Source organism: Ruditapes philippinarum, unplaced genomic scaffold, assembly GCF_026571515.1.
Source record: "Ruditapes philippinarum isolate M1 unplaced genomic scaffold, ASM2657151v2 ctg265_1_1_1_1, whole genome shotgun sequence".
Taxonomy (NCBI): domain Eukaryota; kingdom Metazoa; phylum Mollusca; class Bivalvia; order Venerida; family Veneridae; genus Ruditapes; species Ruditapes philippinarum.
In genome coordinates, this window is record NW_026855197.1 from 368,658 (window position 1) to 429,605 (window position 60,948).

General features: G+C 31.8%; 5 protein-coding genes across 6 annotated transcripts in view; all 5 read right to left on the reverse strand.

Annotated features, from left to right (window-relative positions):
• Window positions 1-9,325, reverse strand: part of LOC132742426 (thrombospondin-2-like) — an 11,111-nt gene extending 1,786 nt beyond the window's left edge. Inside the window, exons 1-15 of the mRNA XM_060730849.1 lie at window positions 9,190-9,325; window positions 8,576-8,655; window positions 8,081-8,122; window positions 7,327-7,406; window positions 7,138-7,203; window positions 6,388-6,517; window positions 5,763-5,885; window positions 3,995-4,165; window positions 3,336-3,506; window positions 2,841-3,011; window positions 2,118-2,270; window positions 1,620-1,750; window positions 1,203-1,299; window positions 475-636; window positions 1-10 (exon numbers count right to left, since the gene is read on the reverse strand). The exon at window positions 1-10 is cut by the window's left edge and continues 1,786 nt beyond it. Of these exons, the coding sequence (XP_060586832.1) occupies window positions 1-10; window positions 475-636; window positions 1,203-1,299; window positions 1,620-1,750; window positions 2,118-2,270; window positions 2,841-3,011; window positions 3,336-3,506; window positions 3,995-4,165; window positions 5,763-5,885; window positions 6,388-6,517; window positions 7,138-7,203; window positions 7,327-7,406; window positions 8,081-8,122; window positions 8,576-8,618 (1,550 nt within the window). The 5' untranslated portion in view covers window positions 8,619-8,655; window positions 9,190-9,325. The remainder of the gene's footprint in view (window positions 11-474; window positions 637-1,202; window positions 1,300-1,619; window positions 1,751-2,117; window positions 2,271-2,840; window positions 3,012-3,335; window positions 3,507-3,994; window positions 4,166-5,762; window positions 5,886-6,387; window positions 6,518-7,137; window positions 7,204-7,326; window positions 7,407-8,080; window positions 8,123-8,575; window positions 8,656-9,189) is intronic.
• Window positions 9,326-21,166: 11,841 nt separating this feature from the next.
• On the reverse strand, window positions 21,167-44,313 carry LOC132742427 (E3 ubiquitin-protein ligase TRIM71-like). Of its 2 annotated transcripts, none has more exons than XM_060730851.1 (2): window positions 44,227-44,312; window positions 21,167-24,357 (listed from the first exon to the last, which is right to left on the reverse strand). In XM_060730851.1, exon 2 carries the CDS (start codon window positions 24,348-24,350, stop codon window positions 22,584-22,586), a length of 1,767 nt encoding a protein of 588 aa, XP_060586834.1. In that variant the 5' UTR covers window positions 24,351-24,357; window positions 44,227-44,312; the 3' UTR covers window positions 21,167-22,583. The 2 variants fall into 2 exon arrangements, with proteins under 2 accessions (XP_060586834.1, XP_060586833.1); XM_060730850.1 differs by lacking the exon at window positions 21,167-24,357 and adding an exon at window positions 35,541-38,595 and having other exon boundaries at window positions 44,227-44,313.
• LOC132742417 (uncharacterized) lies at window positions 32,563-33,612 on the reverse strand. Its single transcript, XM_060730837.1, has 2 exons — window positions 33,358-33,612; window positions 32,563-33,180 (listed from the first exon to the last, which is right to left on the reverse strand). Exons 1-2 carry the CDS (start codon window positions 33,610-33,612, stop codon window positions 32,563-32,565), a joined length of 873 nt encoding a protein of 290 aa, XP_060586820.1.
• A 2,124-nt stretch (window positions 44,314-46,437) lies between the features above and the next one.
• LOC132742413 (E3 ubiquitin-protein ligase TRIM71-like) lies at window positions 46,438-49,551 on the reverse strand. Its single transcript, XM_060730833.1, has 2 exons — window positions 49,087-49,551; window positions 46,438-48,698 (listed from the first exon to the last, which is right to left on the reverse strand). The coding sequence occupies exon 2, from the start codon at window positions 48,689-48,691 to the stop codon at window positions 46,883-46,885; it is 1,809 nt and encodes a 602-aa protein (XP_060586816.1). The 5' UTR covers window positions 48,692-48,698; window positions 49,087-49,551; the 3' UTR covers window positions 46,438-46,882.
• A 4,520-nt stretch (window positions 49,552-54,071) lies between these two features.
• LOC132742428 (E3 ubiquitin-protein ligase TRIM71-like) lies at window positions 54,072-57,031 on the reverse strand. The gene is made up of 2 exons (XM_060730852.1): window positions 56,780-57,031; window positions 54,072-56,404 (listed from the first exon to the last, which is right to left on the reverse strand). Exon 2 carries the CDS (start codon window positions 56,395-56,397, stop codon window positions 54,619-54,621), a length of 1,779 nt encoding a protein of 592 aa, XP_060586835.1. The 5' UTR covers window positions 56,398-56,404; window positions 56,780-57,031; the 3' UTR covers window positions 54,072-54,618.
• Between the last annotated feature and the right edge of the window lie 3,917 nt (window positions 57,032-60,948).

A 60,948-nucleotide genomic window follows, 5' to 3' on the forward strand; every position in this document is an offset into this window, starting at 1 on the left:
ACTCCATCACCTGTATACAGAAATAAGTATTTTCTTTGTACTGAAATTCATGTTTGTGTTTTATCAAAAGAATATTAAACATCTTTATTATAATTATGTCTTAATCAATGATACAATCTGACCGTAGTGAAATTATTTTTTGTCCAATTGTTTTGCAGTATTTCAAATAAATCGTAACATATTTACTTTGGTATATCGGCAATATGTGAATCAGTCTAGTAAATCGACTTTTTATAATAACAATTTTAAATACTAAGCTGGCTGAAATTTATTAGTACTTATTTAAAAAGTAAAAGTGGTCGCGCGGCCGTGCCGCGTCAGACCAACTTCATTTTGTTTATTAGTACTTATAAACTTTAACCTAATACATAAAAAGAACTACTCATTAGTTATTAATATAGCGTTAAAATATCTCCTTCCGCAAGGTGAAACAGATGTTTTTACATGATTGATGAATGCAACGATAATTGTTACCTGCAGTTCCAATTCCTTTGTCAATATGAAGCGTATAATACGGCTGTTTTCCCAGTCGAAAGTTCTGGAATGTTTCGTAAACAGATGTTCCATCGGCAGCTGTCAGATCCAGTCTTAACTCCGTTTTTCCTTGTGATACCATTTCGTAAATATATGCAAGGCCTATGTTGGAATAAATTCCGCACATAATTATTTAACTTCATATATATACTTGCTTTACATTATCGAAGTCCGTAAAAAAGTACACAATAAACGTTTTACTTCGTAAATTATACTTTTTAGTTGCGCTGACTGATCAAATCAATTTGTTAAGTATTTTTGTTTGACTCACCTGATTAGCTGCCTAACTTTAATGTGTTACAAAGTTAAATAATAATAAAACTTGAGATGTATTATATAACGAATCAATATGTGGACAGACAATAAGACGGAAGATTGAACATCAGTGGTAAAACTCTTTTAAATTGCTTGCAAATCTTGTTGCCATCAATAAAATAACACTTTGGCATTTTCTAAATATTTTATATACATGTATTATTAATTTTAAATACGATTTTGTGTGTGAAATATTGTATGTACAGTATATAGTTATGAACATGCAGATACTCAAACACAATATTCAGAAATATATATATTCTGTAAATTATTCAAACAAGCATTCACAAAGTCACATACATAAAAAATATTTATTTTGTTATTAAGTTACGTTTATTATTTAATCTACTTACCCAACCAAAATTCACTGTCAACTGAACCAAATCCTCTTTCATAAGCAATAAATGACTTATAGAAATCAATACTTCCGTTGAAACGTTTTTGAAAAACCTGTAAACAGTATATAGGAGTACATAAAAGGACAATTGAAATGTAACTCATATTTGTAAATGTAATGAATATATTTGATTAAGATATTGTTCTTTCTGACAAAAGTGCACCATTTAATACAATCATTTTCACAATTCTAGATTATTCATACAATCCTACTATTTATTATGCGACGTTTAAGTTGAAAAACCTAAGGAAAATAAGGGCTATCGTTCACAGGTTGTTATAAATATAGTAAAATTTTGATTAGAATTTATTTGCATTATTCTGATGATTAAATTCACCCAATGACACTACAGTAGAATTTTCGTAAAACCAACCGTCCATCCACCGCCATCTGTTTCAAAATCACAGAACACGGGTATTGTCAGCTTTGAATTCCATAATGTTACATTATATACTCCATCTTGACGTATACCGGTGATCTCTTTTATTTCATAGCAATCTGTGTCTGAAAAAAACAAAACGTTTTCTCAAATATTGATATGCCATAGCAATTGTTTTCTTGTTTCAGTCAAGTAAATAAGTAATAGACGATAATTTAATAATTTTATAAGGCTAAGCGATTAAGACGACTATAAATTTTCAAGAGGGACACATTTAATTTCAGAAAGTATGTGTTAAATATATATTTATTCACATATAGTGATGTTTTGTTTAAGTAAAGTGTTCTAATTAAAGCAGGTTATAAGTCAATAGTAGGATATTTTTTATCATAATGATACTTGAACATGATATAAAGAGTACTTTAGAACTATATTCCAAACATATAAATGTTTATCTACAAAGAAGAAATACAATCACCAAGGACTACCTACAGGTTTCTGGGATGTCACATTTCTTTTTTTCTGTTAAACGTCCTTCGCAATCAGTGCTAAATAAAATTTTCAAGCATGTCCTGTTTCTTGTTTGTACTCCTGATGACCCATTTACAGAGCATTCACTCCAATCATTCCAGTTTGTCCACACTCCTGCATAATTTTATAAAGCTTAGAATTTCAAGATATTTATGAGATCGATCATCATATAAATAATGCTTAACTATTTTCAGAAAAAGATTCAATCGTCAGACAAGCCAAAACACATGTTAAAAGCCAGGACATGTCAATAATTACAGGAGCTAAAATATTAGGCAAACATAGTTAATGCTTTGGTCATAAATAAAGCAATCCATTTTAAGCTAAATATTATATTTAATTTATACAGAATTCATTTTAGTTCGCTGTAAGATTAGAGACACACTCTCGAATCAATTCCTGGAACAAAACACTACATATCAACCAGTTTCTTGCTTAAGGAAACAACGTCTTGTCCCTAACAGGTATAGATTACAAGTCCAACGCGTTAACCACTCGGTCATGCCTCCACTTTGTTTGTCCTCGTGGTCTATTCCAACAAAGACTTTTCAGTATACATTTTTATTAACATTTGCTCTCCCTTTTTTAATACATTCCTGCATAGTTTGTATACCAACAAAATATTAAAGCTAACGGAAATAAGAAGTCACAATAATGATAAAAATAGAGAGGGTATGTTTTTACCGGCACACAATCCTTTGTAACACAAATTATCTTTTAGGTTTTGCCCAATGCAATGTAGACCGCCATTGGCAGGAGTTGGGTTTGTACAAGAACGATTTCGACTTTGAAGCCCGACGCCACAAGAAACCGAACATTGTCCCCATTTTGACCAGTCAGTCCATCCACCGTTAACTTCCAAAATAAAGTGATATAAGAGAAGGCAAGATAAAAGAAAAATGAATTATAGTGATTTTATATATATCCACTAATGTGTATCGCATATTTATATTTTAATATCGCTTAATGTAGTGTTTTGTTTGTACAAATCAGATGCGACTTCTTATAAAAGGAATGATCTCACGTCACTTTATTTGTTGACCTCCTTTTCTTTCTTTTTCTTTTTAATCGTGTCCGTCCATTAATCTTGGCTCTCCACTATTAATACATTCATTTATAGTTTGTATCCTAATTAACAGTGATATGTACATGTAATAACAATTTGAGACACAGGCTTACCTGCACAAGTTCCATTGTTACATAATTCATCTTCAATATTGTCACCAAAACAATGGTCCCCGAAACGCTGTGGACGTGGATTTGTACACAATCGTCTACGAGTTCGCATTCCTACACCACAAGTTGCTGAACATTTCCCCCAAATATCCCATGAACTCCAACCGCCATGTACTGTTATAATTCAAAATGCAATAATCTCGATTCCCGATTAAAAAGATATATCAAAGCCAACAAGTACTGAACCCAGAAGTACTGAATATCACCAAAAAAAATCTAATGAAAAGGGTCTCACAAATGACTTATCTTTGACAAATATATTGAAAAAAAAAACACATTGAGACTGGAATTATTAAAGGTCGGCCTTTAATTAACATAAAACATTGATAAATACAGTGATCTGAATCCCCATGGATAAATATTATGCTGCTAGGACTGTAAATAAGTAAAAAAAAACAACCTTAAATATGAACATGTATATATAAGCACACCAAATAATAAATATCAACAACAATGATCCTTCATAAAGATAAAAATCGCGCTGAAGTACTAACTACATGAAAAGAAATTGACGTTCTACATGGATCTCTTTATGATATACGGTAATATCAAACGAATCATTAGGACAATACGATCTATATAATATATATGAGCATGCTTACCTGGACATAGCTTCAGCTTACAAGTTTTAAGCTCGCTTCCTTTCCCTGGACAGTCAAGACCGCCATTTTGTGGTGCTGGATTGGTGCATGAGCGGTGACGTAATATAGATCCTATTCCGCAAGTGACATCACATGATGACCATGGTGACCAGACAGACCAACTTCCATCAACTTCAAATGTGACAATAAACATGTATCTATAAAGCAACTAGTTCAGATTTGCTAATACACATGAGTGACGATGTCGTGTTTACTGTTTAAGTATAATTGTTTGGTATAATTGTTGATTAATTTACCTTTTAAAAAGTCTGAACTGTCGTACTTATAAACGATGCCAGTTCTATCATTATAAGTAAAATGTAACATTATTGATGAAAGCATGCCAGCCCTTATATTTCTTTTTACACATTTCTATTAAGACTATTTCTGTTTGAACATGATTTAGCATGATGAGATGGTTAAGGTCGCACTAAGAGGTCAAATGCTAGCAGTTAGAACATCTTGTCCGGTCCATAACTTTGTCCATACGTAAAGGGATTGAAAAAGATTAAGCACAATGTGTAGCATGATGAGGCGTTGTATCATGTATAACACCATGTCCCCCAGGTTCAAGGTCAGGATCACACTTAGAGCTCATAGAACATCTTGTCCGACATATTACTCGGTCATGCAGCTAGAGATTTTTGAAATAATGGTTTAGAACAATGTGTAGCATAATGAGACGGTGTCATGTATGAGACCTAGGCATTTAGCTAAAATGTCAAGGTCAAACGTAGTGGTCAAATGTCAGCAGTTAGAAAATCTTTGCCGGCCTTCAACTGTCATTTATCAAGGTATTATTTTCACGATTTGACATTCTTGTTAATCATGATAAGACAGTGTGTTATCCACAAGACTTGGACCTATGGCTCCAAGGACAAGGCCACACTCAGGGGTCAAATGTCAGTAGTTAGAAAACTTTTATCCGACCATAAATCTGTCATGCTTAAATCGATTTTGAAAAAATAGCACTAATGTTAAGTAATATGAGACAAAATGTCATGCGCAATACCAGAAGCCCTAGCTCCAAGGTCAATTTCACACTAACAGGTTAAAGATCAGCCCTTAAAAAATCTTGTCCGGACAATATCTCTGTCATGCACCAAGGGATTTTGAAATCAGTTGGCAAAAAATAAAAAAAATAAGCATAATGATTCATTGTTATTCTCGCAATTGTGATAATGTTTGGTTGTATGTCACACCCATACACTATAGGTCATATGGCGACGTTCCAGCTTCACTGGTAGAGGAAGACCTCAGGTGCCCTTCCGTGCATTATTTCTTATGATAATGAATACTTCACTTTGACAAAACAAATATTGTAACTTAATATGTAAAAGCCCATTTGATTTATATTGTTTTTGCAGTTTTATGCCTCAACACAAAATAAATTTAAAATTGTCAAATGTGGCTTTAAAGTTTAGGCCTTGTGAATAATAATATCAAATATTTTCATTAACGGGCATCTGTCTTCATACTTTTAAAGGTATTTTATTTCAATGAAGTCTATAAAAATACCGACTATGTTGTCCTTTTGCATCATCTGTATCAATATTTTTTTCGATGTCCTAACATATATAGCGTTATTTTTGTTAGATAAGGAAGACTGACACAAAATTAAATTAATGATGGCTAAAATATAATTATATAATTTGGAATATCAATTGCATCTGCAGACTGTTATAGCTTTGTTTTTGACATCCAGTACTACAAAAGGATATAGACGAACCTAGATCACATAGATCGCAATATCTTGGACAAATTTTCTTAGCTTCACTTGTTATCTCGCAAATACTAAACATTGAGTTCAATTTAGCACAATCAACCGACTTGTCATCTTGGCACAAGGAATCTATAAAGAAATAAATTACAGTATTATGACAATTGTTGATTGAAAAGGCGCTATAAGAAATGGTTTTCATGTTCTCTCTAACCTTGCACTAGTATTGTGGAAAAAGATTATCTAAAACCAAGAAAACCTTAGTGCAGTTTACTCTCATGCTTCATTTTATGGAATTACAGCTGACTGAACAAAAACTAAGTGGTTGAAATTATGTTTTGAATTTTTACACAGTACTGCTTTAATTATTGTATTGAACCTGGTATGGTGTTGATTTAGTGAATAATTGTACCAAACTTTTTGGAGAATGGAACGGTTATATGTGACATAATATATAAATTAAACCATTTAAGTAGCTTTGTTAGTTGATAATAATTAAAGGATAAAATGTTACCACTTATGCATTTAGTTTAGCATGGCTGGTTGACTTTTACGGGGAGGAAACTGTCAAAACTTAATTTAAAGTAAAAAGAAAAAAATGTCATCATCTTGATTGTTATCGCATGCCACTTACGGGGAGGATATTCACAAAGATTTTTGTTACATCTGTCGATCGAACAACATTCGTAGCAATAACTTGTCTTGTCCGAGCTCATTTTGACGATATCCGACTCATTTTTACCCGTTGCGTATCTACCGCACCTCTGTAAAGTATTATATAAATTTTCAGAACTAGGTCGGCTATATAAGCTCTTCAAACGTTCTGTAATTGTGTTTTATACCATACTTTACAAAGTAGATATAACGTGTCACTACTTGATGATTCAGAGAAACATGTTTAACAAAAATACCAAGACAATAACTTAGGTTTTCATGAACAGACAAGTAAATCATCTTTAACATTAAGATAATGAGAACATGGCCTATAATAAAACTATTTTTGTTACAATTATTTATAGAAATAACTTTAAAGATGTCTGTATATAACCCTATCTTTCGTTTTTACAATGTCTTTCTCCAATTTTGGTAAAGACGTAACTTTTTTGCAAAAATTGCTAGTCAATATCGTTGGATATTCTTTTTAGATTATATTTAGCATTATTCTTTTAAAAAGTACTGCCTGGAAATCAACCAAATGACATGGCAGTATCAGTCATGTTTTTGTCAACAGCTTAAATTTTCAATTCTTTATCATATTTCAGGTTTGTGTACACATAATCTTTCACTTTTGAACAAATTAACAAATCAAAATTCTACTTTATCATCTGCAGAGAGAGATTAAAGGCTTAACTATGTGATTAGCAAAATATCTATTATAATATACCTCTTTGTCTACGCATCCCATGTCAAACTGGACTTGATTTGTAAATTCTCGCTTTTTGAAGCAAACCTATGAAGTAATAAATAATAAATGAAATCTTATATAATTAAAGTTAAAAATGAAAAGAAACGGTATCAATTAATTCCGCAAAATATGTTGTCATGTAATTATTGAATTATGATAGGACTATACCTGTCTTTCCTTGCACCTTTCCGTTGATTCACATTCGTGTATATTGACAGCATTAGAACAGCTGTTACATTCCAAAGAATCTAAAAATAAAACAATGATTCAATGAAATATAAAATAATAACATTGACAGTAATCAAAATTTATAATTTTGAATAAGCCTCATCGACTCATCTATATATAAAACTATCAAAATAGTCTTCATGAATTGACATGATATCTAAATGTGTTCACAAAACTATTTCAATGCAAACCCTAGGATTACATTCAGACGTATAGCAAAAAAACTGTATGTTACAAAATTTCTATCAATACACTTTAAGCGAAACATATTTGGTGTCTACCATCTCGGTTTTTGCGTTATCGTTGACCACAATTGTTTCGATATAATGTTTCTGTCTCTGTCATATCCAAAGATGAAGAACAGTTTTTTCCATTCTACAGTTTTATTCTGAAATATGTCTATAACCTACCCTAGCGTTCGCGTTATAGTAGATTACACCAATTAAGATTGATATGATGATTATTTATCGAAGAATGAAAAAACTATCAAATACTACATTATACATGAAAAAATATAAGTATTTATATGTTACTTAAATATATTTGTTCAAAGTAATGTTTTAAAAATGCTTAGGGAAATTAAAAAGACACAATGTAAGAAATATTTATACTTATCTGATATAAGCATTGTATAAAAAGTGACCTAGCACAAGAAGAAAATGTAATGGACACAAGCGATAATGATCTGACTTACCTGTCCCCCTGATTGCAGGTACACCAAATAACAATAAGCAGCCTGTATAGACAAACAAGGGTGTTTAGAGATGTAAATACAGATTGATGCAAATTGCTTGTCCTATTATTGTTATCAACACAAATATGTAACTAAAATTATGGCTAAATCTTTTTGCTGCCTGCTTTTGTTGTCTCTATTTTAAGAGAGAAAAAATAGTTTCAACAACGCAACTCTTTCATCTGCTCATGTACTTTTTACACGTTGTGATAAGAAGCAAAACTTGAAAGATAATTTATTTAAATCAACACTTACATTGATAATCAATGAATAGTTTGTGTGTGTGCGTGTGTGTGTGTGTGTGTGCGTGCGTGCGTGCGTGTGCGTGTGCGCGTGTGTGTGTGTGTGCGCGTGAGTGAGTGTGTGTGCGTGCGTGCATGTTTGAAATGTTAAACTTTTTCCTTTATTCCTTTTTTAAGAAGGAGAGGAAAAAGAAGGAGAAGAAATAAGGCCTACCAAGTACTGCTATCATTGACTTCATACTGGGCTGATCACTCATACACTTGTTCAGTTTATCCTTTAAACAGCGGACATCACTGCATAAATAAATATTTCAAAATGATATAACAGACAAACATTACATGTATTATACAGAAGCGTAATATAAATGTTCAATCAAGTTAACGTCTCCCACCTATTACAATACCCCCATCCCAACCCAAACCCCAACTCTCATGAAAATAATATACCCCAACTCAAGCCCTATGAAAATAAAATAATAAAAAATAAATAAACAAATAAGTAAGTAAAACAACATTATTTTTCATTTCTCTGATGCATTGAATGATACTTTAAAGCGTTTATATTGATTAAGAAACTCTCATATTTTTACTTCTTTGCTACATGTACTGAATATTACATAAATTCAGAACGCGGAGAATGGGCTACGTGTAACTAGCCATGCTATATAAACAACATTTAAGTTATTTATCATTCAAGTTTCTGAAAAATGATATATTTTTCAATATAAACGCCGTTGTAATAAGGTCGTTTATATTTTCATTTTTGTTTCTTTCGTTTTGATTTTTAAACAAAGCATCATATTTGAATATAAATATAAAACAACTTACAGTACATAATCCTACCCTCTACACCATCCCGGCAAGATATGAACAAAATTAGGAAGCAGGAAAATATAAATACTGATGAAAAGATTTTATTATTATCCAATGAATGGCATATGACATTGTTGATAAATGCAGTGCAACTACTGAAAGCTGAATTACAGTGGGACTTGCCGAAAAAGTTTGTATTTTAGACATTTATGTTATAAGGATGTGATGAAAAATATAACAAGCTGATAAAATTTTAGAAAAATGAAATGGTGTGACAATCTTTAACATTTTGAAAAGCAATATCAATCAGAGCCTTAATAATTCTACATCTTTCTAATCTGAAAGTGACAAACATGATCAAAAACACAGAAAGAGAATTACACTTCACACATTTGTTGATGCCTTCTAATTACAGCGTCGGATACGTGTCATTTTATCATTATACAATGAAATGTATAGATATATGAACGAACACCGGAGGTAGAAAAATCCTCGGCGATTCTAGAAATATAAATAAAACAATGTTTAAACATTAAACTATTGTATTCTAAAATGATCTCTGTTTTGCCAAAGTCCATCTAAAAAATTGTAAATTAAAATTTACATGGAAGAAATGAAGATAAAAATAATTTGCATTTGTCATTTAAGAATTACAAACTGAAATCTGGGAATCTCATTGGCCAGTCTTAGTAAAATTATACAAGTACATGTGTATTAACATGCAAGTATATTCGAACAACATTCTTTATGAAATAGAGGAGTTAATTATATGCAAAATATTAATGGATTAGGCACTTTTGAATTAAGAAAGCACGTACAATTTACGCGTCGCGGTAATTAGTGCTGCCGTAGTATTTATGTCATTACATGGAGACCATAAAAGGGAGTTAACTCGTCCAATGAATGTTATTTCGTCATCATCAGTTGCGTCCCTTAGATGTACAATTAAAGCAAATGATGTCAAAAGTTTGGGAGTCATGCCAGGAAAACATATGGAACTCAGTATAGAGTAAATAATTTCTAAAGGTATTCCTCTTACATTTCTAACATTGTTTACCGCACAGAAGCCTACACACTAGTTTCTATCTAGAAGATAGTGTTTCAAAATCTATTTAGAAAGTAACCCGATAAAAACGCCCCTTAGGCGCCCCTTTTTGAAATCTGGCATTAAATTCTCCATTCTGGTTAGCTTAAGGCTTGTGGTGTACGAGTAGAAAATTTCAAATCTTGTTTATTGTATATATGACACCGTCCAGGAACGGCGACAATAAAGAAACTTTCTGAACTTTTCCCTTAGAATATTCTAAAGGGGTTTCTGAAACGACCTTTCTAGTTAAATTTTCGGATACTTTAGTTCTATTGTCCATGCTTCTTCAAAAAATATTTCAATTTTTTTTCACTGCTTTCAAAATTTCATTGAATTTTCTAGTGAATAGTGTATTCTAAATTAGAGTCACTGGGTTATAATTATGACCAGGATCTTCATTTGAAAGACCCTGATATGACATATAATGAACTTTGTCCAAAATTACGAGGACACCAAATTTCAAATATCGAACACGATTGCTCAAAATGCTTAAAGACACAAAAAAATCTACAAAACCGATACTTTCTGGCACCCTTCGTAGGTTTTGTTAAGAGAACTTTTCTGTTACTGCGTCTTTCGGAACCCCCGTCTGTTTTCATATCTTAAAAAATTCCGTGTACATCTAATATGACATTCATTTTATAAAAGCATCATCATCAACAAAAACAACAAACAATATGAATAATAGTAAAATTGAATAGAAACTAATAATGCAAAATAAATTCTTCTGACAAGGTGCACAAGATTTTAGTCATAAAATTTGATGATCAAAATAATTTCGGATGCGTAAATACTGCGTTATAACAAAAGAAAAACACATAACTAACATTTTTGGTATATTATCTTTATTTCAACAATCAAATATCAATAACTTACGGTAAAAAATGCATTACATAATATAACAGCTATACAACAAAAACTGAGCAAAAACTTAGCAACTTGGGATTCAAAAATTTTTGTCAAAAAGTTATTGTCTTGTGAGATTCAAACAATACTTTAGAGTCCATGGTAACTGTTTACTTTGAATTTAGGATTGAAAGTAAGCATTGCTATCAATTTTAATGTATTGTGCAAATATAATAAATAAACTATCAAAATATACCAGGTTTACTTCCACTAAGTATCTTTTTAATTTAAGATTGTTTCTTTTAAATGTATGTGAATAAACTCATTATTCCTGATAAGTGCTAATATTTCCAATTTGTAAAGATTTATTATCAAATTTCTTATTTCAATGTTCATAAAAAGCATATAAGCATAAACAAAGAGGACCATTAAAACATTAAAGAAATGTGTTGTATATCTAAATCTATAAGATCTCACATGAGTTGTCTTATAATATATTTTTGACTTATTTTAAACAAAAAAAAAAAAAAAAAAAACAACAACAAGACTTTAGTATCAATCACATAATTTAAAATGCTAATAATAAATAAATTGATCATGTTTTGGCATTTTAACGCGCCTTTGTATACGTCAATTAACCAATAACCTGCTGGTGACAACTAATTATAGCCATGCGACGAGTGCAGACCAAGAACAACCTACAGTTCAGTGCCTACTTATACGGTAGCTTTTGTAACAATTCATATTTTGGAATTTGCCATTAAAAGATTTGTCCAGATTGGTTAAGTTATAGAGGCGCGGTAAAGGCTGAGAAGCTCCAATGGCGACACATATCATGTACAGAAATATCATTTATATATGATAAAATTATCATGACGACATCACTTACACTATTTATAATGCTTACAGTACCACATTTGAGCAAACTTAAGGTAAAAAAATAAAAAAATAAAATGCATTGTATCAGTTTAATAGAGATGATAACATAGTTCCCGATCCTCATGATTTGTATAAAGACTGTATTAAACTCGTCCATCATTTGAGGTCCTTACTACCATTCATAATTATTTTGTTAGTATTAAGAACCCGACAAAGAAAGTACAAAATATGAATGTACTTGGTAGTGTGAAGATATGATATATTAAAATATAGCAAAAACAAAATCGGAACAAAATATAATTAATTTTATTAAATCACTTAGAATTGTATAAAATCTTATCCAATAAATACTCTATACGAAAATCCAAATGTTACATTTCTATTATTTTAATGAATATTTGAAATACATTTGGGAAATGTGTCCATTGTAGACCAATTCACTTGAATTATGAATGTACAGATGTACCTCTGTGAGCTCTATTCATAAAAATAATAATAACGGTTTGAATTAGAATGCCGAGTTTTTGCACCGATTTTTCATAATACTAAATACATGGACTATTTATTATCAAAGAAAAATGTTTTTTTATTATGGATCATTTTCCGAACAGGAATTCAATTAAGGGAAATAAAGAAAATGATGAAATACAATGATGCATGTGGAATATACGAATTCCCAGGACCGGGATTAGGATGAATATTTTTACGTTGCAGAGGTAGAATAATTGAACGATTGACCACGATTTTATTATACTTAAAACAACGACGAAAACAATAAAAATTAAAAAAAAAAAAAACGCAAAAACACAAGATTTACGTATTTTCTGTTTTTCCAATGTCAAATGCTGGTCAATCACCATTACAATACTACGTCCTTTGAAAGATATAGTAAAATCAGTTCAACTTGACAATGAAATAATGAGCACAATGTCACCTTAAACATGATGGATTTTTTTTACAAAGTCTTTCACCACAACGGGATGGTTACACACGAATTAATTCTCAAAATATTGACGAAAAGAAATAATGCAAATGAGATTATTTAGGAACAAATATATTTAAATTACAAAATTTGATGACGAAAACGTCTTGATTCTACAAGCAGTTGCTATACATAATAATTTTAATGAGATAAGTGATAAAAACTAATGAAAAGTTAGTGTCAACAATAACTGCAAGAAAACGAGATTGATATGAATGTCAACAAGCACTGCTTCAGTGCTAAAATGATGTAAGAAAAAGGAAAATATATATAGAATTGTAACGTTATTGTACTAGGAATATATAATAAGGCAAAGAACCGAGTTTCACGCAACAGGACAGTGACTGAGATAACTAAATCATAACTTTCTGTGATAAGAAATGCAGGTATTCAATATTAACTGAATGAATGAAACAAACCTGCCAAGAACCTCTCGAGCTAACGCACTATAATATGCCAATGGTAATAGCGATAAACAATAGTCGTGAATTTATGTAGTCAATTGTAAGAGACACTTGAATATTTGAGGATTCAAAGTTTATCACTTTAATATTTTTAAACTAGTAGAAGGTAAACAATTCCATGTGCATTGGTAAGATGTGGATAACTGATAACGCCTTTGTATCAGATATGCATTTTATCAACAAATATCAATGTGATGTTATGATTAAATCACTAGACATAATAAGAAAATGCAATATTTATATTTCGTAAGGAGTACAAAATACGTTTCCACACAGCATATGTTTAAAATTGTTTCATTGTAATGTAAGCAATGCCAATTAACCAACCGACCGTTCACAAAATAATTTTAAGATAAGTTTGATAACAACACATGTAAGGTATAGCATTAACAATTGTTTGTCATACAATTTTCAATGGCTCGAATTCAAAAGATGCAATATGACCGGATTTTGATATAATTGTCAATGTATCTGATTTAAAATTCATACACACACTAACGATATTGTCTTTGCTATCTATAGATAGTTCTCTAGACTGTTCACCGCCTTTCTTTATCTGGACTACTTTCTTTCCACAACTCACATAAACGTTTTCAAATTTGTCGGTAGCAATTCCTAACGGCGACCTCACTAATATTCCGTGATAGTAGTATACCAATTGTCCCATTACATTAAAAGCGAACACCGCATTTTTTCCCTTATCAGACACAAAAAGAACATTTTTGTCTTTGTTTGAAGCTAGATTTAAAGGTTCTTCAAAATATGTTTGGCCATCAGGATTATTTTGTATCCTACGCAATATATTCCCTTTAATATCAACAAAATGAACTTGCCATTTTGAGTTCAAGAACGCTGCTGATGTTTGAATAGACAATGCTAATCCATTATTGAACGGTGTAATTCCAAAACAAGCACCCGACGGGGTGCTAAAAGCTTCTTTGAAGTTTTGAAAGTATTTTAATTTGTATACCATCTTTTTGCATGGAATAGTCACGTAAAGGTTACCTTTGTTTTCGTCGAAACACACATTCCCCGGAAAGGCAAACGACTTGTTCTCATTTTCTTGCCGTTTAGCAACACAAAATCGCTTCCCATGTAGATAACACAGTGTCCAGTCAAATGTTTTATTTTTATAACATCTTTGAGTAAGGAAGACAGAATGTCCTTCTCGTCCAAGAGTGCCACATCGAACTAACTGTTTGGTCGCTTCGTTCTGATCAATTTGTATTGTGTCTGTCAATACATGTACCAGTGAAGAAAAATAAAACGGATTTTGCCGTTTAGCTTGGTGCGCACAGCACATTACACACAAGTTCTTTCTACAAACATCACAGAAGGTCAATCTTTGATCCCGGTTACATATTTCACAAGCACGCACTTCATCCGAAGAAATATCAATTATATTTACTTTAATATCATTCTCTCTAATCACAGAAGAAGTGGTTCCCATTTTATTTTTACATTTTGGTTTAAATATATACAAACACACATTCAGAAAAAAACAAAAGTTACTTTAATATACTTCTTGTACAAATTAGTTACCGGTGTTTTATGTGCAATGTACATGTTATTCCTTTATCAATGTACTTGCGTTTAAAGTCCCTATGTTTTTTTGTCTTTTTCAAAACTTAACAATTTAAAACGATAATGCAATCTGTAAGTTTAAACTACATACAATTTAAAGTGTTTACTTTATACATGTGTCAATTAGATAAGTTTTTGGTCTATTCAAAATAAATGATAAATAACCAGCAAATATTGACAAATTGTTAAAAGAGAAGCAAATGTTTTCATCGATTTCGCTACAAGTTACATATTAATGCCAAAATTTATCTACTCCTATAATGTAAACAGCAATGGAAATTATATGGAATTAAATGCCCCTTTTTAGGAATTGCACGTTAGAATTGTACATCATCGCCGTAGAACCACAACTGCCTTTGTCATACGTAAAGTCGAAAATCAGGTAGCACACAACCTGCCAACGGTAAAGTAAAGCACATGCATTCCTTATTAAACACAACAAAAACATAGCTATATCTGACCAAATCAACAAGGAAAGTTTTTCTCTTATTAAGAACACAGAGGTAAAAGGAATAAAATGTATTGTCAATTAGAATCATAAATTAACTAATAGAAATTGATATACACCCAAACATGCGTACCATTATCCTATCAGAGAGCTAATTTAAAAGTACTACCTTACAACCCTGCTCTGTCAAACATTTCTTACGAAGCGTCAGGTTATGTATCAAAATTCGGATATTTCCACTGAATAAATTAATATAACATATCGCTATGTGACACCTAAATCAGTGGCATGCATAATGTGTTGATCTCATTCACATTTAAGTGATATCCTTTTCCACTGTCAAGCATGCACTACCGTGCTGTCTGACCAGGCCCTACACTTTTGGCAATTTATTCATTGTATTTTGATATTTTAATCACTCACATCATAACAAAAATTCAGTAACGGATCAATCAAGCTTGCAAAGTAAGATAATCACAACATAGATTTTAGATTTAAACTTAAAAAAGTGGATGCGATTGAATACAATTACAAAGAAACCTTAAGGTAGTGTTGCCTTAAACACAGATAAAGAAAAACAATAACGTAGATTCTAACTGGAAATATCGATATTGTACACACTGCATTTCGGTACCTAAGCAAAAAACTGAAATATTTCTTTATAATATACTGTTTCGTTGCGTGACGTGAACACAGCTATCCATCAAATAGCAGAGAATGGGAGCAGCTGTTTTTGTGGTTTTTAAAGTGTTAAAAAGATAAGGATAACAATTATCAACAATTCGTCTGATGAAGTGAAACAATGCCAAAAATGTAATACAGATTTTGAACACACTTTCTGTCATCTTTGTCATAAAGACTTATGCAGCCAATTATGTCGGCATTTTGCAAAATGGATAAACCCGTATTATTTTCCGTTTCTTATTCATGTTAATACGGCCACATTACACATAAACACGAAAATCAGACCATAAGATGCGGTAAAATTGGGCGATGTAGATATCTTCTACTACAGATATCTTATGAAGACAAAATATTTGAATGGATGATATAATAGAAATATAATCCCGGAAATAGGATCGTTCAAGAAAAAAAAATGAAGATTTTGCAGGCTTGGTTTATTTGAGCCTATTCAGAATGTGCAAGCTACCGTCCACGCCCGTATGATCGGCTTAAGCAGAATTCAACTCATGAATTGGTAACGTTTTTAAAATCCGAATATGCTACAGTCCAGACATGTCTTTACGGCAAATAGGCAACAAAATTAAATGAAAACAAATATTTGTTTCGTCGGCAAAAATATTCAACCTGACAAACAATACAAACATGTAAATTAACAAACTACACTGACATATTCCGGCAAGTAGGATTTATATTAAATTTTATCCTTAAAAGTTAATTTATTAAATGATATCTTTTCATATTTGGTAGGTGGATGCCTTCAATGGTCCTTCATTTTTTGTGGAGTTTGTGGGTCTCTTCGGTAAAGGCCACTGGTGTGAAAATTAAATTTAAATAGTTTTGCTCACACAGTCTTTATTTTTAAGTTGATGTCTTTCATGTTTAATACAAACATGCCTAGGTAGGTCCTCTACCTTTGGGTTTAGATAGGAATCATTTGGGTCAAGGTCACCAATGTCAAAAAGATGTTTACATTATTTCAACCTTGTTCAATTGACATTTGTCTTTTAGATTTTGAAGGAAAATTAAATTGAGGTCTTCTGTTATGGATGGATTTAGATGCCAGTCAAGGTCGCAAGTACTTAAAATAGATTTTAACACTTTTGCTCATACAGTCTTTATTTATTTACAGATGTACATGTTGTATTTCATAATTGGAAGGAAGATAATTTGCATGATATTCCTCCTTTTGATTGAGGTAATATCAGCGGGTCAAGGTCACCAGTGCTTATAATATATTTTGACTGATTTGTTTGTATTTGGTTGGATGTTTCTCGTGTGGTGTTCTTCCTGGTGCTTGAGTTTGGGGTCAGTTGGGTCAAGGTTAAGGGTGCAAATAATAGATTTCTACATAAATTATTTGTTAAAACAGCATTATTATTTTACTGATGTATTTTTATATTTGAAAAGATCATAACTTGCATCCTTTGGATTGAGTTAGGGCTCATTTAGATCAAGGTCAAAAGTGCTAATAATGATTTTTACTCTTTTGCACATACATCTTTTCTTTATGTAATGATGTCTTTTATATTTGGTAGGAAGATATCTTGCACGGTCTTCTTCCTTTGGATTTAGTTAGGGGTCAGTGGATCAACCTTTTTACACTTGCAGTATTACTTGGCTTATTAGGGTGAACTTGTCTGTCTGTCGTCTGTTAACACTTTAATGTCTCTTTAACATCTTTCCAGAACTATGAATAAAACTGTTCAGATTTACTTTGGTCAAATTTCAGCTCATTAAGATAACAGACAGATATCCAACTTTAAGGTCAAGATCACAACTCAAGATAAATTGTTTAAACCAGAAATATCTGCTTTATATCTTTTGAACTGCTTATGAAATATTGATCATATGTTTAACTCATATGCAGCAATGCATAACTCAATTGTCAGACACCCCAGTTAATGGTCAATGTCACAATTACGGATGAAAGGTTTGACACATCAACCTTGTTTCTACAAGACAGTGTCAAGGCTCATTGAAGTTACACAATTTTTGATGAATAATTTCCCGTCTTTTTCACAAACCGTCCTTAATGTCAAATAATATTTCTATTTTTTTGCTGTGTGCATAAGGGTCATTTGGTTATGTCTGTGAGCTGAAAAGTGATGTCACATGAGTGATGTCACCATGTGACATTACATATAGTTACCCTCTGATGTCACATAATGTTATATAGATAATACTGGATCCGATGAAAACAATACTGAGACAGTTTATTTATTTCCGGGCGCCCAGTTAAGGTGTAACCCGTCATTGGCATGATAGGAATCGATGACCATCCTTCTATAAGCCTAATAATGACACTTGTATACATGAATATTTGAATCTGACACAATAACATTTATGAAATAAAGTTATTTTTCATGTTTTCAAAGACTTCTTTTAAGCTGAAACTGCGTTTAGACAAATTATTGATAAATATTTTTTAAGCAAATGTCAATAAAATTGAAACTCTTTACACATGAAATACAGTTTATTGTTGTTATTCTTCCCAGCAAAAAAATGATTGCATAATGCGATTTAAAGAGTACAGATAATGTGATAAATATCAGAATTCGCAAAGGTATCTTTTACTTGTCTGAAAAATGATAAGTGACAAGATTGAAAAGCGAATTAACTCTTTATAAATCAATTTTAGAATTTTAATTGAGTTGCGTCCTTTATATTAAGATAATATTCATACACTCAAATATTTAAAAAAAATTGTCACCGTATCGTCTTTATTTCTACATTTGTATTCGAATTGGTATTTTCTATCATTAAACAATTTTCTTAAAAAAATAGGTGTTGATTGATGTGAATAATTGTGATTACAATTGTTACGATGTTTTCAAATTGCCCATTTGGTTTCAGAATTATAACAGAATTGATCAACTTATAATTAATATCTTGTTTAAAAGACATCCAAAAATGCAGTAGATCGGACATTAGAAATACCAGTGTCTAAGATTTTAGCGGACTTAAGGTTTTAATTTTCAAATGTTCTAACCTTACTTCCAAAATTTCATTCCCAGAAAAGATGTTACAAGGTTTCTCTCTGAGATTAATATATACAACATTTACCGTCAGATAAATTCATAAGAGACATCTTATGTTCTGTATAAATAGCATTGTCTGATATTGTACTGCTTTGCATGAAGAAAAGGAATCATAAATTTGGCACCATATTTACAATATTGTAACAAATAAATTGAAATTTAATTGTTTCATGCGAAAATTAATTTCAGAGTTACAAAGAAGAAATATATCTTTTACATCGGATAGAGACTTTGGCTTAAACTTTGCTTTAAACCGACACAAATTTTCGAGGTCGAATTTGTAAAATGACTTATGTTTAATTTGAAAGGTAAATTTTCTAAAGACAGAAAATAATAATTTCTGTCTTCCCCATTAGTATGATATTTTGTTAAAAAATTATTTTCCTATTGCGTTCCACGTCTTTATTTCAGAGTGTATAATTTTGTATATTGTTTTAACATCCAGACTGGCTTAGATATTAGAAATATTGCGAAAGTTAAGATCTTCGTCTTTCAGGTCACGGATAATTGTTTTTTTAAACTAACGGTAGCTTAAGGTCCTAAAGAAAATCGCTCATAATTTTTTCGAATTCTTTTCTGTATTTTGTCGGTAAACCGCGCGTTAAGTATTTAATAATTCTTGAAATGAAGACTCATTCTCACAAAAAATTGTGTATCGTCAACAAATTGACTTACTTTAAATTCAAGCTCATGGCCATTTAACGAAGGCAATTTAATGCCGCGTTTATTAATATTATTTTCTTATTGCACAAGCTATTGGATATTGAGACACGGCGCTATGAGACAACCATGTTTAATAGAGCGAGAAATTTGAAAATATTCAAAAATAAACCCGTTTGTTTGTATAGGCCCTTTTCGAGCCGACTAAAAACATTTGAACCCATTTCCTGAAGTTGTCTTCTATACCAATATTTAAACAGATTTCTAGCCATTCCCAATCTACCCTTTCAAAAGACTTAGTTTGAGCTAAAAAAATATATTTTCTTTCCTAGATCAGTGTAATATATTATGTCGTGAATAAGCCTGTTTGCCTTTGAAATTTGTCTACCCCTAATAAAACCTTTTTGATCTAAATGAAACAACTTTGATAATAATGGTTTCAGTATTTATGCTAAACATTTCGAAATGGTTTTATAACCGGCATTTAGAAGTGTAAGTAGACGCCCATTTTTTAGATTAGATCTATCCCCGTTTTTATAAAGCAATGATAAAACACCCTTATATTGTGAATTTGATAAATTGTTAGGATCAATTATTTCTAAGATCTCTTCAAGAAAGTCGTTTATTGTTAAGTACCGTAATTTTTGATAAAATTCACCAGGCAGGCCTTTCTCACCGGGGGATTTTGTGAATTTAAAACCGTAACAACGTTTTTCAACTTCTTCCTCCCGAAAATCTGAATCAATGGGTAACTTTGTCATCAATTTTTACACTAGTAGTAATATTAGAAACCAAAATTTCTGCCAACATAGAACAATTCCTTTGGAAGAAAATAGTTTCTGGTAAAATGCACATTGTTCTTTTAAAATTGAATTTATGTCTCTTTAATGAGACCAGCTTAAACAATAAGGGGATGGGGTACCCTTTGAAAAATTATCCTCAAATTTGGCTCAAACGTCCAAAGTTAAGGTTGCCTTGAAGGTCGAATGTTAAAACAATTTCGTGTGTGTTCTATAAATTCTATAATCCTTGAAGGACTTAATGAAACTTAACTTGAATATTCACATTAAAATATAGGCTTAATATACTGACATTAAATCTTGTGCCATGCATAAAGCCGGTAAGGTAATGATACATCACTCATGTGACGGCTCTGAGAAACTTTTGTAGTTTACTATGAAAGTAAATGCTACTTGTCAGTATGGACAAAGGCACCCTTAAATGTACAAGGAAAAAGAAACAAAAACATAAAACTTGTTTACTTAAATGTTTTATAAGATTATTTCTATATACAACAAAACATAAAGTCTAAACTTGCCATAGTTATTGTTTTATTAATCTTTATCGTGCTGAATATCTCAAATAGACATGTCCAGTTTTCAGTCTAGCCAAATAAATAATTATTTTAGAGACATTGTAAAATAAAGACTGAATGAATAGCAACCAGTGCAGACCATGATCAGATGACACAGCACAACTGACTGGCTGATCTTGGTCTGCACTTGTTGCATGGATATAATTAGTTGGAACCAACAGGCTATTAAGGTTTAAAAAAACATTATGGACTCTAAAAAATTATGCTATATACATGTATGTTATGATGAAATAGAAATAAGTGTTTTAAAGAAGAAAATTGTGAATAAGAAAAGAAATGTCATCAAAATTGATGTTAAATGTAAAGTTTTAGAAAATACCTGTTTGTTGATTTTTTAAATTAAAATGTATAAGTATTTCAGTATCATTTTTATATCAGAAAACATGTTCAGCCTAAAAATACATATGCATGAGAAGTATGACATGTAAGAACTGTTTTATAGAAAATATTTTATGTATTAATATTATAAACACATCAAGGTCTGGCTAAAGCAACTTAGTCAAAAATGATTTTGGTGAAACTTTTAAAAATGCTTAATGTTATGTCAAATGAACAAATAAGGCGATTGAAGTCACAATACTTAAATTTATTTTAGAAATATGCTTTAATGTAATTAAATTTAGCATTATGTGGCATAAAATGTACAAAGCATCCAGGGTTTGTATAAATTATGTATATGATATGGATACATTTACAAGGCATGCAGAGGGGAAAACTTTTATATCATACTGTCCCATATTTTCTTATCACCAATTTTCTTCTTTGTAACAAACTATTCAAGGGATTGACCAGTAAAAGATACACGGTGATTATTGGCAGTGCATAGTGAAAAAATATAGATCTTACTGCAATCCCATTTTGATTTTCTCTCTTTTTTTTCTTTTCCTTTTTTGCAAATTTGCTACATTTCCTTGTATTGATATAACATCTTCTTTATTTTTGTTACAATTTACTGCTGTGTATCAACATGTCAATAAAAATATAATTTATGTTATATCCACATAAAATTCTAAAACATTGATCAATGAAGCATATCTGCAACTTTACATTTTGTGTTAAATGATGAAAATTGAAGAATAAAATCATTTTGTCTGGAAAGGTGCAAAACTGATATATTATGTCTACATTTATAAGTTTTCTGTATTTTAAGCACTTTATTGTCAAACATCTGTTTGTATTTTACTATAAATGTTACATATACATCTCCTTTATTTTACATCTATTCCTCCATAAATCAACAAAACTAAAGTTAAATGTGTTATCATAATGTTACAATAATGTCTATAATAAAGTATTGAATGAATGGCGATTATATAATGTACTTAAACCATTGTTAGTATCATGTCATATATGTCATGTCTTTTACATCATTTTATACAATTTAATATAATTGTCATCACTGTCATCATTAAGTCTACTAACACAAAATGTACTAGTTTCTGCACACCAACATGCGGCATAAGGTCTATCTGCATCCTCCAGTATAGTTTTACTGTCTTTACAGTCACCACTTACTCTATATATACAATCACTTGAGCAACCATTCACTAAGAGAGACCCATCATGTAACAGTGTTATACCCATTGGTTCTTTAATTACTACTAATCCTATCATCTCTCCCTGCCAGTTGAATCGTAGAACTACATTGTTGCGACAGTCAGATACATAGATTGAATGACTGTTTGTTGTGACAAACTCAGGAGAACTGAATATATTGTAACCTTTGGAATCTTTTTCAACTGTAATTTCAATAATACCTTTCAAGTCCATGATTTGGAGTTTAGCGGGATATGTAACTGCAAGTTTTCCCTGATGATGACTGATACCATAACAGTATGCATCTACTTCCAGTTTGTTCTTCAGTGAGAGTGAATCTTGGGAAAAGGAAATAAACTGTATGGTTTTACTGTCTGGTAATGTAACAGCAAGTGAATCTGTGGTGACCATGGTGATATCCCAAGGTGATGATTTAAGTTTTAATTGTTTGATTGTTCCACTATTGATGTCTATCATTTTGATAGATTGATTATAATAGCAATCTGCTGCAAATAATTGATTTAAAGGAGAAACAGCGATACCAGTTATGTTACAATCCATTTCATCTGAGGATAATTTAGCATTAAGGCGTCTAGGGGTCGTAGACATTTTCATTTCTACTGCACCTTGTTTGTTTGGTTCAGTTGTCTGCTTAAGCTCCTTACAACACAATTTTCCTAACGATTTCTCATTTTGAAAGACTTGTTTGATAGCTTGATTTGGTTCAAAGATGTAATCATCAATGTCATTGATTGTTGGTAGTTGTGATATTATCTTGTTATTATCTTGAATCAGTTGCTGAGCTCTCTTAAGTTCAGCAAACAGTTGGTCAGTTTTCTTGTTTACATTGAAATGTTTCAGAGTATCAGCTGATGCTTGAAGTGATTTGTTGATGTCATCACATGCTGCTTCTGTTGTTTTCAACTTTTTGTTATTGTCTTGTTGGATTGTTGTAGCAGTATCTTTAACCTCTTTTTCTAATTCGTCTAATCTCTTGTTTATCTCTTTTCTGAAATTTTCAAATTCTGCTAAAGCATACTTAAGAGCAGTTGTTGATGTACCAACTCTTTGTTTCATGTCACTTGTTATTTGGGAGTATTTGTATGTCAATATGTCAATATCTTTCAGAGTTTCCCTGAACTCGGTGCTGTCTATAACCTGTCCTGATATATCCGGTATATAGTCAACATGACAGGATGTTGGTGTGTGTTCAATGGTTACACAAACACTACATATAACAGCATTATGGTCATGACAGTAGAATTTAATCACTTCTTTGGTGTGTTTATTACAAGGCTTTGTAAAATCACCAGTCTGTAGACTGGAAGTAGATTTCGATGATCTTTGGAATTTTTGTTTGTGTGGCATGTGATCTTTATCTAAGAGTTGGTGATGACGAAGTGGTTTTGGTCGTCTGTGAGTGTTGAAACACGATTGACATAAGTGTTCCTCACAATCTACACAGTAACCAAAGGCAGGAAGTCTGATATCATCTCTATCACATATTTCACAATAAATGTCAAAATCTTCAGCACCACCTTGAGATAGTGTAGATGAGAATTTTTGAGATGCCTTTTTACCAGGAACAGCCATTATTTACCTGGAATACAAAAAATTAATATGCTGTTAATTAGCCTAGAATGTTTCCGTCATATATTTGTGTTGGTCCATTTTAATGTAGTAGATATCAAAAATCATTTTTGTTCAGTATAGTTCAGTTACAATGTTCAATAAATAATTCATTGCGTTCACATTGAAAGGTATGGTTAATTTCCATAAATTACTAATAAAAGCTAACTTTAATAATCTGATTGACAAAATGTTTTGTTTCATATATGGAACTGAGTATCATTCCGATATAGAATTTTCTACAATTTCTGTTTGAACTCACTTTTGAATGATTAATTGGTGCTAATTTACTGAAATAGAGAAAACCAGAATCCCTAAAGAAAGCCCAACACGGCAAAATTGAAAATGTTGCAGGCTCGGTTTGATTGAGCCTGTTCATGGACGGTACTGTTGAGTACAAATTACCGTCTACGCCCCCTAGCACCGGCTTAAGCAGAATCAACATTTAAACACGAAAATGGCGAAATTTTGACTTTAGAAACTTCCGCATATGTGTTCATATGGCGGTTATCATGGAACCTTCAATGTGACACAGTAGTGCCATTCTATGAAAAGCGGCGTATGGTCTCCAATTAAAAAAATGCGTGTGCCCTAAACGAGAAAACAATGGGCGGAACTAAATAAAATGGGATTTTGAAAGGGGATCTGAGGTTATGAAGCCTGCATATCACAGATAAGACGTCAAAAGACAATTTAAAAAGCAGGCAACATATCCTAAGGGTGATTATACAGTATTCAAGTAGGAATACTGGAACCACCCAAGTTGAAAAAGACCAAATAAAAGAAACTAAAAACACCACATAACATGCATACACAACAATTATGTCGTGCTGAACGATCTTCAAGAATCGAAAATATAACATCTTTGATTAAATGTACGGGGAGACTTTTTAAGGCCGCCACATGGCACAAATAACACTGATGTGACCATAAAATAGAGAAAACCAGAATCCCTAAAGAAAGCCCAACACGGCAAAATTAAAAATGTTGCAGGCTCGGTTTGATTGAGCCTGTTCATGGACGGTACTGTCAAGTGCAAATTACCGTCCACGCCCCCTAGCACCGGCTTAAGCAGAATTCAACATTTAAACACGAAAATGGCGAAATTTTGAATTTAGAAACATCCGCAGATGTGTTCATACGGCGGTTATCATGGAACCTTCAATGTGACACAGTAATGCCATTCCATGAAAAGCGGCGTATGGTCCCCAATTAAAAAAATGCGTGTGCCCTAAACGAGAAAACAATGAACCTACTGAACCTACATTTGGCCTGTTATGGCCATGATTATATTTTTGTCTCATATGGAGTACCTCTGATCAAGAACCGTAACTTTATTTGGTTTATACACCCATATAAAGAGTTTGAGAGGGGTTATTATTATAGGATTGAGATTGTCTGAAAACCGACAAAAGCCCTCCATACAAATGCCTCCCCCTATGCAAAAGTTAAAGAGCAAACAAAAATCCTTCTGTGAAGATAACAGAGCAAGCAAAAGACTTTCTCTGAATATTGATTACTGGGTGGTATGAATTAATTTTGGATCATTACTTAGAAACTGGGAACATAACTGAAGTTTGCTTTGGTAACAAACAAAGTTCTGAATTATTTTCGTGTCATATCACAATCAATGCATTATTTATTTTTCCTTTCCAGTGCAACAGATTTACTGTGAACCGGAATTTGATTATCACTGTTAAAACAATTCATCCGGGAATAACGAATAAACAATTTAGTGTTGTTAAACTCTGATAAGCCTTACCGTACTATAAAAAAGTTTTAAAGAAATTAAGTTTACTTCGAAGATAGCGTGGAATGGCGCTGGAATTGTCTTGTTCCGATTGTATCACAAGATTTACAGAAATAAAGAGTTATCTTTCAAAAATACACAAATGCCCACTTGCAATAAGGATAAAATGCCTAAAAATAAAATATTAGTTTTAGTCTGCAGATATTTTTTTTCAAAGTGAGGCTTTCTTAACGTTGCCTTTGAATTGTTGATCTTTATTCTCATTTTTCATTCTAGAATTATCTATGTACATAATTATACATTGCATAACTTTTCACAGTAGGGGTATTTTCAGACAGAAGGCCGAGCTATTGTCCGCGAGTGCTTTGTCTTAAACTCGAGATTGTTTATTAGTTTGTCAGTCCGTGTATGGGTTTCCGGATAATAACTGTAGTTATGAATGAGATACCGAAATCGAACTTAGTATAAAGCAACCTTATGTAAAGAACTGGATTGTGATTGTTTCTTGACCAAAGGGTCAAAGTCACAAATTAATAAAATGAAATATACAGCTTAACTTCTGAAACTGACAGCATGTGGGATTAGCCAAAATATCAAATTTTGGAAGATTCCGGAATTAAAAGGTACTAGATTATTTGAACAAGAAGAAACATCAAACATCAGCATGATAACAACATATATGACACTGATAAAATTTATAAAATGGCATAATATGAGGAAATTTAAAAATCTATTATCACCAATATCTGATTGTTGATACAATAGTATAATGTTAATGATCATAATTTATCCTGAAGCATAATATTTACCGGCTATTAATTTGTTTCGTTTTTTCTTCACAATATACTTCTTAGTTTCTTTATTTTCACATTCTTATCAAGTTGACAGGTTTCAATTGCAATATTTGTCATGATAAATAGTCACTGCTAACTGGAAGATACATTGACTTAAATATTAGAATTGTAAGTTTCGCAATGTTACTTTATCTCCACAACTAATGAAGATATTCACTAGACTGTTCTGACAATGACTCTTCCCACAAATTGTCATCTATTGATTAACCAACATTTTTGTTTTAAAACTGTGAGAAATCTGAAAACGAGAGGTCGTGCAATGTTTATTTGCATATATTTATTCTATGTTTGAAAGCGGATCAAGAAAATTCTGTCTATGACTTGCAAAGAGTAAAACAACAATTTATCTGATATGCTCTAGAATAACAATTTTTTTTTATTTTTACAGTCACAATTCTGTTTACTCCTAATATTACACACAACTATATATTCATTCTCTTATGGCTAACTAAAGATAAATAGAGAAATTGGTGTGTAAAGTTAACTACTGAAAGTAAAATTAAATTGTGAAATTGTCTGTCAAACGTTTTATAAAAATGTTAAAACATAATGATCTGACATAATTCTAAAACAAAGAAAGTTATTGAAGGTAGTACCGTAATTACCATTGCTTTATCCAGTACATTAGCATATTCTTAATTGGAAAAAAATCCGTTCTAATATTTGAACTCTCTTTTATCAATTAGTGCAGACTTTTGAAAGATAAAATTTAATTTGAACTTGTGTAATTTTTGATGTCTTAAGATAATTTTTGATAAGTGTACTACATTTATAATGTCAAGTAGATATTTAATTATGCATATATACATAATGAAAATACATGTATTTAGGTCCAAAAAAGTTTAGTCTTGTTATTTTCATTTTTCTGGTGTACAGAAATATCAATATTAAGACCAATTTCAATAATTGATGGAGTACAGCTTCCTTCACACTGCTAAATTACTTAAGAATAAAAAAATAGATTTCAACTGAACATTTCAATTGCATTAAACACGGTTTGCATTCAAATAAAGTAAGATGGTGATTATATACATGGTATAAAATGGGTAATTGGCAATCATAATATTAAAGACAAAAAAAGAATGTAAGAATAGAATCTATATATTTAAGCAGACCTAGAAATAATCAAATATGCATGTGTGTCTGTTATTACACTCAATTGTATATACTAGGCATTTCTCAGAATTTAATAAACAAATGTTAAAAAAAAAATTGGGGATTGGGGGCAGCAGCTCCTAATATGCAAGCGGTTACGGGTCTGATATTGTTTATTTTCCAAGGTCCAGATAACTATAAAGTGTTCGTGAATGTAATATTTAATTAATATTTATGATAATGTCCTGAAAAGCATACATGTGATGGTTTTAGCTTGACTATTTGAAGAATAGGGAGAGCTATTGTACTCCCTCAGGCTTTTACTTTTAGTTTCTATGTGCGATTTGGTATCACCGCAACTATTAAAGGGAATGAATTGAAACATCACACTCATGTTGTAGCAAAACAGGTCTCTATCCAAGGCCCATAACTCTAACATGGATTTTTGTAGAATTATGGTCCTTGTTTAAATCTCTACATTATCCAGGCGCTCATGTTTCAAGCAATGACACTGTCCTACAGTCAGCTCTTGTTACATACATGCTGTGCTAATTTAGCTAGCACATAATGAAACTGTTTTCTTATAATTATAAATTATTCTTGATATTGTGAATTGATGAAATTTATTAACTCCAGTTGATGAAATTAATTAGCCCAGTCATTTTCATTTGAACCAACATTATTGGTGTAGCAATAATCAAATTTAGTCGATAGTAAACTTCTGTTGAGACCTTGCCTTGACTTATGTTGATCTCAACTTGATCTTCAAAAATAAGTTTTAAAAGAGAGAAAAAAATCTGAAAGCAAAAGGATGTGCAAAGCAGATTTAAAGCCATATTTCTTTTAGGTTTGGGAGATGAATAAAGAAATACCTATTCTGATGTACATGGTGGCAAAAAAAAAAAATTATTGGTATTTTTCACATCTAAAATCACAAAATACTTTACTCCTTATATTCCAACTATAGGCTAAGTAAATATATATTATAATTTGATCATTCAGCCACGAAAATTTGCATAAGAAAATAGACTTTGTTCATCATGGTTAATTGTTTTTGCCTTTCAATGAAACTTCACAGGAGTGATCAGTACCAACCAATGCTATTGTAAGCATGTACAGCTTTACAGCACAAAATTCTGACAGAGCTACCATTGAAAAATTTTGTCTGGCTTCCACAGGTCAAACTGCTTGCAGGATTTTGACGAAACTTCACATGAGTGGTCAGTAGAGACCTTACTGGTGCATGCTTGCTGTCATGTTTCTCTTCACTACACAAATAGCCACAAAGCCTTCAAATACAAACATCTTGTCCTGCTTTCATAGATCAAACTGCTGGATGAAGTTACATACCGCTGTCTAGTCCTGAGATAACATATGGGAGAGACAAAAGTTTTTATGACGAAAACCTCCTCTAGTTTTAGTCATACAGCCAGTTGCAGTTGCAGTGATGAGGGGAGGGAACAGATTCAGTCACAAAAGATATATTAAGACATAAACATTGTCCGTGTAAATGAAAAAATCTTATCTTCCCCCATCCACACCAAAGAATGAACTATTGAAGGATGGGAGAGATATGTTTTGTTAAAGGTAACTACAGAAGAAAAAGATGTCGGTATGTTATATTGCCAGCAAAGTCGTCTATAATAATGTTAGTGCATTTTGACATAATTTTAAAACAAAAATACTGAATGAAGTAACTTACTATTGATTTTTATCTAGCACACTAGGATATTCTATATTGTAGACGTGCTAGACGTGTAGATTGTTTTCCTATTCAACAACTAAACTCCCCTCTATCAGTTGATATGTAAAATTTGAAGGATTAAATTTAATATTTGGATATTTTGTGATGATCATATGAAGATAATTATTGATAAGTGTATTATATTTACACTGAAGTAGATATTAAAAATTGTACATATACATGTATACCTATTAAAACTTAAGTGCTAGCACTAAGCTGTTTACAGTCAGTTATATAGTGCATTTGTATTCATCAGAATACAAAATATATTTCAACTAAACATTGTAATGTCATTAAACTTAAAACATATTATGTATGCATTTACATGCTATTAAAAATATTGTTTATTTGTTGTTGTTGTTTTAAATTTAGATTCTGTGAATTTCTGACAAACTTGTGTATACCAGTGTTTTTAGGACTTTGATTTGTATATATTTAGACTGGAATCACTTTTCTTCATGTATGTTCCTGCGTTTCCTTCATGTCCTTTACCCTTTGTGAAGAATTCTCTCCAAACCTGGCTCAAATGTTTATCTCATCATGCCCTTACTCAAGGTCGAATGCCAAACATTTTTGTCTGTACTATAAACTGTAAAAGTGATCCATGAGGGTTTTTTTTCAAACTTAACTTAAATGTTCACCTTTAAATATAGGGATAATTAGACTGACATTAAATCCTTGTCATGTACGATAGCTCATTTGGTTAGACCACTGACTGTCACTCCTGAGGTTCCGGGTTCGATCCTGGGTATTTGGGATTTTTCACAAACACTTTCAGTGTTTCCCACCTACCTAGAGGTATACTGCTAAGAAACCATTGTAATCATTGCATGTATCAGTGCTATAAACTGGAAATGTAAAAGAACCAAAGGGTCAATTCAATAAGAGCTAGGGTCTGTTTCCCGGATTCCCATATTATTAGCTGTCTGGGGAGTGTGCTGATGTAAGGACCCTACTTGAAATAAGTGCTTGCACTTTCATAGGTTATCTTGACTATCCGGTTTAAAGAAAATCAATCAATCAATCATGCATAGAGGTGGTGGGATTGATACATCACTCATGTGACAACTCTTTCTTACATTAATAGTTTACTGTGAAAGTTTAATTGGTACCCGTCAGTATGGACATAGGCACCCTTCAATGCACAGGAAAATGAAACAAAAACATTAAACTCGTTTTCTTAAATGTTTAATAAAATTATGAAGTTAAGTCTTAAACTTACCATAGAAATAGATCTATTTTTACCTTTTTCTGGCTGAATATCTCAAACTTATCTATCCCATTTTTCAGTCTGGACAAAACAAATCATTCTTTTAGGGAAATTTTAAAAAAATAAAGACTGAAAGAATAGCAACCAGTGCAGACCATAATCAGATGACACAGCACAATTTGCCGGCTGATCTTTGTCTGCACTTGTAGCATGGGTATAATCTGTTGCCACCAACAGGCTATTAAGGCTTAAATCAAAACAGTACGGTATCTTACAGATTCATACTATATATACATGTATGTTATTAAAAAATAGAAAGTGTTTTAAACAGCAAATTTGTTATCAAATGAACAGATAAAATAATTACAGCTATCATATAAGGCACTTTATATTTCACACAGATGATTACCTGATATTATCAGTCAAAATATGCAAATCTTGCCGAAACTCTATTAGTAATGGAATAAGATTTGGTGATGAAAATAGTAAATTCAATCAAATTTTCCTTTGAAAATTGTACTGTTATACACTTTGGGTCTTATACAGAATATGAAACAAATAAAGATATTAAAGCCACAATACTTCAATTTCTTTTATAAATATGCTTTAAAATAGTTAAATGTAGCATTATATGGCAAAAAATATACAAAGTATCACACATGTTAGTATAATATATATAATAATATGCATGGTGATTGGTAAAAAAAATAAAACTCTCACTGCAATCGGGGCGTCCGTAGGCGAGTGGTTAAGGTCGTTGACTTCAAACCACTTGCCCATCATTGCTGTGGGTTCGAATCCCGACAGGGACTTTGGATTCTTTCATGTGAGGAAGCTATCCAGCTAGCTTACGGAACGTCGGTGGTTCTACTCAGGTGCCCGTTCGTGCCCTAAATAATGCATGGAAGGGCACCTGAGGTCTTTCTCCACCAGTAAAGCTGGAATGTCGCGATAAGACCTATACTGTGTCGATGTGACGTAAAATGAAACAAATGAACAAACAAACTAACTGCAATCCCAGTTTGATTTTCTCTCTCTTATATATCACACATGTTAGTATAATATATATCATAATATACATGGTGATTGGTAAAAAAATAAAACTCTAACTGCAATCCCATTTTGATTTTCTCTCTCATATTTTTTTCTTATTCTTTTTTCTTTTTATTTTTCTTTCATTAACCTTTGCACTTTATGTTAAATGATGAAATTTGAAAAGTAAAAAATAAATTTGTCCCGAAAGGTGCAGAACTGATATATTATATCTACAATTTTTTTTAAGTGTTCTGTATTTGAGTAAATTATTGTGAAATATCTGTTTGTATTCTATGCTATAATTTTTCACAATAGATATATTAATAAAACATATTATTTATTTTGTAAAAAAGACAATATGTCGGAACATCTAAAAATCAATTAAACTAAATTAAATGTTACAATAATTTCTATAATTAAATATTGAATGATGATGATCTGATGGACTTATACAATTGTTGGTGACATATCATATCTTGTAATGTATTTTACATCATTTTATACAATATGATATAATTGTCACCACTGTCCTCCATATATCTACTAACACAAATTGTACTACTTTCAGCACACCAACATACAGCTTGAGGACTATCTACATCCTCCAGTATAATTTTACTGTCTTTACAGTCACCACTTACTCTATGTATACAACGACTGTTGTAATCATTCATTAACAGTGACTCTTCTTCTAACAGTGTTATACCCTGTGGATTGTTAATTCCTACTGATCCTATCATCTCTCCCTGCCAGTTAAATCGTAGAACTGCAGGTTTGTAATAGTCAGATACATATATTGAAACCCTGTTTGTTGTAACATACCAAGGAATATTGAAAATATTGTCACCATTGGAATCTTTTTCAACTATAACTTCTGTATTACCTTTCAAATCCATGATTTGTAGTTTAGCAGGATTTGCAAATGTGACTGCAAGTTTTCCCTGATGATGACTGATACCATCACACTTTCCATTTACCTTCAGTTTGTTCTTCAGTGAGAGTGAGTCTGGGGAGAAGGAAATAAACTGTATTGTTTTACTGTCTGGTAATGTAACAGCAAGTGAATCACTGGAGACAATGGTGACATCCCATGGTGCTTGGTCAAGCTTTAATTGTTTTATTGTTCCACTATTAATGTTTATCATTTTAGTAGAGTTATTACTGCTATCTGCTGCAAATATTTGATTTTGAGGTGAAACAGCTATACCAGAAATAAAGCAATTCATTTTATCTGAGGATGATTTAGCATTGATTTTTCTAGGGGTAGACAATTTCATTGCTACTGCACCTTGATGTTTCTTATTCTTACTGCTCAATGTTCCTAATGATTTCTCATCCTGAAGGACTTTCCTGATACCTCTATTTGGTTTAAAGATGTACTCGTCAATGTAATTGATTGTTGGTAGTTGTGATAAGATATTGTTATTAACTTGAATCAGTTGCTGTGCTCCCTTAAGTTCAGTAAACAATTGGTCAGATTTCTTGTTTGAATTGAGATGTTTCAGAGTATGAGCTGATGCTTTAAGTGATTTGTTCATGTCATCACATGTTGTTTCTGTTGTTTTCACTTAGTTGTTGTTGTCTTGTTGGGTTGTTGTAGCAGTATCTTTAACCTCCTTTTCTAGTTCATCTAATCTCTTGTTTATCTCTTTTCTGAAATTGTCAATTTCTGCTATAGCATCTTCAAGAGAAGTTGTTGATTTAGCAACTCTTTGTTTCAGGTCACTAGTAATCTGGGAGCATCTGTTTGTGAATTTATCAATATCTTTCAGAGTTTTTTTGAACTCGGTGCTGTCTAAAGTCTGTCCTGATATATCAGGTATGTAGTCAACATGACAGGATGTTGGTGTGTGTTTAAGGGTTACACAAACACTACATATAAGGGCATTATGGTAATGGCAATAGAATTTAATCGCTTCCTTGCTGTGTTTAGTACAAGGCTTTGTAAAATCACCAGTCTGTGGACTGGAAGTAGATTGTGATGATCCATGGAGATTTTGTTGTTGTGGCATGTGATCCTTATCTAAAAGTTGGTGATGGCGTAGTGGTTTTGGTCTTCTGTGAGTGTTGAAACAAGATTGACATAAGTGTTCCTCACAATCTACACAGTAACCAAAGGCAGGAAGCCTGATATCAGCTCTGTCACATATTTCACAATAAATATCAAAATCTTCAGCACCACCTTGAGATAGTGTTGATGAGAATTTCTGAGATGCCGTTTTACTTGGAACAGCCATTATCCACCTGGAATACACAAATAGCATACAGTTATTTATGACCAGCAGTGAATTTGCCAGAAGAAATTTGACATTGGGTGATATTGGCCAATAAAATATGTTACCACCTGATCTAAGCTTTCATGTTAACTTCAAGTAATGTATTGAAAGCATGATTTCAGAGTAATTTATCTGTTAGGGGAATTGCTTTCACATTAATTTTTGCAAGATCTTTTATGCTTACCTCTACCCCATCTAGAACAAGTTACATTGAAAATCGGGAAAAATGCGGGTGGGGTGCAGGAAATTATTGTCAATGTTATTGTAGGTCAATGTTATAATGTTCATAAAATAAGATATTGTAAAGTTGAGTTTTATTTACTTTTTAAAACATTGATGTTAAATAAGATTATAAACTCACCATTTATCCTGCTAATGCTGTGATATTTTAAATACTCAAAGTTTAGTATTTTTAATATTTCTAGGTTAAGGTTGCCTTCGAAGGTCGAATGTCAAACAATTTTGTGTGTGTACATTAAACTCTATTATCCTCAAACTTAACTTAAATGTTCACCTTAAAATAAAGGGATAAGTGGACTGACATTAAATCCTGTGCCATGCATATAGGCGGTGGGGTATTGATTCACTCATGAGACAGCTTAAGTTACTATGAAAGTAAATGCTACTTTTTCAGATTTGTTCACAATACAAAACATTTATGTATATAAATGTATATACAATATATTGAGATATACATCCAAAGAGGAACCAGAGATTTCTTTTAAGACTCTACAAAGTTTAAAAAGATAATGTAGATAATAATTTTAAAATATCTTACCAAAGTTTTAAAAATTATAAATGCAAGACCTATCTTTAAAATAACATTAGAAAAAGATTCGTTTTTAGAACTTATTACTTTACAATATTATTGAACTTCTTTAACATAAGGGATATGTTCCAATATAACTTTGATTCTTTTATTGTAAAAATGTCATAAATTCAAGGGAAATAACTCCTACATTGATATCCAATTAAGAGTTGTACCTCTTGTCATGAATACTTAATGCATTAATATCATAAGAATACAATAATAATAAAACCAAAGGGCATTTAAGGTTTTCAAGAGAAAAAGATACAAAAAGGGCAGTGGGTACAGTACAGAGTGGACCAAGCCTTAATAAATGATGAGTAAATGATAGTTGTCAGTATGGACACATGCACCATTCATTGCACAGGAAAATAAAAACTCGTTTGCTTAAATGTTTAATAAAATATTTCTATATACAACAAAACCATACTTCAGTCTAAAACTTGCCAAAGTTATTGTTCAATTAATCTTTATCACACTAAATATCTCCATCTTTCAGTCTGGACAAAACAAATCATCATTTTAGGGGAATTTCAAAATAAATACTGACTGCATAGTGCAGACCATGATCAGATGGTACTGTTAGCTTAACTGACTGGCTGATATTGGTGTTCACCGGTAGCATGGATATAAGTAGCCACGCAAGCTGGCTAATTTTAACAATACAGGATCTTACAGATTCATACTATATACATGTATGTTATGATAAAATAGAAAGTCTTTTAAACAGCAAAATTGTAGTCAAAGCAACGGATAAAATTATAAGAGCTATCATTAGGCACTTAAATTCCACACAGATGATTACCTGATATTATCAGTCAAAACATACATTTTTTAAGCTCTGTTTTTAATGGGATAAGGTTTGGTGAAAATAGGAAATTCAGTCAAATTGTTTTTATAACATATTGTACTGCTTTACTGTATTGGATATTACAGATTCAAGCTATATACATGTATGTTATGAAACAAATAAAGAGATTAAAGTCACAATACCTATATTCATTTAGAAATATGCTTTAAAATAGTTAAAATCTATCATTATATATGGCATAAAATGTACAAAGGTCACATATGTGTTAGTATAATATATGTATATAAAGATACATTTATAAGACAAGCAGAGGAAAAACAACATAACTCTTGCTACATTTTCTTTGTATACACATTCACAATATTAATATTACAGTTTCTTTATTTTTGTTAACATTGTACTTCTGTGTATGAAAACATCAATTAAAAATAAAATCATCTTCACATAACATTTTAAAAATTGATCAATGAAGCATATGTCACCTTTACATTTTCTGTTAAATGACGAACATTGAAAAATAAAAATTATTTTGTATGGGTTGTTGCAGAACTGATACATTATCTCTACATTTTAAATGTTTTTTATTTTGAGCACTTTATTGTCAATTATTATGCATTCTGCATTATGAATAACTGTATTCTGCTATTTTTTTTACAATTTAACAATAGATGTATTATTAAAACACCTTATTAATTTTGTAGAAATAAGATACAACTATCAATCCATAGATCAACAAAACTCAAGTAATATGTGATATCTGATAATATTGTTACAATATCTTTAGTAAAATACTGAATGAATGATGATGATCTTATGCACTTTTTAGTGTCATATTATGTCTTGTCATGTCTTTTACATCTTTTCATACAATTTGATATAATTGTCATCACCGTCTTCATTCAATGTACTAACACAAAGTGCACAACTTTTAGCACACCAACATGCAGCAAAAGGTCTACCTACATCCTCCAGTATAGTTCTACTATCTTGACAGTTTCCACTTACTCTATGTATACTTTGACTGTCTCTACCATTCACTAAGAGAGACCCATTATCTAACAGTGTTATACCCCTTGGTCCTTTAATTCCTACTAATCCTATCATCTCTCCTTTCCAGTTAAATCGTAGAACTACATCATTGTCGGAGTCAGATACATATATTGAATGACTGTTTGTTGTGACATACTGAGGATAGCTGAATATATTGTCACCATTGGAATCTTTTTCAACTGTAATTTCAGTATTACCTTTCAAGTCCATGATTTGAAGTTTAGCAGGTTTTGTAAATGTTACTGCAAGTTTTCGCCGATGATGACTTATACCATAACAACGTCCATCTACCTTCAGTTTGTTCTTCAGTGAGAGTGAGTATGGGGAGAAAGAAGTTAACTGAATTGTTTTACTATCCGGTATTGTAACAGCAAGTGAATCACTGGATACAAAGGTGATATCCCAGGGTGCTGAGTCAAGCTTTAATTTTTTTTTTGTTCCACTATTAATGTGTATCATTTTAATAGAGTCATTATAGTAATCAGCTGCAAATATTTGATTTTGAGGAGAAACAGCTATACCTGTTATCCAGCAATCATTTTCATATGAGGATGATTTAGCATTGATTTTTAAATGAGTAGACATTTTCATTGCTACTGCACCTTGATTATTTGGTTCTGCTGGCTGCTTTAGTTTTTTGCTGCTCAATGTTCCTAATGATTTCTCATCCTGAAGGACTTTCTTGATAGCTTGATTTGGTTCAAAGATATACTCATCAATATCATTGATTGTTGGTAGTTGTGATAATATATTGTTATTATCTTGAATCAGTTGCTGAGCTCTCTTAAGTTCAGTAAGCAGTTGGTCAGTTTGTTTGTTTGAATTGAGATATTTCAGAGTATCAGCTGATGCTTGAAGTGATTTGTTGATGTCATCACATGTTGTTTCTGTTGTTTTCAACTTTTTGTTGTTGTCTAGTTGGACTGTTGTAGCAGTATCTTTAACCTCCTTTTCTAGTTTATCAAATCCCTTGTGTATCTCCTTTTTAAAGTTTTCATTTTCTGCTATAGCATTTTTAAGAGAAGTTGTTGATGTTGCAACTCTTTGTTTCATGCCACTTTTAATCAAGGAGCATTTGTTTATCAATTCATCAATATCTTTCAGAGTTTCCTTGAACTCTGTGCTGTATAAATTCTGTGCTGATATATCTGGTATGTAATCCACATTACAGGATGTTGGTGTGTGTTCAAGGGTCACACAAACACTACATATAAGAGCATTATGGTCATGACAGTAGAATTTAATCACTTCTTTGGTGTGTTTAGTACAAGGCTTTGTTAAATCACAAGTCTGTGGACTGGAAGTAGATTTTGATAATCCATGGAGTTTTCGTTGTTGTGGCATGTGATCTTCATCTAAGAGTTGGTGATGACGTAGTGGTCTTGGTCGCCTATGAGTGTTGAAACAAGATTGGCATAAGTGTTCCTCACAATCTACACAGTAACCAAAAGCAGGAAGCCTTATATCAGCCATGTCACATATTTCACAATAAATGTCAAAATCTTCAGCACCACCTTGAGATAGTGTAGATGAGAATTTCTGAGATGCCTTTTTACCAGGAACAGCCATTATTAACCTGAAATACACAAAGATTATGTTTATTATCCGAGAATGTGTCCATCTTATATTTGTGTTGCCCCCATTTTAATTGTCCCCCGCCTTTTCGGAGAGGATATAGAAATAGGTTAAAGTCCGTCTGTCCATCAATCTGTCCGCCCACTATCACACTTTTGTGTCCGTCCCATAACTTTGTCATTTATAATAGGAATTTAAAATAACTTGGCACAAATGTTTGTTATAATAAGACGATGTGTCATGCGCAACCACCTGACCTCTACCTCCAGGTTCAAGGTCGCACTTGCTCATTCAAGGTCAACATTGTCTACTTGAGAGTATATGTCGTGTCCGGTCCATAACTTTCTTATCTTTGAAGGGATTTGTAAATACTTGCCACAGTTGGTTATAATAATGAGACAATGTGTCATGCGCAACAACCTTTAACTACCTCCAAGGTCAAGGTCACAGTTAGAGGTCAAAGATTAACATAGTCTGTTATAGGGTATATTTTATGTCAAGTCCATAACTTTTTCATAGATCAAAAGATTTTGAAAATATTTGGTACAAATAGTCACTATAATAAGACGATGTGTCATGTGCAACACCTGCATCACTACCTTCAAGGTCAAGGTCACACTTAGAGATAAAAAATTAACATAGTCTGCTATAGGTTTTTTTTTGTCTCCTCCATAACTTCTTCATAGATCAAGGAATTTTGAAAAGACTTGGCACAAATAGTCACATTGATAAGATGATATGTCATGCGTAACATCTGTGTCCCTACCTTTAAGGTCAAGGTCACACTTTGAGGTCAAATATTTACATAGTCTGTTACAGGGTATATTTTGGTTTAAGTCCATAACTTTTTCATAGATCAAGGGATTTTAAAAATACTTTGCACAAATAATCACAATAATAAGACAATATGGCAGGCGCAAAACATGGGTCATTATCTCAAAATTCTGGAAACAAAGTGATCCCTCGGAAGCATTAATCACAACAAAATTTTTTTGTCACACTTATAGGTCAAAGATTAACTTGGTCTGTTATGTGTTATATTTTGTGTCCGATCTTTAACTTCTTCATTATTCAAGGGATTTTGAAAATACCTGGCACAAATAGTTACAATAATAAGACGATATGTCATGCACAACACCCACCTGAACCCCTATCTCCGAGGTCAAGGTCACACTTAGAGGTCAAAGCTTAACATGATAGATTTTTAAATTCCGTGTTTCATTTTGAATCTTTAATAACTTTATTGTTGCATTTGCAGATCTAGCATTGATCATAATTTTGGACTGAAAGTCCCAAGATTCATACCTCAATCTTTTGAAATAGCACAATTTTATGCTTCATATAAAACTTCACTGAGGCGGGGGACGTTGGTTACTCTGTTACAAATTCTTGTTTTAGACTTGATTTTAAACAGAGAGGATGTACAAGTATAGTTCAGTAACATTGTTTACAATCAAAGGTACAGTATAAGATCAATGTTGGTTAATTTCAATAAATTACTAAGTAAAGCTAACTTAAATAAACTGAAACTCCCTTTTGGATGAATATGGATAATTTTACTGAACCTGCATTTGGCCTGTTACGGCCATGGTTATACTTTTGTTATACTTTTGTCTTATATGGTTATATGGTGTACCTCCGACCGAAAACAATAATTTCATTGGTTTATACACCCACAAACAAAGTTTGGGACAGGTTATCATTATAGGAGTGAGATTGTCTGAAAACGGACAAAAGTCCTCCCATGAAGATGACAGAGCAGACAAAAGCCTTCCCATCTCTAATTGGCCAATATGACTTTTGTGCATGGCTGGTATTAATTAACTGGGGTCCTTGATTAGTAACTATAAACATTAATGAAATTTTCTGCTATAACCAAAACCAACAAATTTGTCAGTCATTTTCAGTCATATCACAGTCACTGGATCATTCTTTCTTCATGTTAAATGCAACAGATCATTGATCACCAGTCACGAAACAGTAGTTATGTCAACCAAAATTTGATTCTCTCTGTTAAAACCCTAAATCATTTTATGGAAATAAACAAGAAATATATATTTAGTGTTGTTCAACTTGATAAGCCTTACAGAACAAAATAAAGATAAAGTCTTAAAGAAATTAAGTCAACTTTAAAGAAAGCGTGAAATGGCGTTGCAATTACCTGAAGGGATAAGGTTATTGTTCCGATGTTATCGAATTTTACAGAAGTAAAGAGTTATCTTTCAAGAATAAAATAAACAAATAACCAATACTATAATGATGCAAATGTCTAAAACTTGAACTTTAATTTCTTTCTCATACTCAACTGTTTGGCTTCCAGGAAATGTTAACGTTGTTTTAGCTTTGTGATCTTTGTTTTTTGAATTTCATTCGCTGTACATGCACATAATTATACATTTCATATCTTTCACAGTAGGGATTTTGTCAGCCATATTATTTTTGGACTGGAGGCAGAGCTTTTGTTCAGGAGTGCTTAAAATTGTCTTAAACTCGAGAGTGTTTTAGTTTGTCGGTCCGTTTAGGGTTTCGGATGATAACTGGAGTGAGGAATGAGATACCAAAATCAAACTTAGTATAAAGCAAGTTTATGTAAAGAACTAGGTTGTATTGTTTTTTGACCCGATGGTCAATTTAGTCACATAAATTTGAATATGTATGAAATGTAAGTTTTGCAATTTAACTTTATCTCCATAACTACTGAAGATATTCACTAGACTCTTTTAACAATGACTCAGTTGGTTAACAAAAAGGAATTAACCGTGATAAAGTGCTTAACCAAACATTCTGCCAATGACTTGCATGGTAGAAAACAACAGTTTACCTGCTATCCTCAACAACAACAATTTCTTTTCCTCCAATCACAAATCTGTTTTCTCCTAATATTCCATACACTAATATATGAATTCGATCATAGCCGGTAAAGTTACCTACTGTATGTTATGATTATATTTTGTCAAATGTGCTATAATAACGTTGCAACATAATGGCCTGACAATAATCTAAAACATAGACATTTAAGTAAGTACCTTACCATTGATATATCCTGTACACCAGAATACTCTAAATTGGTAAAAAAATGTGCATTCTAATATATGAACTCTCTTATATCAATTGGTATAGACTTTGAAAGATAAAATTTGATTTTAACTTGTGTGATCTTTGATGTCATAAGTTAATTTCTGATAAGTATACTAGATTTACACTTTCAAGTAGATATCAAATTATTCATATATACTTAATGAAAATGCATGTATCCAGTTCCAAAAACGTTTAGTCTTGTTATTTTTATTTTTCTGGTGTAATCAATAATAAGACCAATGGCAATAATTGATGGAGTGAGCTTTCTTGATACTGCTACACCAACACAATATTGACTTCAGAATAGAAAATAGAATTCAACTGAAAATTTCAATGGCATTAAACATTGTAATACACAGTTTGCATTCAACTCAAATAAGATGGTGATTATATATATGGTATAAAATGAGTAATTGGCATCATAATAAAGTTAAAAACAAAAGGAGTGTAAGGATAGAATCTAGTTTAGCAGACCTAGAAAAAAAAATCACGGATGTTATCTGATACTAGGCATTATTCTGAAAATAATAAACAAATGTGTAAAGGTGTGGGGTATTGGAGGCAGCAGCTTACAATAAGCAATATTCTGATATTGTTTATCTTCCAATGAAGGTCCACTAAACTATAAATCTTGTGTTTTTGAATGTTATATTTAATAAATAGCAAAATGAAGAATATATATTTATGATAATGTTTTGAAAAGCACACATGTGATGGTTTTATCCCTGACTTTTTTAAGATTTTAACTCACTCAGGCTTTTTTAGTTTTTGTGTGCGAATCGGTATCATCGCTACTATTAAAAGGAATGGATTGATATTTCACACTTATGATAGAGCAAAATAGGTCACTATCTAAGACCTTTAACTCTAACATGGATTTTGGTATAATTATAGCCCTTTTTATACATTATCCATGTTTTATTATCAAGCACTGTCAATAGTAAAGTACACTGTCCTACTGCCAGCTCTTGTAATACATATTCTGTGCTAATTTAGCTAACATATAATTGAACAGTTTCTCTTACAATAATAAATTATCCTTGATATTGCGCATTAATGAAATTTATTAGTTCCAGTTGATGAAATTAATTAGCTCAGTCATTTTCATTTTAACATATATAACTGGTACAACATTAATTAAATTTGGTCGATAGCAAGGTTATGTTGAGATATTACATTGATTTACATTTAGGCCTTCTACTAAGGGTCAAGGTCACTATAACTTAAAATAGAATAATTGGTTTCTAGAAGATTACTACAGTTAGGAATGAGATGAGGCATTGGATTGTAATAATAATTTGTATACAGGTGGAATATCAATGACATGTAAGATCTGATTTGTTTCAATATTCAACACTGAATATTGATTTTCCGAGCAGTTAAAATAAGAAACCACATAATTTTCAAAATTGTGAAAGCTCCCCGATGGTTAACTGTTTGAAAGGTCATTAGGTGACCTTCTGTTGGTGCCGTGTAACGTTAATTAGGACTTGATTTTAAACAGAGATGATGGACATGTAGTTTTACTGTAATATAATCACCCCTTTAAATTAAAACATTAAGTTTTGAAATGTTGATCCAACTTGATCTCCACAAATAAGTTTGTTTTAAAAGTGAGAAAAAAACTGAAAGCAAAACGAAGTGCAAAGCAGATTTTAAGCCATATTTCTTTTAGGTTTTGGAGAAGAATCAATCAACACCTTTTTTGATTTACATGGTGGCAAATAAATCTATTTTATTGGAATCTTTTACATCTAAAATCAGAAAACTCTTTACTCCTTATATTCAAACTATAATTAAAGTATATATATTGTAATTTGATCATTCAGCCACTAAATTTTGCATAAGAAAACAAACTTTGTTTGGCATGGTTGTTAAAACAATCATTATGTTTTCCAAAATATTGATTTTCCCTTTGATTTTAATGAAACTTCACAGGAGTGATCAGTGGCAACCAATAGTGTAAGCATGTACGGCTTTTCTGCTCAAATGGCTGCCTGAGCTTAGACATAGAAAAATCTTGTCAGATTTTCATAGGTCCAACTATTTGCATGATTTAGAGGAAACCTCACAGGAGTGGTCAGTACAAATGTAAGTTGTACTGTTGCTGTTATGTTCCATTTCACTACACAAAAAAGCCACCAAGGCTACAAATACAATCCTGCTTTTATATATCAAAATGCTGGCTGGATTTACATACCGCTGTCCACTCCTGAGATTATATATTGGAGAGACAAATGTTTTTATGACAAAAACCTCTTCTAGTTTTAGCCATACTGTCGTTTACTATTGAATGATAAGAGGAGGGAATAAATTCACACACAAAATATACAATAAGACATAAACACCGTTGGTGTAAGTGAAAAAAAACCTTATCTTTCCCTTATCCCACACCAAAAAATGAACCATTGAAGGATGGGAGAGATATGTTTTGTTAAAGTTAACTACTTAAGAAAAATGTGTCGGATTGTTATATTGCCAGCAAAGTCTTCTATAATAATGTTAGTGCATTTTGACATAATTTTAAAACAAAATACTGAATGAAGTAACTTACCATTGATTTATCCAGCACACTAGAATATTGTATATTGTAGACGTGCAACTATGATTTTCCTATCCAACAACTAAACTTCCCTCTATCATTTGATATGTACAATTTAAAAGATAAAATTTCATATTTGGATATTTTGTGATGGCCATAGGAAGATAATAATTGATAAGTGTACTAGATTTACACTGAAGTAGATATTAGAAATTATACATATACATGTATACATATTGAGAAAGCATATTGTATTGAGGCTTGAAAAAGCTTAATTTATTTTTGATCAGATAAAAACATCAATGAGACCAATTTAAACAATGAAGGGGGTACTACTCAAGTGCTAGCACTGAGCTGTTGACAGTCAGTGAGTGCATCTGTATTCTTCTGAATAAAAAATATATTTCAACTAAACGCCATTAAACTTAAAACATATTATGTTTGCATTTAAATTCTAATAAAAGAATGTTTTTTTGTGTTGTTTTTTTTTTTAATTTAAATTCTCTGAATTTCTGAAAAACGTGTGTATGGCAGTGCTTTAAGGACTTTGATTTGTATATATTTATACTGGAATCACTTTTCTCCGTGTATGTTCTTGCGTTTACTTCATGTCCTTTACCCTTTGTGAAAAATTCTCTCCAAACATGGCTCAAATGTTCATCTCATCATGCCCTTACTCAAGGTTGAATGTCAGACATTTTTTTGTCTGTTTTATAAATTGTATGATCCATGAGGGATTTTGTCAAGCTTAACTTAAATATTCACCTTAAAATATAGGGATAATTGGACTGGCATTAAATCATGTGTCATGCCCGATAGCTCAGTTGGTTAGACCACTGACTGTCACTCCTGAGGTTCCGGGTTTTACCCTAACACCCTTGGAATTTTTCAGAAACAATTTCAGTGTTTCCCACCTACCTAGAGGTATACTGGGGTAAGAAACCCAGGTAATCCTTGCATGGTATCTGCTATACACTGGGTATGTAAAAGAACCAAAGTGTCAATTCAATAAGAGCTAGGGTCTGGTTCCCGGATTCCCAGATTCATAGCTGTCTCTGGAGTCTGCTGAGGTAAGAACCCTACTGGAAGTAAGTGCTTGCACTTTCATAGGTTATCTTGACTATCCTATTTAAAGAAAATAAATAAATAAATCAATCAATCAATCAATCATGCAGAGAGGTGGTGGGATTGATACATCACTCATGTGATAACTCTTTGTTACATTAATAGTTTACTGTGAAAGTTTAATTGGTACCCGTCAGTATGGACATAGACACCCTTCAATGCACAGGAAAATGAATCAAAAACATAAAACTCGTTTGCTTAAATGTTTAATAAAATATTTCTATATACAATAAAAACATGAAAGTATTGTCAAAGTTCTATTAATCTTTATCACACTGATTATCTCAAATGAACTTGTCCATCTTTAAGTCTGGATAAAACAAATCATTCTTTTAAGGAAATTTTGAAATAAATATGGCTGAAAAGCAAACAGTGCAGACCATGGTCAGATGGTGCAGTTGTGTCAGCTTATCTAGGTCTGCACTGGTTGCATGGATATAATCAGCTGCCACTAGCAAGATATTAAGGTTTTAATCTAAACTGTACGGTACATTACAGATACAAGCTATATACAGGTATGTTATTAAAAATTAGAAAGTGTTTTAAACAGCAAAATTGTAGTCAAACAAACAGATAAAGTTATTACAGCTATCATAAGGTACTTATATTTTACACAGATGATCACCTTTTATTATAAGTCAAAATATACAAATCTTGCCGAAACTCTATTAGTAATGGAATAAAATTTGTTAATGAAAATAATAAATTCAGTCAAATTTTCCATATGACATATTGTACTTTTACACAGTATGGAATCTTACAGATTAAAGTTATATACATGTATGTTATGAAACAAATAAAGATATTAAATTAAGTAATAATACTTAAATTTCTTTTATAAATATGCTTTAAAATAGTTAAATGTAGCATTATATGGCATAAAATAAACAAAGTATCACAAATGTTAGTATACTATCTATGATAATATACATGTACATGGTGATTGTTAAAAAAAAATTACTGCAATCATATTTTGATTTCCTCTCTCTCATATTTTTTGTTTCTTTGTTGTTGTTTTTTTTTTGTTTTGTTGTTGTTGCTAACTTTGCTAAATTTTTCTTTGTATACACATTCACAATATTAATATTACCGCTTCTATTTTACATTTTACTGCTGTGTATCTATACATCAATAAACAATAGAATTATCTTTCATGATACATAAAATTCTAAAAATTGATCAATGAAGCATATTTTCACCTTTACATTTTCTGTTAAATGATGAAAATTGAAACTTAAAAATCCTTTTGTCTGGAAAGGTGCAAAACTGAAATGTGTACATATTAAGTGTTCTGTATTTTAAGTACTTTATTGTCAAACATCTGTTTGTATACTGCTACAATTTTTCACAATAGATATATTAATAAAACATCTTATTTATTTTGTAAAAAAGACAAAATGTCTGTACATCTATAGATCAACAAAACTTAAGTTAAATGTGTTTTATCATAATGCTACAATAACTTATATAATACAATACTGAATGATGATGATCAGAAGTGTTTATCCCATTGTTAGTGTTGTACCATATCTTGTCATGTCTTTTACATCATTTCATATAATTTGATATAATTGTCAAAACTGCCCGTCCTAAATCTACTAACACATAGTGTCCTGGTTTCAGCACACCAACATGCAGCCCAAGGACTATCTACATCCTCCACAATAGTTTTGCTGTCTTTACAGTCACCACTTACTCTATGTATACAATGACTGTTGTGACCATTCACCAAGAGAGACCCATCATCTAACAGTGTTATACCACTTGGTCCTTCAATTCCTACTGATCCTGTTAAACTACCTGGCTCTTCAAATCGCACTAATCCTATCATCTCCCCTTGCCAGTTAAATCGTAGAACTACATCATTAATAGTGTCATCATCGGATATATAGATTGAATGACTGTTTGTTGTGACAAACATAGGATAACTGAACATGTTATCACCATTTGAATCTTTTTCAACTGTCATTTCAATATTACCTTTCAAGTCCATAATTTGGAGTTTACAAGGATTTGTAAATGTGACTGCAAGTTTTCCGTGATGATGACTGATACCGTAACATTCTCCATCTACCTTCAGTTTGTTCTTTGGTGAGAGTGAGTCTGGTGAGAAGGAAATGAGCTGTATTGTTTTGCTGTCTTGTAATGTAACAGCAAGTGAATCACTGGAAACAATGGTGACATCCAATGGTGATGGGTCAAGCTTCAATTGCTTTATTGTTCCAATACTAATGTGTATCATTTTAATAGAGTCATTAAAGTGATCAGCTGCAAATATTTGATTTTGAGGAGAAACAGCTAAACCACTTATCCAGCAATCACTTTCGTCTGAGGATGATTTAGCATTGATTTTTATAGGAGTAGACATTTTCATTTCTAATGCAGCTTGATTCTTTGGTTCAGCTGTGTGTTTCGTTTTCTTACAGCTCAATGTTCCTAATGATTTCTGATCTTGAAATAATTTTTTGATGTCTTGATTTGGTTCAAAGATGTAATCATCAATGTTATTGATTATTGGTAGTTGTGATATTATATTGTTATTAACTTGAATCAGTTGCTGAGCTATCTTAAGTTCAGTAAACAGTTGGTCAGTTTTCTTGTTTGAATTGAGTTGTTTAAGAGTATCAGCTGATGCTTGAAGTGATTTGTTGATGCCATCACATGTTGGTTCTGTTGTTTTCAACTTTTTGTCGTTGTCAAGTTGGATTAATGTTGCTGTATCTTTAACGTCCTTTTCTAGTTCATCTAATCTCTTATTTATCTCTTTTTTGAAGTTTTCAATTTCTGCTATAGCATCTACAAGAGAAGTTGTTGATTTAGCAACTCTTTGTTTCATGTCACTTGTAATCTGGGAGCATTTGTTTGTCAATTTATCAATATCTTTCAGAGTTTCCTTGAACTCGATGCTGTCTATAACCTGCCCTGATATATCAGGTATGTAGTCCACATGACAGGATGTTGTTGTGTGTTCAAGGGTCACACAGACACTACATATAAGAGCATAATGGTCATGACAGTAGAATTTAATCACTGCCTTGCTGTGTTTAGCACAAGGCTTTGTAAAATCACCAGTCTGTGGACTGGAAGAAGATTTTGATGATCCATGGAGTTTTTGTTGTTGTGGCATGTGATCTTTATCTGAAAGTTGGTGATGGCATAGTGGTTTGGGTTGCCTGTGAGTGTTGAAACAAGGTTGGCATAAGTGTTCCTCACAATCTACACAGTAACCAAAGGCAGGCAGCCTGATATCAGCTCTATCACATATTTCACAATAAATGTCATAATCTTCAGCATCACTTTGAGATAGTGTAGATGATAATTTTTGAGATGCCTTTTTACCAGCAACAGCCATTATTCACCTGGAATACACAAATTGCATACAGTTATTTATGACTAGCAGTGAATTTGCATAAAGAAGAACTTTAACCTTGAGTGCTAACTGCCCAACACAATATGTTACTATCACCTGATCTAAACTTTCATGTTAACTTCAAGTAATGTGATGAAAGCATAATTTCAGATTATTTTATCACCTACGGAACTGCTTTCATACTAATTATTGAAGAAGCTTTGATGCTTACCTCTACCCGGTTAGAATGAAAATCGGGAAAGGTTTGGGTGGGGGACAGGGAAATTATTGTAAAGGTTATAGTAGGTCAATGTTATAATGTTCATAAACTAAGATATTGTAAAGTAGAGTTTTATTAACTTCAGAAACATAGACGTAAAATAAGATTATAAACTCACCAATTATCCTGATAATGCTTATGTATTTTAAATACACAAAGTTTAGTAAATGTTTTTCATCTGACAAGTGAATTTCCATCTAGTTGTTCCACTTTTACTGAAAACTTTACAAAATAAGTTTGTAAAGATGAACTTATTGATTCACAAGTTTGTTCAAACTTGTTCAATATTTGAACAAGCATGGTGTACAAAGGAATTTCACCTGTTGTAAATGCTATCTTGCTTTACAAACAAATTTCACATTTGATAATATCTTGCTGTTGATAACAAATAAATGTCCTTCTTCACAATCCTTGCAATGATATCTCTTGAAATGAAATTAATCTTCGCTATAAAATCATAAATGGCGATATAACAACATGTTTTGTCTGATATAATAAAATTGTGACAAATGTTATACAATATTCTTATTAATTTTTTCTTGATATATTTTTGTCTGTTTTATGAGTATTTCCGCATCCAGCAGCATTACAATTTTTTTTCTCCACAAATAATTGCAAACTTCTCCACATGATTTTTTTTCAAAAGTGAGCCTGTCAGTGAGTAGCATTAAAGAAATCGCCATAAATCAAATTTTCAAAAAATATAATAAATGTCATAATCCAAATTGTCACAGAACATATCATTATGAATAAAATTATTACAGAATATAATGTTGTCCATGTGTCAGCTCAAGGTCAAGGTCACAATTGAAGGTCAAATATATAACAATCAAATATTAGACAGTATGCCGTGCCCGCTTTGTAAGTCCTACACTAATTGAAAAAATTTCTTCAACCTTGGCTCAAATGTTCACCTTAACAAGGTAATATGCCGAACTCATGTTACGGTTGTTACCCTTTTGCCGGCATAAGGTCAAGGTCACACTTGAATGTCAAAAATTGACTTAGAAAATATTCTGAAATTTTTACATGTATTAGGATATGTGGACTGCTTTTTAAACTTGTCCTTTTGACGTCGTATCTGTGATATGCAGGCTTCATATCTTTATCTTTTAGTGATTAACCTGTCCGTGCTATGTCTTATGCCCTGTCCTGTTTTTGTTTGGGGTCCTCCTGGGCTCCTTGCTACTGACTTTTGTTGCTGGGTCGGGTGCAGGCTGTGTTCATTGAACGCCGCCTTTCCTTGATGATCTTGTTGATTATATTTCATAACCTCTGATCCCCTTTCAAAATTCCATTTTATTTAGTTCCGCCCATTGTTTTCTCGTTTAGGGCACACGCATTTTTTTACTTGGGGACCATATGCCGCTTTTCATGGAATGGTACTAACGTGTCACATTGAAGGTTCCATGATAACCGCCATATGAACACATCTGCGGATGTTTCAAAATTCTAAATTTTACCAGTTCATGTTAAATGTTGAATTCTGCTTAAGCCGGTGCTAGGGGGCGTGGACGGTAGTTTGCACATGACAGTACCGTCCATGAACAAGCTCAATCAAACCGAACCTGCAACATTTTCATTTGTGCTGTGTTGGGCTTTCTTTAGGGATTCTTATTTCTCTCTATTTGAATATTTCTATAATTAGAAAATGTATTAGCTTGAAACTTAAAAGATATATGGAGTGTCACAATTAAGATATGCAGGTCAAGTTTCATTACTCTGTATTGCATTTTGACAAAGTTATGTCCCCACTAAGTCTTGAAATTTACATACAATCAAATATATGGCAATATATCGTGTCCGCTCTATAAATGCTATATTAATGGAAGAATTTTCTTCAAACTTTACTCAAATGTTCACCTCAACAAGGTTATGTGCAGAACCCATGTTACCTTTGTGCCGGGTTAAGGTCACACTTGAAGGTCAAAAATTGACTTAGAAAATTTTCTTAAATTTAAACATGTACTTGAATATTTCTGAAACCTTTCACAGGTATTTGCTTGAATGTTAAATGATATATGAGGTCTTACAAGTAAGATATGCAGACAAAGTTTCATAACTCTGCATTGCATTTTGACAAAGTTATGCCCCTTTTTAAGTCTTTAAATTTACATACAATCAATACTAGACAATATGCCGTGTCCGCTCTATAAATTCTATACTAATGGAATGATTTTCTTCAAACTTGACTCAAATGTTCACCCCGACTGGGAAATGTGCAGAACATCTTACCCTTGTGCCAGCTTAAGGTCAAGGCCACACTTGAAGGTCAAAAATTGACTTAGAAAATGTTCTAAAATTTTAACATGTACTTGAATATCCCAAAAATAGAACTGAAAATCATTTGAACTTTCAAATATATACGAAGTGTCACAAGTAAGATATGCAGGTCAAGTTTCATAACTAAAAAAAGTGGGGGGATAACTTTGTATTGTATTTAGACAAAGTTGAGTCCATTTTAATGTCTTTAAATTTATTAACTATAATATTTCTTAAGCCAGAACAGATATTAACTTGAAACTTTAAATTTTATATGAATGGTAACAAGCAAGCTCAGATGACGAATGTTCTACAATTCCATTGAATTATGACACAAGTTATGCCCCTTTTAGGCTTAGATAACCATTAATACTTAAATGTTTCTGAAACAAGAACAGATATTCACTTGAAACTATATAATATATGAAGGGTCACAAGTAACCTCTGTATGCAAAGTTTTTCCACTCTTAATTACATTTTGACAAAATTATGCTATTTTCTTAACTTCACTGTTTTTGTTTGTTTTAGTACATTGGGAAAATGAAAGGTTATTTGAAACTGTTTCGAACATGATTTGACAATATATTTTTATACCATTACCTGTACAATTTGTCTTTTTTCACCAGATAATTTCTTTTTATGTATATGTATTTGTACCACTAAAGTTATTCCCTTAACCACCTTTCCAAGTCATCTTCTGTCAAGGACATTGGTGGTGGTATAAATCGCATTTAGCGATAGTTCTAGTTCAACTTGATCAATAAATTCAGCATTGAACTTACACTCATTCAATATCCTCTATCATTACAGAATATGTTGTTATGCATCAAATTGTTACAGAACCTATTATCATAAACAATTTGTGACTGTAAGTATTGGGTAACATCAAGAACCGGCATCTCAATTTTATTTTAAGTTTTTTCCCTCTCTAATTATGTTATGTAGATATATAAATATGATGCTGTCTCTATCAGAATATTCATTAAAAGTCTAAAGGAAAAAATGATATTTCATATTTTAAGATTTTTTTAAGCTTCATGGCATAAAATTTATCTTTTAAATTTAGCCATGACAAAAATTTAAATGTCTGGGGCATAGGAATATGTTTTCTTTTCACACTTCCATTATTTCAGACTAGAAAGTGTTAAGAAAGTGATAAATGACCCTGATTGTCTGTCTGTCATCTTCTAACAGTTTAATGTAGGGTATGTTTACTATGAATAAAACTGTTCAGAATTACTTTGGTCAAGTTTCAGCACAATTACATTAAGATGATTTGCAGATATTCAACTTCAAGGTCAAGATCAATGCTCAAGATATATGGTTAAACTAGAAATATATTGTTTGCTCTATATCTTTTGAATTGCTTGTATGATATTGATCATAATTTTTTATCTCATATGCAGCAATGCAGAACACATATATCAGACACCCAAGTTGAAGGCCATGGTCACAGTTACAGGTCAAACTTTTGAGTTATCAAGCTTGTTACTTCAATATATCTACTGAATTGCTATAGTAATTTTTATTTTCTTGAAGCTTTGTTCATAATCATATGTATCATTTTGAGACAGTGTGAAGAATCCACATTTCAGGGCTCACTGACGTCACACAAAATTCGATGAATAATATTTCCGGCAATTTTAGCAAATATAACGAATGGACCTCTTCTTTATTTCAAATTATATTTCTAACCTCTAGCAAATGTGTGCATAAGGGCCTTTTGGTAATGTCAGTGAACTGAAAAGTGATGTTGCCATGATGCCACATAATGTTATATAGATAATACTGGATCAGATAAAAACAACAATGCGGTAAGTTTAGAATATTTCTATAAGCAACAAAAACATAAAGTTTAAAGTTTATCAAAGTAATGGTTCTATTAGCCCTTATCAAACTGAATATCTCAAATTGACTTGTACAATTTTCAGTCTAGAAAACAAATCTTCATTCAAGGGACATTGTTAAATAAATATTGAATGCAGAGTAGCAAACAGTGCAGACCATGATCGGATGACACAGTTAGCGTTAGCACAACTGACTGGCTGGCTGATCTTGGTCTGCACTGGTAGCATGGAGATAATCAGTTGCCACTAGAAGGCTTTTTAAAGTTTTAATCAAAACATTATGGGCTCTTACAGATTCATACTATATAATCATGTATGTTTTGATAAAATAGAAATTAGTGTTTTAAACAGCAATATTGTAGTCAAACTAACAGATACATTTATTAAAGCTATCATAAGGCACTTACATTTTACACAGATGATCACCTTATATCATTAGTCAAAATAAGCATTTTTGCCTAATTTCTGTTTGTAATGAGAAAATGCTGAACATTTTAAATTCATCCAAATTTTACTTATAACATTTTAGTGTTTTACAATGTATATGATTTATGGATATATATGCATTTCTTAATATCTGTATATATTTTACTTACTGAAAGTTTGATTTCCTGAAATTCTGTTTATACTCAATTTTAGGTGTGCATCATCCAATTGGTTATCCAAATTTTTAGGGTAATTTAATGTTGACTTAAAACAGATTATGAATAAGAAGTGCCATAAACATTGATGTTTTAATACAAATTTTTGAAAAATACAGTGTTTTTTGTATTTTCTTAAACTAGATTAGGATGTATAAATTATTTTAGTGCTATTTTTATATCAGGCAACATATGTCTAGCCTAAAATTACATCTGCATGAAAAATATGAAATGCAAGAAATTTTTTATAGAAAAATATTTTATGTATAAATATTATAAACACATTAAGGTCTGGTTAAAGCAACATAGTTATAAAAATGATTTTTTATGAAACTTTTAAAAATGCTGAGTGTTATGTCAAATGAAAAAATATAGTGATTAGAGTCACAATTAATAACATTTCAAGTTAAAAATATGCTTTAAAATGTTTAACTTTATATTGCATAAAATTTACAAACCATCTCATGAGCTATTATAATTTATATATATAATATAGATACATTTATAAGATAAGCAGAGGGGAAAAACATGTGACATTTATATCATATATATACTGTCCAAGTGTTTCTTACCTTCAATTTTTTCTATGTAGCAAACTATTCAAGGGATTGACCAATATAAGATACATGGTTGATTATAGTAAAAAAAAAATAAAACTCTTGCTTCAGTCCCACTATTATTTTCTCTCTCTTTGATTTTTCTAAAAAACAATGATCAATGAAACATATCTTCACCTTTACACTATAACAATATGTATGTTCATCTATAGATCAACAAAACTAAAGTTATATGTGATTTATAATGTTTCAATAATTTTTTTATAGTAATGTATTGAACGAATGATGATGATCTGATGCACTTATACAATTGTTATTGTCATGTCATATATTGTCATGTCCTTTACATCATTTTATATAATTTGATATAATTGCTATCACTGTCATCACTGCCAATGTTTCTTCTACTCATACAAAGTGTACTAGTTTCAGCACACCAACATGCAGCATAAGGTCTATCTATATCCTCAAGTATAATTTTACTGTCTTTACAGTCACCACTTACTCTATGTATACAATCACTTGTGTAACCATTCACTAAAAGAGACCCATCATCTAACAGTGTTATACCACTGGGTCCTTTAATTCCTACTGATCCTATCATCTCTCCCTGCCAGTTAAATCGTAGAACTGCAGGTTTGTAATAGTCAGATACATAGATTGAATGACTGTTTGTTGTGACATACCAAGGATGACTGAATATATTGCCACCATTGGAATCTTTATCAACTGTAATTTTAGCATTACCTTTCAAGTTCATGATTTGGAGTTTACCAGGTTCTATAAATGTGACTGCAAGTTTTCCCTGATGATGACTGATACCATGACACTCTCCATCTACCTTCAGTTTGTTCTTCAGTGAGAGTGAGTCTGGGGAGAAAGAAATGAACTGTATTGTTTTACTATCTGGTAATGTAACAGCAAATGAATCTGTGGTGACTATGGTGATATCCCAGGGTTTCGAGTCAAGCTTTAATTGTTTGACATCTCCATTTATACTGTCTATCATTTTAATAGATTGATTTTTGAAATCTGCTGCAAATAATTGATGTTGAGGATAAACAGCTATACCAGAAATCCGGCAATTACTTTTATCTGAGGATGATTTAGCATTGATATATTTTATAGGAGTAGACAACTTCATTCCTACTGCAGTTGGATTCTTTGGTTCATCTGTGTGTTTCCTTTTCTTACTGCTCAATGTTCCTAATGATTTATCATCCTGAAGGACTTTCTTGATACCTTGATTTGGTTCAAAGATGTACTCATCAATGTCATTGAGTGTTTGTAGTTGTGATATTATATTACTATTATTTTGAATAAGTTGCTGAGCTCTCTTAAGTTCAGCAAACAATTGGTCAGTTTTCTTGTTTGAATTGAGATGTTTCAGAGTATCAGCTGATGCTTGAAGTGATTTGTTGATGTCATCACATGTTGTTTCTGTTGTTTTCATCTTTTTGTTGTTGTCAAGTTGGATTGTTATTGTAGTATCTTTAACCTCCTTTTCTAGTTCATCTAATCTCTTGTTTATCTCTTTTCTGAATTTGTCAATTTCTGCTATAGCATCGTTCAGAGAAGTTGTTGATTTAGCAACTCTTTGTTTCAGGTCACTTGTCATCTGAGAGCATTTGTTTATCAATTTATCAATATCTTTCAGAGCTTCCTTGAACTCAGTGCTGTCTAAAGTCTGCCCTGATATATCAGGTATGTAGTCCACATGACAGGATGTTGGTGTGTGTTCAAGGGTCACACAAACACTACATATAAGAGCATTATGGTCATGACAGTAGAATTTGATCACTTCTTTGGTGTGTTTAGTACAAGGCTTTGTTAAATCACCAGTCTGTGGACTGGAAATGAATTTCGATGATCTATGGAGTTTTTGTTGTTGTGGCATGTGATCTTTATCTAAGAGTTGGTGATGGCATAGTGGTCTTGGTAGCCTATGAGTGTTGAAACAAGACTGGCATAAGTGTTCCTCACAATCTACACAGTAACCAAAGGCAGGAAGCCTTATATCAGCTCTGTCACATATTTCACAATAAATGTCAAAATCTTCAGCACCACCTTGAGATAGTGTAGATGAGAATTTCTGAGATGCCTTTTTACCAGGAACAGCCATTATTCACCTGGAATACACAAATATCATACAGTTATTTATGGCCAGCAGTGAATTTGCCAGAAAGAATTTAACATTGAGTGATTTTGCCCAATATAATTTGTTAACACCTGATCTAAGCTTGCATGTTAACTTTCAGTAATGTATTGGAAGCATGATTTCAGATTATTTTACCATGTAGGGAACTGCTTTCACATTAATTATAGCAAAATCTTTTATGCTCACCTCTACCCTAGACCAAGTTACATTGAAAATCAGGAAAGATGTGGGAGGGGTATGGGAAAATTATTGTCTGGATTATTATAGGTCAATGTTATAATGTTAATAAAATAAGATATTGTAATTTTGAGCTTTATTAACTTGATAAATAATATTATAAACTCACCATTTATCCTGCTTATGCTGTGATATTTTAAATACACAAAGTTTAGTAAATATTTCTTATCTAACAAATGAACTTCCGTCTAGTCTATCCACTGATATAAAATGTTTACAAAGTCAACAACTGATTCAAAAGCCAAAACTTGTTCAATATTTGAAGTATCATGTTACATGATATAATTGTACACACACAAAAGATAATTCAATATTTTACATGTTTGTAAATCCATACATGTATATATATAGATATTATTAAACTATAGTCTAGTTAATATGCTCATGTTGTAATGAATAGTCAAATTAATTGGTATGAATGGAATTTAATTGCTTGTTCACAATGTGATGTCAAATCAGTTAATACAAAAAATAAAATGTCCTTCTTCACAATACCAAGGATAGATCTTGAAATGAAATATATCTTCGCTATAAAATTCATAATTATGTTTTGTCTAGTACATGTATAACAAAAGTGTGACAAATTTCATACAATATTTAAATAACTAATTTTTTCTTGATTAATTTTTGTTCGTTTTCCCACATCCAGCAGCATTACAATTTTTTCTCAACAAATAATTGCAAACTTCTCCACATGCAAGTTTTTCAACAGTGAATCTGAGTGAGTAGCATTAAAAATATTTTCATAAATCAAATTTCCACCCAATATATCAAATGTCATTATCCAAATTGTCACAGAACATATATAGTTATGAATCAAATTGTCATATATGTAATGTCATTAATCAAATCGTCACAGAATATAATGTCATAATCTTATCATTTTTACATTCTTGAAGCTTTGTTCTCATTTTGAGTCAGTGTGAAGAACCCACATTTCTAGGCTCACTTTCGATGAAAAAATGTTCCCAACAATTCCACAAATATCATGAATAGACCTCTTCCTGAATTCAAATTATATTTCTTTTCTACCGTAGCATTAAGGCCATTTGATAATGTCAGTGACTTAAAAAGTGATGCTGCCATGTGGCATTACATATAGTTACCTTCTGATGTCACATAATGCGATATAGATGATACTGGATTAGATAAAAACCAACAGTGCGGTCAGCAGCATGTATATAATATGTTGCCACCAGTAGGTTATTGAGGATTTAATCAAAACAATATGGGATCTTACGGATTCATGCAATATAAGACATGTATGTTATGAAAAAAATAGAAAGTGTTCTAAACAGTAAAATTGTTGTCAGATGAACACAAAATTATTATAGCTATCATATTAAGGCGCTTATATTCTTAACAAATGATTACCTTATATTATCAGTCAAAATATGCAAATTTTCCCTAAACTCTATTCGTAATGGGATGAGATTTAGTGAAAATAGTAAATTCAGTAAAATTTTGCTTAAAGCATTGTACAGCACTGACATGATATTTGGTATAGGTAGAGCTTAACATAAATCCAACTTGCCGTTTAAGGTTAACATCGTATTAACAGACGGACAAACAGCAGACAGACGGGCGGACGGTTAAATACTGCATGCCCTGGGCATAAAAACAAATGAATTGTAACTGGTAAGAACATGCACATAATTTTCTGAATTGTTCCTTTAAGATATGAATCGTTCTTTATAATTAAATGTTCCGATGCAACACGTGAACGTAACAACATGGGAGGCACTTCTTCTGTTAGTGAACACGTTAAAGATATACGGATAACAATTATTCATAATTCGTCTGATAAATTGCAACAATGCTAAATACGTAAAAAGATTTAGAACTCACTTTCTATGGTCTTTGTCAAAATACTTATACCGCCAAATATTGTCAACATAAGCAAAATGGAAAGATCAGTATTATTTTTCGTTTCTAATACCTGTTTGTACGGACCTACTACACATGTATTGCAACAAGATAAGAAATCAGACTATACCATGCGGTGAAATTGGACGACACTGAAATCTTCGGTTACAGATGTCTGATGAAGACAACAAATTTGAATATATGTTATGCTACAGCACAGAAATGTATGTATAGCTCAAAGGCAACTGGCCGGGTCATCACAAAAGTCCACCTTAAGGACATTGCCAGTATTGTTAAATAAACAATTTAATACGATAATACGATCTGTAATTTTAAACTGCATATACATGTAATTAAAATTGTTTACTTTATACATATGTCATTTAGACAAGTCTTTTGTCTATTAAGAAAAAGATCGATAACCAGCAAAAATTGACCAATTATTAAAAGAGAAGCAAACGTTTTCGTTATTTAACCAAAATCGATTTCGCTCATGTAAACAATTTACAGGTTAATGCCAACATTTATGTACTCATATGATTTAAACCGCAATGGGAATTATGTTTGGGAATCAAATCCCCCTTTGTGTGGAATTGCACAATAGAATTGTACATTATCGCCGTTGGTATACATATTTAATAAAATGAAAAATCAGGTAGAGCAACAACTTACCAACGGTCAAGTAAAGCACATGCATGCCTACTTTAAACACAATTAAATCATAAATGTGTCTGAGAAACACTTTTCTCTAATTAAGAAAGCGGAAGTAAAACGAATTAAATGTATGGCCATTAAGAATAATAAATTTACTAATTACAATTGATATACACCCTTAAAAGTGGGAAAATGTGTGGTGAAAGCGTACCGGTATCCTATCAAAGAGCCAATTATTAGTACTACCTTACAAGTCTTCTCTGCTGTACTAAGGCAAAATACTTCTTACGAAACGCGCCAGACTTTATGTATCAAAATTTGGATATTTCCATTTAATGAATTTATGGCATATGCAATATCACGCCTAATTCATTGAAATGCATAATGTGTTGATCTCATTCACATTTAAGTAAAATCCTTTACCACTGCCAAGCCTGCACTACCGCGCTGTCTGACCATGCTCTGCACTCTTGGCAATTTATTCCTGTAATCACTTGTACCTTCACATGTTCTGTTCCAAACCTAAACCTAGGCGAATCCAAAACATAAATTCAGTAGATTAACAGACCAATTAAGCTTGCATAGTAAGATAATCAGTATTTCGATTTTAGATTTAGACTTGATGAAAGTAATGCGATTGTTTACAATTACAAATAAGTGGGACAGTCTTTTAATTGTTTAGGCAGATTTATAGTTATCATTAACGTTTCCAATGTCAAATGCTGGTCAACCACCACTACAACACACAATCCTTTGAAATGTAAAGTCAAATCAGTTCAACTTGACAATGAAAAAATGAGAATAACCATGATAGAATATGTTTTCACCAGGCCTTTCACCAAAACGAAATGGTTACATGTGACTTTTTTTTCTTAAAGTATTGACAAAAAGAATAAAAGTAAATGGGATTATGTAAAAACAAACAGGTTAAATGAGAACATTTGATGACAAAAAATGTTTTGATTATAATAGCAGAGTTCTGTTGAAAAAAGTATAATTGGCATCCATTATGATTTTCATGAGACAAGTGACAAAAACAATACCTTGATTCTGTCTGATATTATAATTTATCATGCTAGGCTAAGAGAGATGGACGGCAGCTTGCAATCACTACCGTCTATCAATAGGCTCAGTCAAACCGAGCCTGCAGCATTTTCAGTTTTGTCGTTTTGGAGGTTCTTTAGGGATTCCATTTTTCTTTATTTTACAAAAAAAGAAGAAAAGACTCTGCCGAGCCCTTCACTTCTTTTCTGTACAAAGCCTAAAGAAATTCAGACACTTGTTTGAAAAAGTATATTTATATTTTCGTAAGGAGGAAAAAATACATTTTCACACAGTACATGTTTAAAATTGTTTTATTGTGATGAAAGCAATGCCAATTAACCAACCGACCGTTCACAAAATAATATTAACAGTAATTTTATAATAACACATGTATGGTATAGCATACACAATTGTTTGTCATGCAATTTTCAATGGCTCGAATTCAAAAGATGCAATATGCCCGGATTCTGATATAATTGTCAATGTATCTGATTTGAAATTCATACACACACTGACGATATTGTCTTTGCTGTCTATAGATAGTTCTCTAGACTGTTCACCGCCTTCCTTTATCTGGACTACTTTCTTTCCACAACTCACATAAACATTTTCAAATTTGTCGGTAGCAATTCCTAACGGCGACCTCACTGATATTCCGTGATAGTGGTATACCAATTGTCCCATTACATTAAAAGCGAACACCGCATTTTTTTC

Coding starts and splice junctions, on each gene's coding strand:
- LOC132742417 (XM_060730837.1), bottom strand. CDS start 33,612: ATGAACAAATCACTTAAAGCATCAGCTCATACTCTGAAACATCTCAAT. Junction 33,181..33,357: donor ATAAGAAACATCAAGGTGCA/GTAGCAATGAAA, acceptor AAACAATTAAAG/CTTGACCAAGCACCATGGGA.
- LOC132742427 (XM_060730851.1), bottom strand. CDS start 24,350: ATGGCTGTTCCTGGTAAAAAGGCATCTCAAAAATTCTCATCTACACTA.
- LOC132742413 (XM_060730833.1), bottom strand. CDS start 48,691: ATGGCTGTTGCTGGTAAAAAGGCATCTCAAAAATTATCATCTACACTA.
- LOC132742428 (XM_060730852.1), bottom strand. CDS start 56,397: ATGGCTGTTCCTGGTAAAAAGGCATCTCAGAAATTCTCATCTACACTA.